Below are 63,714 nucleotides of genomic sequence, written 5' to 3'. Positions count from 1 at the left end.
ACCTACACGTCTCTGGGATGTGGGAGGAAACCAGAGCACCCAGAGGAAACCCACGTGGTCACAGGGAGAACACTACGAATTCCGACTAAACTCCGAATGACAAATTGCCTGGGTTACACTAAGAACTTTGGGCTTTGTTTTGTTTTTTTTGTACTACAGTTTTTTTGTTTATTCAACTTTTTTTAATGTTTGTTTATAGTATTAAATATTGTGTTTACAACACTATAAGTAAGAAATTCATTCTTTGTTTTGGGACATATGACAATTAAATCCTTTTGATCCATGACTCTTCAAATGCTTCAATCCCGGGTCTCTGGCGCTGTAAGGCAGCAACTCTATCACTGTGCCACTGTGCCACCCTTGGCAAGTGACTTTGGCACCAATTACTGAATCCATTAAGGAGAGATGCCAATGGCATCACAGAGGACCTCATTTTCAACATCCCAGGAATAACCATTGCTTAGAAACTTAGCTGGGGCAGAAACTGCAGCTACTGTACAAGAGCAGATCAGAGAACAAGTGTCTTGCACATCCCAGCACCCAAAAATCTCTCCACCATCTGAAGACTTTAGACTTTAGAGATACAGTGTGGAAACGGGCCATTCGGCCCACCAAGTCTGCACTAACCAGCAATCACCCTGTACACTAGTACAGTCCTGTACACTAGGGACAATTTTACAATTTTTACCGGTGGAACATCAGAGGTTGAGGAGAGACCTGATAGAAGTATATAAAACGTATATCATATAATGAGAGGTATAGATAGGATAGATAGTAGGAATCTTTTTCTCATGATGGATACTGGAGGGCAAAGCTTGAAGGTGAGAGGAGCAAAGTTTAAAGGAGATGTGCGTGGTGAGTTTTTACACAGAGGTGGTTAGGGCCTGGAACGCACTGCCAAGGGCGGTGGTGGAGGCAGATACGACAATGGCATTTAAGAAGCTTTTGTAAAGGCACATGGATATGCAGCGACGGAGGCTTATGGATCATGTGTTGGTCTTGGCATCATGTCCAACCCACACATTGAGGGCTGAAGAAGGGTCTCGACCCAAAACATCAACCATTCCTTCTCTCCAGAAATGCTGCCTGTCCCGCTGAGTTACTCCAGCATTTTGTGTCTACCTTCGATTTAAACCGGCATCTGCAGTTCTTTCATACACACCTGTGCTGTACACCTATGTATTCACCAGTCCCATCAAAATACCACTGTATTATGATCAGCTTCAGAGTGCCATGGCAATAATAATGATTCCTGTATTTCATTCAACGATCATGTACAGCAGAAGGCCATTCGGCCCATTGCGCTTGTGCTGCCTCATTGAAAGAGCTCCAGCTGGATGTACCTAATCCTGTTCTTTTCCTGAAACCCAGGAGAGCTTTATGTTTATGGTGGAGCTGGGCCAGAGACCCGGGTTCGATCCTAACCTTGGGTGCTGTCGGTGTGGAGTTTGCACGTTCTCCCTGTGACCATGAGGGTTTCCTCCAGGTCATCCTTGTGATTGAGGCAGTGCAGCGTAGGTTCACAAGATTGATCCCTGGGATGGCGAGACTGTCATATGAGGAAAGATTGAAAGACTAGGCTTGTATTCACTGGAGTTTAGAAGGATGAGGGGGAATATTATAGAAACGTATAAAATTATAAAAGGACTGGTCAAGCTAGATGCAGGAAAAATGTTCCCAATGTTGGGCAAGTCCAGAACTAGGGGCCACAGTCTTAGAATAAAGGGGAGGCCATTTAAGACTGAGGTGAGAAAATACTTTTTCACCCAGAGAGTTGTGAATTTGTGGAATTCCCTGCCACAGAGGGCAAATCACTGGATGGATTTAAGAGCAAGTTAGATAGAGCTCTAGGGGCTAGGGGAATCAAGGGATATGGGGAGAAGGCAGGCATGGGTTATTGATTGGGGACAATCAGCCATGATCATGATGAATGGCGGTGCTGGCTCGAAGGGCCAAATGGCCTCCTCCTGCACCTATTTTCTATGTTTCTATTCTTCTCGGACTGGAGGCCTGCGACTAGTGGTGTGCCTCAGGGTTCGGTGCTGGGCCCATTGCTCTTTGTCATCTACATCAATGATTTGGATGAGATACATGGCATAGTTAGCAAATGTGTAGATGTCAAGAGGTGGGTGACATTGCAGATAGTGAAGAGGTTGTCAAAGATTGCAGCAGGATCTTGATCAGTTGGGCAGGAGGACTGAGGAATGGTTGATGGAATTTAATACAGCAAAATGTGTGGTGTTGCATTTTGGAAAGACTGACATGGGCAGGACCTAAACAGTGAATGGTCAGGTTGTGGAGAGTGTTGTAGAGCAGAGGGATCTAGGAGTACATAGTTTGTTGAAAGTGGCACCACAAGTAGTGATCAATAAAGCTTTTGGCACTTTGGCCTTTATCAGTCAGACCATTGAGTATAGAACTTGGGAGGTCATATTGCAGTAGTATAAGATGTTGGTGAGGCAGCATTTAGAGTATTGTGTTCAGTTTTGGGCGCCATGTTATAGGAAACATGTTGTCAAGCTGAAAAAGATGCAGAGATGATTTACGAGGATGTTGTCAGGACTCGAGGGTCTGAGCAATAGGAAGAGGTTGAGTAGTCTGAGACTCTATTCCTTTGAGCGCAGGAGGATGAGGGGAAGTCTTATGGAGGTGTACAAAACCATGAGAGGAATAGATCATGTGTGGTCTCTTGCCCAGGGTAGGGGAATCGAGAACCAGAGGACACAGATTTAAGGTGAGGGGGAAAAGGTTTAATAGCAACCTGAAGGGTAACTTTTTCATGCAAAGGGTGGTAGGTGTATGGAACGGTCTGCCAGAGAAGGTAGTTGAGGCATTTTATTGCCACGTTTTAGAAACATTTAGCCAGTTGCTCTTGCCATAGAGGGAGTACAGAGAAGGTTCACCAGACTGATTCCTGGGATGTCAGGACTATCATATGAAGAAAGACTGGATAGACTCGGCTTGTACTCGCTAGAATTTAGCAGATTGAGGGGGGATCTTATAGAAACTTATAAAATTCTTAAGGGGTTGGACAGGCTAGATGCAGGAAGATTATTCCCGATGTTGGGGAAGTCCAGAACTATGGGTCACAGTTTAAGGATAAGAGGGAAGTCTTTTAAGACCGAGATGAGAAAATCATTTTTTACACAGAGAGTGGTGAATCTGTGGAATTCTCTGCCACAGAAGGTAGTTGAGGCCAGTTCATTGGCTATATTTAAGAGGGAGTTAGATGTGGCCCTTGTGGCTAAAGGGATCAGGGGGTATGGAGAGAAGGCAGGGATGGGATACTGAGTTGGATGATCAGCCATGATCATATTGAATGGCGGTGCAGGCTCGAAGGGCCGAATGGCCTATTCCTGCACCTATTTTCTATGTTTCTATGTTAAATGGATAGGACAGGTTTAGAGGAACATGGGCCAAATGCAGGTGGATGGGACTAATGTAGATGAGCCTTGTTGGCCGGTGTGGGCAAGTTGGGCCGAAGAGCCTGTTTCCATGCTGTAAGACTCTATGACTCTAGTGTATAGGGAGTGGATGGGAGAGTGGGATAACATAGAACTAGTGTGAACGGGTGACCGATGGTCGGTATGGTCTAGTTGGTTCTATGGGGCCTGTTTCCATGCTGTATCTCTAAACGAAACCATAAAGATATATCTTTTTTTAATGTTGCTGTTCATGGTATCTGTAGAAGATTAATATTAGGAAATGTAGATTAGGCTTCTCGAGAGAAATTCAGTAAAATTAATCATTCTTAAAAGAACTGTCGTTGAGGTGAGGCCAATTAAAAGTTGGTTTTATCGACGTGCACAACCTAACATTGCTCGAACAATGTAATTACAGGCCCAGAAAACATACAAATCCTGCACCTTAATTATCTTATTGCTGGAATTTGACAATTCGTTCTGAATGAGTCTTGCCCAAATCCACAAGGCTTGTTGGGTTGAGTATTTAGCTGTGTTTGCTGTTTTAGGTGATTGTTGCTGAGTTTCAAAGGGAAGCTGGTTACAGTGTTGGCACCGTGACACAAGTGGAAAAGGTGCAGAGAAGATTTATTTGGATGTTGCCAAGGCTCGAGGGCCTGAGCTACAGGGAGAGGTATTGCAAGCTTATTCCTTGGAGCACAAGGGGGCTGAGCTTATAGACGTGTATAAAATTGTGACGGGGAATAGATTGGGGGAAAGCACAGTCTTTTACGCAGGGTAGGAGTTAGGCACAGTGGTGCAGCGGTAGATCTGCTGCCTCACAGCGCCACAGACCTGGGTTCCATCCTGTCCATGGGTGCTGTCTGCATGGAGATTGTACGTTCTCCCTGTGACCGCGTGGGTTTTTTCCGGGTGCTCCGGTTTCCTCCCTACTTACTCCGTAGACTTGAGGTACATTATGTTAATTGTCTTTGGTAAAATTGTAGAATTGTTCCCAGTGTGTGGGATAGTTAGTGTGATCGCGGACTTAGTGGGTTGAAGGAAATGTTTCCGCGCTGTATTTCTCAAGTCTAAAGAAGATTTGTGAGGATGTTGCTAAGACTTGAGGGTCTGAGCTAATGAGAGAGGTTGGGTAGGCTTGGACTTTAGAGCACAGGAAGCTGATCTTATGGAGGTATAAAATCATGAGGGGAATCGAAAGGATGAATATACAGCCATTTTCCCAGGGAAGGGAATTCAAGCTTTAAGATGAGAGGGGAAAGATTTAATAGGCATCTGAGGGGTGACATTTTCCAACAGAGGGTGGTGGGTGTATGAAACAAGCTGGAAGAGGAAGTAGTTGGGGCAGGTAATATAACAACATTTCAAGGATATTTGGAAAGGTAACATGAATAGAAATGGGTTAGCAGGACATGGGCCAAATGCAGGTAAACAATAGATGGGGCATCTTGGTCAGCATAGACGAGCAGCAGGAGGTCCAGTTGCATGAAGATGGAGTCATGAAGATGGCCCAGTCAGCAATACCCTCAGTACAAGAAAGAACACAAAGCGCTGGAGTAACTCAGCGGGTCAGGCAGCATCTCTGGAGAACATGGACACAGAGTGCTGGAGTATCTCAGCGGGTCAGGCAGCATCTGTGGAGAACATGGACACAGAGTGTCCTTCCACACCTGATGTGGAAATGTAAAGAGTTGCAGCTCTGGTAGTGAAAGTTTTCCACACATGTTTACGGTTTGACTTGTGGTTTGATGTTGAGAGATTTAGAACATGGAAACAAATAAAACAGAATCTAAAATTAAGAAACCTATCTCTCTCAATACCAATAGCCAATAACCCATCGTTTAAACCATCAATCATAGACAAATCATTTATACATTGGGAAAGAATGGGAATCAAAACGCTCGAAGATCTGTATGAAGTGGGAAAATTACTATCATTTCAACAACTACAACTGAAATATAATTTGAAAAATAACCAATATTTTAAATATCTTCAAATTTGTGATTATTTGAAAAAATACACAAAAGACTATCATAATATGCCTTCCGACTTACTGGATGAAGCAATGAAGACAAAGGCGGAATCAGCTAACTTAATATCGTACTTATATAATATCATTTTAAACATAGAAATACCCACAACAGATGGAATTAGAAGAGACTGGGAACAAGAATTAGCTATAAAAATTTCAAAAGAGAGCTGGGATAAACATTTACTACAGGTGCATAAATGCTCGATCAATGTACGACATACGCTTATCCAATTCAAAACATTACATAGACTATACTATTCAAAAACTAAATTAAATAAAATCTTTCCTAATGTTTCACCAATCTGTGATAAATGTCTGTGTCAAGAAGCTACCATAGCGCACTCTTTTGTTTTTTGTACAAAAATCCAAAAATTCTGGCATGGAATATTTGATATTTTTTCAAAATTAATTAAAATAAAACTGGTACCAAAACCAGAATGGATCATTTTTGGGATATCGGAAGGTATCCCTGAATTAAACGTGTATCAGAAGAATTTACTCAATTACGGGCTAATAATGGGAAAAAAGCTCATACTTAAATTCTGGAAAAATGCGCCCACACCAACAATAAAAATGTGGATATCAAATATGTTTGAAACATTACATCTGGAAGAGATGAGATTCCTCTTAGCAGATAAAGCAAACCAATTCCAAAAGACGTGGTCTACGTTTATGGACCTATTACAAGCATGAGGTGCAATAGTAATTTTAAAAATAAATAAATAAATAAATGGTATCAGGACCTGGCATTGGGAGATAAAACAACAAAAACAGACTTGGTTGGTAGTCTTTCTGCGGAGTTTAATGTTATAATAGAGCGATTGTCCTTACTTTCTTTTTCTTTCTTTTCTAGGGTCTACTTTCTTACTTTACTTCCTTCTCTAACTTCTTTTCTAAGGAGCTTTCTTTTCCCAACACTCTCCTGCACTTCACAACTCTTGCGCACCTTCTTTACTTTCCTTACTTCTATCTTTTTCTTAAAGCTTTAAAAAAAAAAAAAATGAAGCGGTACAAAAAATGTATTAAGATATATGTGTTGTGTGTTATTGTAATTTACCGTACTTCTAATAAAAATTAAAAATAAATAAATAAATAAAAAAAATTTAAAAAAAAATGTTGAGAGATATTGCAGGATGAGCTATAGGAACAGCGGAGGCACGGTGGCGTAGCGGTAGGGTTGTTGCCTTACTGCAACAATTGCAGGACTATTGCAACTCACTTCTCCTTGGCATCAGCTCCACCTACATCAACCGACTCCAACTGGTCCAGAACGCAGCCGCCCGACTCATCACCCACACCAAATCCTGGCATCACATCACTCCAGTCCTCAAAAAACTTCACTGGCTTCCCATCTCCCACCGGATCACCTACAAAATCCTGGTCCTCACCTACAAAGCCCTCCACCATCTGGCCCCCACATATCTCATTGACCTCCTCTCCCCCTACCAACCCTCACGGTCCCTCAGATCCACATCAGCCGGTCTCCTCTCCATCCACAAGTCCAACCTCCGCAGTTTTGGGGACAGAGCCTTCTCCAGGGCAGCTCCCAGGCTCTGGAACTCCCTCCCCCAACTGATCCGCAATTCCGTGTCCCTCCCCATCTTCCAGTCCCGCCTCAAGACCCATCTCTTCACCTCTGCCTATCCTTAGCCCCACGTCCCCGTCCCTTTTCATCTGTGCATTAATTGCCTCATGCTGTGTTTTGTATTGAATTCTGTCTTTACTTTGTGTACTAGTCATGTCTCTACTATTTATTTCATTCCCCTTACATGTTTTTCCTATACATGCTCAATTTTTGTAAGGTGTCCTTGAGACTCTTGAAAGGCGCCCATAAATAAAATGTATTATTATTATTATTATTACTGTACCAGAGACACAGGTTCAATCCTGACTACGGGCACTGTCTGTACGGAGTTTGTACGTTCTCCCTGTGACCGTGTCGGTTTTCTCCAGGTGCTTTTGTTTCCTCCCACAAACACAAAGTCCCTCCCACTGACTTTGGTGCCTTCCCACACAGTGGGAAACTTTGATTCTGCTGTGTGGGGATGTTTTATGTTAAATTCTATAGTGTGTTGTGTTCTTTATTTTTATTGTATGGCTGTATGGGAATTTCATTTCACTGTGCCATCTGGCACATGTGACAATTAAATGTATCTTGAATCTTGAATCACACTCCAAAGACGTACAGGTTTGTAGGTTATTTGGCTTTGGTAAAATTGTACAAGCTGCCAGAGGAGATAGTTGAGGGAGGTACTATTACAATGTTTAGAGGATATTTGGACAAGTACATGGAGAGGATAGGTTTAAAGTGATATGGGCTAAGCGCAGGCAGGTGGGACTAGTGTAGTTGGGGGATTATGACCGATGTGGGCAAGTTGGGCTGAAGGGCCTGTTTCCACACTGTATCTATCTATGACTATCTCTACGAGTCTAGGAGTCTATGGAGACGAGACACATGGGGATATCATACCCGTTCTTTCAGTCTAATTTCACTGATAGATTGGGGTGGGTTGAGCTGATATTCTGCTTACAACTCCATTCCCCGACCATGACTTTCATTCTAAAAGAATCACGCTCTGTAATTAGATCACGTAGCCCTGCCTAGTGAGAAGTACCTTCGGAACTCAGCATGTCCCAGGAAAGGTTGGATGTAGCTACTTGTCAGAGTCTGGATAAACTGCTGTCAAAGCTGCTATCTCGAAGTTTGCTAAATGAGTAATTGTGACGGCTGTGTTCACTATTACTGCGGATTCAGCTGTTCTTCAGAGAGGAAACACGTCTCCTACAAGGACTCATGTAACAAATGTTTCTGACAATGTGTAATTACTAAATTCACTGGAGATGATTTTAAATCTGTAGGAAATAAAAGAAGAAAACGGGGTCGCCTGTGCAAGAAATGGGTGGAATGGTGGCGCAGAGGTAGAGTTGTTGCCTTACAGCGCCAGAGACCCGGGATCGATCCAGACTACGGATGCTGTCTCTACGGAGTTTGCACGTTCTCCCTGTGACCGCGTCGGGTTTCTCTGGGGGCTCCAGTTTCTTCCCATACCCCAAAGACTTACACGTTTGTAGGTTAATTGGCTTCTGTAAATTGTCCCGAGTGTGTGAGGTAGTGTGAGTATACAGGAATCAGTGGCCGGAGCGTCTGCTTCCACAGTGTATCTTTAACGTTTACAGTAAGGTCTAAATTGCATTGTTGTATGCACAGCCCAGACTGCCCACCATTGACCCATAGAGTCATAGAGTGATACAGTGTGGAAACAGGCCCTTTGGCCTAACTTTCCCAACAAGTCCCAGCTACACCAGTCCCACCTGCCTGCATTTGGTTCATATCCCTCCAAACCTGTCCTATCCATGACTCCATCCACAATGCTTCGAAAAGCAGCCAACATAATCAGGGATCACTCACACCCTTCTTCTCCTCCTTCTCCCTTCTTCCATCGGGCAGAAGATAGAAAAGTTTGAAAGCACGCACCACCAGACTCAGGAGCTGCAACTTCCATGCTGTTACCAGACTACTGAACCATCCTCCCATAATCTGGGGTGTAGTCCCAATCTTCCAACCTACTTTAATATGAACTTTGCACTTTTTTAATTTGCCGTTCTCTGTAACTGTGACACTATAATGCTGTAACACTATTCTGCACTCTGACATTTTTCTCTTTGTAATTTTGCGCAGCTTGATTGTACTCACGTATGGTATGATATGACTGAATACCTCACAAACAAACACAAATCGTCTAAGTGGGACAGGCCCTTAACATCGAGGAGTTGGCGGACTGCTGCGGACTTATCATCGCGGAGCTCGCGGTCTCTGGTTAGAGACCGTCCAGGGAACATCGACGCGGGAGCTTTGATCACCCCAACACGGGAGCTTCGACCGCCGTCTGCGGGAGCTTCGATCGCCCCGACGTGGGAACTTCAATCGCCCTGACAGATGGTTTGACTGTCCCGACCGTGGGAGTATAAAGAGGAAGAAGATTAGACTTTATTGCCTTCCATCACAGTGCGGAATGTGGGGAATACGCTCTGGTGGATGTTTATATTAACTTTTATGTAGTTGTGTGTCTTGTTGCTTTTTTTTCGTATGGCTGCATAGTAATTCACATATCACTGCATCTGAATTGGTACACGTGACAATAAAAGACCTTTGAAGCCTTTGAAATAGGTCCTGTGGCCCACTGATTCTACGCTGACTATCGATCACCCATTCACACTTGTCTGCTATCCCACTTTTGTATGCGCTCTACACACCAGGGGCAATTTACAGAGGCTCAATTAACCTAAAAACCTGTACGTCTTTGGGATGTGGGAGGAAACTGCAGCATCCTGAGAAAACCTACGCAGGTCACAGAAAGAACGGATAATCTCCACACAAACAGCACCTCAGGTCAGATGGAAGCCCGGTGTCTGGCGCTGCAAGGCAGCAGCTCTACCCGCTATGTATAGTTTCAGGATAGCACAACGGGTTAAGGTTAAGCAGTCGAACTGGAAGATTTCCCTCGGTCAGCCTGCAGCTCTTTCAAAAGGAAACAGCTTCACCAGAACTCTTCATTGATTCGGATGTGAATGCACATGACATGAATAGTAAGTTTGCAGGTGACACTCAAGTGTGGTATTGTAGACAGCGATGATAATTGTCAAAAATTACAAATGAAGGCTGACTTTGAGAGATGGCGTAGTCTGCCACTCACTATGGCTGGGAGAGTGCAGTCAGTGAAGATGACTGTACTTCCCAGATTTCTTTACTTGTTCCAATGTTTGCCGGTTTTCCTACCCAAGTCATTTTTTAACTCAGTTAACCAATCTATAACCTCCTTTATATGGGGTAACACTCTCCAAGAGTCAATAAGTGCACTCTCCAAAGAGGTCGTGAAGTAGGTGGACTGGGCCTTCCTAGCTTTATTAATTATTACTGGGCATCCAATATCCAAAAGATATTATTCTGGCTCCACCGACCAGATACAGACTGGTGTCTGCTTGAATCACAGTCTTGTTATTCCTCATCTCTCCCAGCTTTAGTATATTCCTCCCTGTCATTGAAACCCTCTAGATTTACATCCAACCCTGTCGTACTATCCACCATCAAAATTTTTAACCAATTTCGTTGCCATTATAAGCTTACATCAGCTTCAGTTCTGGGTCCCATTCATAGTAACCATTTATTCCCCCCCTCTACACTTGACTCAACCTTTCGACAGTGGGGTTTGAATGGTCTTATGTGCATTAAGGATTTATACACTAACAACATATTTGATAGTTTCGACAACCTACACAAAAAACATGGCCTCCCACATAATAATTTCTTTAAATATCTTCAGGTCCGCCACTTTGTCATGAAAAAATTTCCTTCTTTTCCTGATCTCCCTCCTGTCACAGTGTTGGATAAACTCACTCTTACCTTTGCAAATAAAGGACTGATCTCTGCAGTATATTCTCAATTGATGTATTTAGGAGATCAAAACCTGAACAAAGTTAAAGCTAGGTGGGAGGATGACCTTGGTATGGATCTGTCAGAGGAATGCTGGACAGAAGTGCTGAAAAAAGTCCACTCCTCATCATCATGTGCTAGATTGGGGCTCATACAATTTAAAGTTTTACACAGGGTTCATTTAAGCAAAGCCAGGCTTGCTAACATATATCCAGGGACGGACGCTGGCTGTGACAGGTGCTCGTTCTCTCCAGCCAATCTAGCTCATGCATTCTGGTCTTGCCCCAAACTTGTTAACTACTGGGCAGTGGTTTTTAAAACCATCAGTGAAGTCCTTGGGATGACAGTGAGACCTTGCCCGCTTGTAGCTGTATTTGGTGTAACAGATAAAACCTTGGGTTTAAATACAACCCAGTCTGATATCATTACATTTACATCACTTTTGGCCCGTAGAAGAATCTTGCTGGTCTGGAAATCTACCATTCCTCCATCTGCCGCTGCTTGGCTGGAAGACGTCATGTTGTTTTTAAGGCTAGAAAAGATTAAATTCACATTGAGAGGGTCTGTGAAAAAGTTTTATTTGAAATGGGAACCCTTTTTTATCATACTTTGAGGGTCTAAAGGAACTACATATTGACTGAGGGCACTTGACAGTAAGTGGGGATCCGCCTTTATTCTGTTTTGTTACTTTATTATTGTTAAAAAGTGCATTTGATTTTGTGATATATTTGGATTGTGAAAAAATAAGCTGCCAAGGGGTGTTTAGGGAGGGTGGGTTAGGGTTATTTTGTTTATATTATTATTATTATTATTTATAAAAAACAAAATGGAGGAATATGTAATGCCATACGTCAGATGTACTGTGATTTTTTTTTTTTTTCCCTCCAATAAAAAAAATAAAATTTAAAAAAAATAAAAATTACAGTTGAATCTTGATCAGCTGGGCTGAGGAATGGCAAATGGAGTTTAATGCAGATAATGGCAAATGGAGTTTAATGCAGATAAGTGTAAAGTGTTGCATTTTGTAAAGTCAAGCCTGGATAGGACCTTCACAGTGAATTGCAGAACCCTGGAGAGTGTTGTAGAGCAGAATGAACTAAGAGTAGAGGTACATAGTTCCTTGAAAGTGATATCACAGGTATATTGGGTGGTCAACATGGCTTTTGGCACATTGGCCTTCATCAGTCAGGGTACAGAGTATGGAAGCTGGGCTGTTATACAGTTGTACAAGACATTTGGGTATTGTGTTCAGTTTTGGTCACCCTGCTATGGGAAAGATGTTGTTAAGCTGGAAAGAGTGCAGAGAAGATTTACGAGGATGTTGCCAGGACTTGAAGGCCTGAACAATAGGGAAAGGTTGGGCAAGCTAGGACTTTATTCCTTGAAGCCCAGGAGGCTGAAGGGTGATCTCGCAGAGCTGTATAAGATCATGAAGGGAAAAGATAGGATAATGCAAACAGTCTTTTTCTTAGAGTTGGGGAATTAAGAAAAAGTGGACATAGGTTTAAGGTGGGAGGGGAATAATTTAATAGCCTAAGGGGCAACCTTTTTACTCAGAGGGTGGTGGATATATGGAATCTGTTTAAGAAAGAACTGCAGATGCTGGTAAATCAAAGGTAGACACAAAATGCTGGAGAAACTCAGCGGGTGAGGCAGCATCTATGGAGAGAAGGAATTGGCGACGTTTCGGGTCGAGACCCTTCTTCAAACTGATGTCAGGGGAGGGGAGGGAGCTGCCAGAGGAAGTAGTTGAGACAGATGCTATAATAATAATAAATCCTTTATTTCGAACAGACTAAAAAATAAAAAGCAAGTATGAAACAGCATACAAAAAACCAAAAAAAACAAAACAAGAATATTTATAAAGTATCATAAACAATATTTATAAATAAATGAATCGTATGTGGCCGAAAAGCAGGGAGAAGCCAAAGCTTATTAATTCCCACCACCTTATAATTATCTTATACAAATTTAGCAGCCATAAACACCTATTTCTATATGTACACCAAATTATTTACATTTATACACTAATGAAATATTTGCAAAGCCATACAAAAAAAAGTGAGAAAAAAAATTAAAAAGAACAATCCCTCCTGTACTATACAGTATCTCTTAGTCATATAGTTAACCCATCACTCTATAATCACCCTTCCCAATACAATCAGTATAACAAATATCCCACTCAAAATCACCTATCCTCATCCCAGTATCCTGTGTTTTGTACATCTTTTTAAACTGAATTATGTTTGTGCTAAGTTTTATCTCCTGTTCCAAACCATTCCACAAATTCACCCCACAGATTGCTATGCACATACTTTTAAGAGTTGTTCTGACATAGAGTTTTTTTAAATTAAGTTCCCCTCTCAAATTATACCCACCCTGTCTTTCCATAAACAGTTTTTGTATATTTCCCGGAAGTAAATTATTTCTTGCTTTGTACATGATTTGTGCCGTCTTAAATTTAACCGGATCGGTGAACTTCAGTGTATGTGACTTTAAGAATAATAAATTGGTATGTTCAAGATATCCAACATTATTGATAATTCTGTTCAAGAAGGAACTGCAGATGCTGGAAGATCGAAGGTACACAAAATTGCTGGAGAAACTCAGCGGGTGCAGCAGCATCCACAAAACTGCTGGATAAACTCAGCGGGTGCAGCAGCATCTATGGAGCGAAGAAAATAAACAAAGTGTTCAAGAAGGAACTGCAGATGCTTGAAGATCGAAGGTACACAAAATTGCCGGAGAAACTCAGCGGGTGCAGCAGCATCCACAAAATTGCTGGAGAAACTCAGCGGGTGCAGCAGCATCCACTATTTTCAATTGTACTTGAGGGTTTGTTTTATGTTTTCCAAATAGCATAATCTTTGTTTTGCTTAAATTTAGAGACAATTTGTTGACATTAAACCACTGTTTTAGTGTATTCATTTCTGATGTGATGACCTCCAAAAGCTGCTTCAAATTGTCACCGGAACAAATATTATTCGTATCATCGGCAAATATAAATCAATTTCAGTATATTTGATACTCTGCATATGTCATTAATGTATATTATGAAAAGCTTTGGACCTAACACAGACCCTTGAGGTACTCCACAAGTTATGTTCATGTAAGTTGACTTATGTTCACCTATTTCTGCAAATTGTTGACTGTTTCTTAAATAGCTTCTCACCCAATCCAGTCCAACCCCTCTGATGCCATACATATCCAGTTTCATGAGTAAAATATTGTGATTTACAGTATCAAATGCTTTTTTTTAAGTCTATGAATATTCCCACTGCAAGCTTTTTATTATCTATCTTGGACAGTTGGACAGCTACATGGATAGGAAAGGTTTAAAGGGATATGGGCCAAACACTGACAAGTGGGACTAGCTTAGATATGAAATCTTGGTCGGCATGGACAATTTGGGCTAAAGGGCCTGTTTCTTTGCTCTGCAACTCTATGGACATGAAGCTATAGTTCTGTTTGTCTTCAGTAGAAGATGACACCAAGGTTGGTAGGGTCGCGGACTGTGAGGAAGTCTGTCCAGGTATACAGTGGGAAAAAAATCAGCTACAGAAATGGGTGGAGAAATGGCAGATGGGGTTTAATCCGAGCAGGTGTGAGGTGTTGCAGTTTGAGAGGCTGAATGTAAGGCTGAATATACAATTAACGGCATGACCCTTAGCAGCACTGATGTACAGAAGGATCTTGGGGTACATGTCCATAACTCCCTGAAAGTGGCAACACAAGCATGGAGTCACATAGCATGGATACAGGCCCTTCGGTACAACTCGTCCATGCTGACTAAGGAGACCCATCAAATCTAGTCCCATCTTCCCGTGGTAGGCCCATATCCCTCGAAATGTTTCCGAAGAGGGTAGTAAAAAAAGGGGTGGACAGACTTGGATTGTTTTCTCTGGAATGCCGGAGGTTGCGAGGAGACCTGATGGAAGTATATAAAATGATGGCAGGCGTATATCAAACCTATTTCCCAGGATGGAAAAATAAAATACTAGCTTTAAGGTGAGAAGGTTTAAAGGAGATATGCTTGGCATGTTTTTTGCCAAAAGGTCACCTGTTCCTTTTCTCCAGAGATACTGACTGACCCGCTGAGTTATGCCAACAAGATGGATCTTTTATTATACTAGTGTGCTGTTCTCAGTTCCATGGTCCACTGACACCCTCTAGAGGAAGAGAATGAGAGCACTCCATCGTGAAATAATTAGTTACAAATGATACATAATATTTTCGCCACCTCCAACGGGATCCCACCACTGGCCACATCTTCCCATCTCCTCCCCTTTAGGCTTTCCACAGAGACCGCTCCCTCCGTAACTCCCTGGTCAATTTGTCCCTTCTCACCCAAACCACCCACTCCCCTAGTACTTTCCCTTGCTACACTTGTCGCTTTACCTCCTCCCTTGATTCCATCCAAGGACACAAGCAGTCTTTCCAGGTGTGGCAAAGGTTCACCTGCACCTCCTCCAACCTCATCTATTGCATCTGCTGCTCTAAGTGTCAGCTGCTCTACATTGGTGAGACCAAGCGTAGGCTTGAAGATCGCTTCGCTTAACACCTCCGCTCAGTTCGCAATAACCAACCTGATCTCCCGGTGGCTCAGCACTTCAACTCCCCCTCCCATTCCCAATCTGACCTTTCTGTCATGGGCCTCCTCCATTGTCAGAGTGAATCCCACCGTAAATTGGAGGAACAGCACCTCATATTTCGCTTGGGTAGTTTACACCCCAGCGGTATGAACATTGACTTCTCTAATTTCAGGTAGTCCGTGCTTTCTCCCTGTTTCCCCTTCCTATCCCAGCTCTCCCACAGCCCACTCTGCCTCATCCTTTCTACTTCCCGCCCCCCCCCACCCCCACATCAGTCTGAAGAAGGGTCTCAACCCGAAACATCACCTATTCCTTCGCTCCACAGATGCTGCCTCACCTGCTGAGTTTCTCCAGCATTTTTGTCTACCCAGTATTCCAAAGTATATGATTGAATTAAAAAAAAAGTTTTTTAGAGAGACAGTATGTAAACAGGTAGACAAAAGTGTTGGAGAAACTCAGCAGGTGAGGCAGCATCTATGGAGCGAAGGAAATAGGCAACGTTTCGGGCCAAAACACTTCTTCAGACTGATGTAGGGTGGGGGGGGGGGGGGGGAGAGAGAAGAGGAGCCAGAGGGCTGAGGGAGAGCTGATAAGGTGAGGAGACGGCAAGGGCTACCGGAAATTGGAGGTCAATGTTCAAGCCGCTAGGGTGCAGACTGCCCAAGTGGAATATGAGGTGCATCTCCTCCAATTTCCAGTGATGCTCATTCTGGCCATGGAGGAGGCCCAGGACGGAAAGGTCAGATTCGGAATGGGAGGGGGAGTTGAAGTGCTGTGCCACAGGGAGATCAGTTTGGGCCCCATCTATGCCTGCCTCTTTGTTCGACACGTACCAGGGCCCCATCCCCGACCTCTACCTCCGCTACATCGACGATTGCATTGGTGCTACCTCCTGCACCCACACACAACTCACTGATTTCATCAACTTCACCACTAACTTCCATCCGGCACTCAAATACACCTGGACCATTTCCAACACTTCCCTACCATTTCTTGACCTCACTATCTACATTGCAGGTGATAGACTTCTGACCGACATCCACTATAAACCCACTGACTCCCATAGCTATCTAGACTACACTTCTTCCCATCTTGCCTCTACTCCCCTACTCCCAATTCCTCCGTCTACGCCGCACCTGCTCCCAGGATGAGACGTTCCACACCAGGGCATCAGACATGTCCTCATTCTTCAGGGAACGGGGGTTCCCCTCCCCTACTATAGATGAGGCTCTCACCAGGGTCTCTTCAATACCCCGCAACACTGCTCTCTCTCCCCATCCCCCCACTCGGAACAAGGGCAGAGTCCCCCTAGTCCTCACCTTCCACCCCACTAGCCGTCACATACAACAAATAGTCATCCGTCATTTTCGCCACCCCCAACGTGACCCCACCACTCGCCACATCTTCCCATCTCCCCCCATGTCTGCTTTCCGCAAAGACCGCTCCCTCCGTAACTCCCTGGTCAATTCTTCCCTTCCCACCCGCACCACCCCCTCCCCGGGCACTTTCCCTTGCAACCGCAAGAGATGCTACACTTGTCGCTTTACCTCCCCCCTCGACTCCATTCAAGGACCCAAGCAGTCGTTCCAGGTGCGACAGAGGTTCACCTGCACCTCCTCCAACCTCATCTATTGCATCCGCTGCTCTAGATGTCAGCTGATCTACATCGGTTAGACCAAGCGTAGGCTTGGCGATCGCTTCGCCGAACACCTCCGCTCGGTCCGCTTTAACCAACCTGATCTCCCTGTGGCTCAGCATTTCAACTCCCCCTCCCAGTCTGAAGAAGGGTTTCGGCCTGAAAAGTTGCCTATTTCCTTCGCTCCATAGATGCTGCCTCACCCGCTGAGTTTCTCCAGCACTTTTGTCTACCTTCAATTTTCCAGCATCTGCAGTTCCTTCTTGAACAGTATGTAAACAGTCTCTTTGGCCCACTGTGATCGCGCCGACCAGCGATCACCCATACATTAGTTCTACATTACAAAGCGGGGACAAATTATTGAAATCAATCAATCAGTTTTATTCATCACTTGCACATAAAGTGCAAGTGAAATGAATTTGCCAGCAGCGGTACAATGAAAAACACACAAAAACACAATAAAAATTTAACACAAACATCCACCACAGCATTCATCACTGTGGTGGAAGGCACAAAATTTGGCCAGTCCTCCTCCATTTCCCCCCGTGGTCGGGACCTCAACCTCAACCCTCCGCAGCGAGCGTCCAGATGAGTAAAAGTCCAGGTAACTCCCACCGCGGCTTTAGGTTGGTGTAGGCCGCAGACCGGCGGTCGGAGATTTAAAGTTCCCGCCTCGCCGCAGCCAGAAGCACCGCAGACCGCAGGGCCGGCGGTCGAAGCTCCCCTCCAGGGGTCCCCGGCGAGGGACCCCGCTCCTAATGGTAAGTCCCCGCCGCGCTCGCGGTAGATGTAGGCCACGGGCCGGCAGTGAGAGCTTCTTCTTCTCCCGGGTCCCCAACGAGGGATTCCAGGCTGCAAACTCTGCGCCGGCTGGAGCTCTGCAGACTGCAGCTTCAGGCTGCAGCGGGCCAGCGAACGGAGCGCTCCCCTCCGGCGAGGGCTCGCCCGCTCCACGCAGAAAGTCCACGCTGCGCCCGCGGCTGAAGCCCCGGGCGCGTCTCCGGAAAAGGCCGCACCGATCCTTGATGTTAGGCCACAAGGGAGGCGTCATGGAAAACGTCGCTTCTCCTTGGAGGAGGCGACCAAAGCGGCTTCCTCCCCACACCACCACCCACACAAAACACACAGAGAAACATTAAAAACATACATTAAAACACACTAAAAAAATTAAAAAAGTAGAAAAAACTGACACGCTGCTGGCAGGGCTGCCGACTTGCAGCACCCCCATCGACCCAATTAACCTACAAACCTGCACATCTTTGAGATATTGGAGGAAACCGGAGCACCTGGAGAAACCAACACGTTCATGGAGAGAATGTACAAACATCACACAAACAGCGCCCGTAGTCAGGATTGAACCTGGGACTCTGGCTCTGTAAGGCAGCAACTAGCCAATCAGCAACAATAAGGTGTGTAGGTAAGAACTGCATATGCTGGTTTAAATTAAAGGTAGACACAAAATGCTGGAGTAACTCAGCGGGACAGGCAGCATTTCTGGAGAGAAGGAATGGGTGATGTTTCGGGTCGAGACCCTTCTTCAGACTCAATAGCAACAGTAAGGACTGGTCGGTGAACTTTTGTAACTTTGTCAGCACCAGAAACGTAGAAAAACTTGTGTATAGCCTCGGTAAGGTCTGCTACATAATTTTACCGGGTTGTATGCAAAATAAAGCATTTCACCATACCTATGTATCTGTGACAATAGAATATCATTGGATCATTGAATTGAATCGACAGCTGCACCACTGTGCAGCCCAAATGTTTTGATGCAGTTTTTTCACTAGCATTTTAATCGAGAAAGAATTCTAATTAGTTTGACTAGTTTTACCGTCGTCCTGGTGAGATTTATTGTCTGCATAACTCGTTTCCACCTAGCCCACAGCCAACAATGAGTCGTTTCCTTGATCATCGTTATTGTTTTGCGTATCGTTCATTCATTTGTTCTATATCTCTATCACCGTCTATATCTCTCGTTTCCTTTCCCCTGACCCTCAGTCTGAAGGGTCTCGCCCTGAAACATCAACCATTCTTTCTCTCCTGTGATGCTGCCTGCCCCGGTGAGTTACTCCATCATTTTGTGTCCATCTTTGGTGTACATCAGCATCTGCAGTTCCCTGCTACTCAGGCGAGACCCCGGTTCCCTTTCCTCTCCTATCGGCCTCGCTCCTTGTCTGTCGTCATCAGCTGTGCCTGTCACTCGGAGGCTCGGCCGCGGGCCAGTGGACGACATAATCGGGAGCTCGCAGGTCACAGGTGGTAACCTGTTTTTCCGGAGCTCCCGCAACTACAACTGCGTCCGCTAGACTGGAGGGCGGCAGCTTCGACCACCGCGGAGTTTGAACCGGCCCGTTTGCGGAGCTCGGATTCAGCCGCGGGACTTACCTACCATCACCCGGCGGGGCCACAACATCGGAGGCTTGGATTGCCTCAGTGCAGAGGGAGAACAAGGAGGGAAGAGACAATGACATTGGGACTTTAAACTGTGTTGAGTGTTTGTTATTTATTCTATGTTATGACTGCAGGCTAAACCATTTCGTTGCACTGAAAAGTGCAATGACAATAAATTGAATCAAATCAAATCAAACTACGCCATCCTTCCTACAGCAGGGTGATCAAAAGTGAACACAATGCTGCCTGTCTCCACCATCTTGTGCAGGGAGGATCTAATGCCCCCTTCACACCCAGGCACGCACATAATATATGATGAGCGTTTGGAGGCACTGGGCCTGTACTCGCTGGAGTTTAGAAGGATGAGGGGCCACCTCATTGAAACTTGCCGAATAGTGGAAGGCCTGGATGAAGTGGATGTGGAGGTGATGTTTCCACTAGTGGGAGAGTCTAGGACTAGAGGGCACAGCCTCAGAATTAAAGGATGTTCATTTAGGATGAAGATGAGGAGGAATTTCTTTAGCCAGAGGGTGGTGAATCTGTGGAATGATTTGCCACAGTGGATATTTTTAAGGCAGAGATTGATAGAGTCTTGATTAGTCCGGATGTCAGAAGTTATGGGGGAAACATAGGAGAATGGGGTTAGGACGGGGAGAGATAGATCAGCCATGATTGAATTGGCCCAATTCTGCTCCTATCATCTTATGAATATGTTCAAGAAGGAACTGCAGATGCTGGAAGATCGAAGGTACACAAGAATGCTGGAGAAACTCAGCGGGTGCAGCAGCATCTATGGAGCGAAGGAAATAGGTGACGTTTCGGGCCGAAACCCTTCTTCAGACTGACCTCTCGCATTGGGCATCGCGCAGACGCATGGCAGCCTGCCGGCACCGACCACAGCTGCGCGTGCGCACCAACCATGGGCGCCGGCACCCAGGGAAGTGGGGGCGCATGCGCACTCTCCCAGCGGCGTGCGCCCGCCGAACGGTGGCGCGCATGCGTGTGTGTCCGGTGCCGGCGGGTCCGGTTTCCAGGGGAGCGCGCGATGGCGGCGGCGGCGGCCGCGGGATGTGAGCACTACCGGCGCTCGTGCCGCCTGCAGGTGAGGCCAACCGCCGCCCACACACACACACACACACACACACACACATAGACATAGACATAGACATAGATCCCCCCCAACACACACACACACACAACACCCCCCTCTACACACATAACCGACACATCCCCCCCCCGAGAAACGACAGCACACACACACACATAGATCCCCCCAACACACACACACACACACACACACACACATAGACATAGATCCCCCCAACACACAACACCCCCTCCACACACACACACACATATAGACATAGATCCCCCCAACACACACCCCCCTCTACACACACACACACAGACATAGATCCCCCCAACACACACACACACCCCTCTACACACACACACACAACACACACATAGACATAGATCCCCCCAACACACAACACACACCCCCTCTACACACACACACACAGACATAGATCCCCCCAACACACAACACACAACACACACCCCCCTCTACACACACACACACACACACATAGATAGACCCCCCCCAACACACAACACCCCCTCTACACACACACACACAGACATAGATCCCCCCCAACACACAACACCCCCCTCTACACACACACACACACATAGACATAGATCCACACAACACACACCCCCCTCTACACACACACACACAGACATAGATCCCCCCAACACACACACACACACCCCTCTACACACACACACACAACACACACATAGACATAGATCCCCCCAACACACAACACACACCCCCTCTACACACACACACACAGACATAGATCCCCCCAACACACACACACACACCCCTCTACACACACACACACAACACACACATAGACAGATCCCCCCAACACACAACACACACACACATAGACATAGATCCCCCCAACACACAGCACACACCACCCTCTACACACACACACATAGACATAGATCCCCCAACACACACACACACACACACACACATAGACATAGATCCCCCCAACACACAACACACCCCCCCCTCTACACACACACACACACACATAACCGACACATCCCCCCACGACAAACGACAGCCCACACACACACACACACACATAGACATAGATCCACACAACACACAACACACACCCCCCTCTACACACACACACACACACATAGATAGACCCCCCCCAACACACAACACCCCCTCTACACACACACACACACACACACACATAACCGACACATCCCCCCCCCGACAAACGACAGCCCACACACACACACACATAGATCCCCCCAACACACACACAACACACACATAGACATAGATCCCCCCAACACACAACACCCCCCCTCTATACACACACACACACACACATAGACATAGATCCCCCCCAACACACAACACACACACACACACACTCACCCACCCACACACACACATACACCCACACACACACACACACACACACACACACACACAGACATAGATCCCCCCAACACACAACACCCCCGTCTACACATACACACAACCGCTGCCACCCCCGGCAAACGACAACCAACACACCCGCCATAAACCCCCCCAACAAACACCCCCCCCCCTACACACACATACGCCCCCCAACCAACAACACCACCCTCTACACACGCCACCTCCAACCAACTGCAACCCCCCCTCTACACACATCACCCCCATCCTCCACACTCTCCCCACACATCAACCACCTCCCATCAAACACCTCTATACACACACACACGCCATCCTCAACCAACAACAACCCCTCCTCTACAAACACACCCACACACCCCCCCTCCACACACCCACACAACTCCCCCATCTACACACACAATCGCCATACCCCCCCCCAACGAATAACAACCCCCTCCCACCACCCTACACATCATCCGCACAACCCCCTCTACAAACCCATACAACTGCCACATTCAACCCCCCCTCCACATCAACCCCCCCCCCACATCAACCCCCTCCACATCAACCCCCCCCCACATCAACCCCCTCCACATCAACCCCCCCCACATCAACCCCCTCCACATCAACCCCCCCCACATCAACCCCCTCCACATCAACCCCCCCCCACATCAACCCCCTCCACATCAACCCCCCCACATCAACCCCCTCCACATCAGCCCCCCCCCACACCCCCCCCTCCACATCAACCCCCTCCACATCAACCCCCCCCACATCAACCCCCTCCACATCAGCCCCCCCCCACACCCCCCCCTCCACATCAACCCCCTCCACATCAACCCCCCCCACATCAGCCCCCCCTCCACATCACCCCCCTCACATCAACCCCCTCCACATCAACCCCCTCCACATCACCCCCCCCACATCAACCCCCTCCACATCAACCCCCTCCACATCACCCCCCCCACATCAACCCCCTCCACATCAACCCCCCCCACATCAACCCCCTCCACATCAGCCCCCCCCTCCACATCAACCCCCTCCACATCAACCCCCTCCACATCAGCCCCCCCTCCACATCAACCCCCTCCACATCAGCCCCCCCTCCACATCAACCCCCTCCACATCACCCCCCTCACATCAACCCCCTCCACATCACCCCCCTCACATCAGCCCCCCCTCCACATCAACACCCCTCCACATCAACCCCTCCACATCAACCCCCTCCACATCACCCCCCTCACATCAGCCCCCCCTCCACATCAACCCCCTCCACATCAACCCCCTCCACATCAACCCCCTCCACATCACCCCCCTCACATCAGCCCCCCCTCCACATCAACCCCCTCCACATCAACCCCCTCCACATCAACCCCCTCCACATCAACCCCCTCCACATCACCCCCCTCACATCAACCCCCTCCACATCAACCCCCTCCACATCACCCCCCTCACATCAACCCCACACCCCCCCCTCCACAAACCGCCACCTCAACCTCCTCAACCCCTCTACTTAACCTCCCCCCCTCCTCCACATCACCCCCCCATCCTCCACAAACCCCATTCTCCGTGACGCCTGCAAGTGAGCGGAGCAACCGTCACCTCAACAAACACAACCCCCTCCCCTTAACCTCCCTTCCCCCCTCAACCCCTCTCTTCCTTCCTCCTCCCCAGCCTCCAACCCCCCCCCCCTGCCTCAACCCCTCCCCTCCTCTCATTCCTCCTCCCCCTCAACCCCCCTTCCCCTCAACAAACCCCCCTCCCCTCAGCCCCCCATTTCCCCCTCCCCTTTACCCTTTTCCCTCTCCCCCCTATACCCCACGCCCCCCACTCTCCCCCTCCTGCCCTTTACCCCCATTCCCTCTCCCGCCCCATTACGCCTTCCCCCCATTCCCCATTCCATTAATTCCATGAATGTCCTTTAATATTAATTTGCACTGCAATCTTGCACTCCTTGTATTTAGTATAGCATTTATCGTTGCTGTGTGGACACTGTTTAGTTTAGAAATACAGCGTCGAAACAGGCCCCTTCAGCCCACCGAGTCCATGCCCTGTACATCAGCACTATCCTAAACACTAGGGACAATTTATAATCTTGACTCAGGCCAAGTAACCTACAAATCTGTATGTCCTTTGGAGTGTGGGAGGAAACCGGAGCACCCAGGAAAAACTCCGTACAGACAGCACCTATAGTCAGGATCGAACCCAGGAATCTGCCACTGTAAGACAGCAACTCCACCACTGTGCCACCGTGCTGCCCATGTGGCAAGGAATGTTATTGCCCCCTGGTGTATATGACAATAATCTAACGTAATCTGTTGTTCTTACACTTAAGCAACAGAACCAACTATGGAAATCAAATACTGCCGACACTAGTGAGTGGGATGTGAGCTCAATTCCCGTGCCTCGGAGACGTTCTGGGAGTTCCGAGGTCGGCTATGGGATGCGCCCTGAGGCTGAGCGGAGACGAGGGGACATAGAACACAGAACAGTACAGCATAAGTACAGGCCCTTCGGCCTAGAATGTCTGCTGAACATGATGCCGACCATCTGCCTGCACTTGATGCATATTCCCCCGGTCCCTGCATATCCATGTGTCTAAAAGCCTCATAAATACCACTCACATCTACTTAATCAACATCACCCTTGCTTCCCGGCACTCACCACTCTCTAGTGTAAAAACCTCATCCCACACATCTCCTTTAAACTTTGTTCCTCTCACATTAAAGCTATGACCTATGGAAATCTAAAATAAAAACAGAAAAGAAAATATTCCACATACCTCCAGTTTATAATTGAATTGAATCATTGATTCAGGGACAGTTTCTTCCTAGCTGTATCAGGCACCCGAACCATCCTCTCTAGAGACCCTCGGACTATGATTAATTGGCCATTATTGGACTTTTTGCACTAATGTCACCCCCTTTATCCTTTATCTGGACAGCTTGATTGTAATCATGTATAGATAGACCTGCAGACTGGATAGCATTAACTACTATTTTTACATTTGTTGAACAATTGTAAATTGTCTCTAGTGTGTGGGATAGTGCTAGTGTACGGGGTGATCTCTGGTTGGCGCGGATTCGGTGGGCCAACGGGCCTGTTTCTGTGCCATATCAATCTATGTCTATGACAGAGGTAATTTCTAAAAGGTGATTTTTGATCTTCCAGGCGCCATGCTGTGGGAAGTTTTACATCTGCCGTCTGTGTCACGACGACGCGGAGAATCATCAGCTCGACCGCTTCAAGGTCACTCATGTTCAATGCGCAAAGTGTGAGATAGTGCAGAAGGTGGGTCTGAGCCGAGCAATTGCAGACGCTTTCACTGGAAACGCTACCCTGTGTTAATAACTCCACAGTAAAGTTAGCGTCACTTTCAATTAATGCTTGCTTCCAGCTAAGGCCATGTGGTGACACAACATCAGTGCCACTGCAACGCAGTCACAGGGGCCTGCATTATGCACTGCCTGCATAACTCGTTATTACCTAGCCCACAGCCAACAATAGATCATTGTGGGCACGACCTTTCCTTGATCGTCGTTACCTTTTTGTGTATTTTTCATTCATTTGTTCTATATCTCTCTATATCACCGTCTATATCTCTCCTTTCTTTTCCCCTGACTCTGTCTGAAGAAGGGTCTGGACCCTAAACTTCACCTATTCCTTTTCTCCAGAGATGCTGGAGACTCGCTGAGTTCCTCCAACTTTTTGTGTCTATGTTTAGTGTTCATCAGCTGCATAACATCCAATTCACTTTGAGAAAACGCACATAGCAGAACTGCCTGTATTTTCATAATATAATTATTTTGCATAGAATCATCAGCTCGACCGCTTCAAGGTCACTCATGTTCAATGCGCAAAGTGTGAGATAGTGCAGAAGGTGGGTCTGAGCCGAGCAATTGCAGACGCTTTCACTGGAAACGCTATCCTGTGTTAATAACTCCACAGTAAAGTTAGCGTCACTTTCAATTAATGCTTGCTTCCAGCTAAGGCCATGTGGTGACACAACATCAGTGCCACTGCAACGCAGTCACAGGGGCCTGCATTTATTCCTGACCTCCAGAGATTATCTATGTCAGGTTTTACATGTCCTCCCTTTCAACACGTGGGTTTCCTCCGATCGATTTGGTTCCATCCAGCTCGGAAACGGGTCCTTCGGCACACCTTATCCATTGACATTCTAGGATTGTCCCATTTGCCTGCCTTGAATCTTTTTAATAGTATGTTTATTTTTGTAAATGTAAGCTAAAAATACTAACGGCTATGTGCTACACTGTTTTAACCGCGCATGTTAATAGATGCAAGGACAAAGTGCTGGAGTAACTTAGCGGGTCTGACAGCATGTCTGGAGAACGTGGATAGATTCCGTTTTTGGTCGGGACCCTTCTTCCGATTGATCAATGCTTCCTTGATTACCAAATGCTCCCTTGATTACCTGAGATCTGCGCCTGTCGATACAAGTGATTGCTTGCAATTTCAACGGTCACCCATGGTGAATCTGACAGGCTGTGTCCTTCATAGACATTTGCTTCTGATTTCTACCATGAGGTTGCATTAGTTTAGTTTAGAGATAGAGTGTGGAAACAGGCCCTTTGGCCCACCAGGTCTATGCCGACCACGATCATCCGTTCTCTAGCTCTATCCAACACACTGGGGTCAATATTACATTTTACAAAAGCCAATTAACATATAAACCTGCACTTCTTTGGGATTTGGGGGGAAAACCGGAGCACCCAGCGAAAACTCCCGAGGTCACAGAGACAACATACAAACTCTAAACAGACAGTGCCTGTAGTCAGGATCGAACCCAGGTCTCTGGCGCTGTCAGGCAGCAGCTCTACCATTGCACTACTGTGCTGACCCAGTTACGTGGAAACGGATTTCCAAGAGCACTTTGCTTGCCAATTTGCTAAGTAAATTTTAAATGGATCTTTTGTTCCCGATCAAAATAGCCTTACAACCAACTATGTCTATGTAATGTAATTTGCGTTCCCAACAACTTGTAACCTTTGCATCCCCACTCTCCATCCGTCCCCCACCCCACCTAGTTGTCGTACTAGTTTCATTGTCGTCCTGTTGAGTTTCACTGCCTGCATAACTCGTTATTACCTAGCCCACAGCCAACAATAGATCATTGTGGGCACGACCTTTCCTTGATCGTCGTTACCTTTTTGTGTATTTTTCATTCATTTGTTCTATATCTCTCTATATCACCGTCTATATCTCTCCTTTCTTTTCCCCTGACTCTCAGTCTGAAGAAGGGTCTGGACCCTAAACTTCACCTATTCCTTTTCTCCAGAGATGCTGGAGACTCGCTGAGTTCCTCCAACTTTTTGTGTCTATGTTTAGTGTTCATCAGCTGCATAACATCCAATTCACTTTGAGAAAACGCACATAGCAGAACTGCCTGTATTTTCATAATATAATTATTTTGCATAGTAATTACATCATATCGTTAGACTTTAGAGATAGAGCAGATAAACAGGCCTTTCAGTCCACTGGGTCCTCGCCATCGATTACCCTGTACACTAAAACTATCCTCGAGATAATTTACAATTTTAACCAAAGCCAATTAACCGACAAACCTGTGCACCTTTGAAGTGTGGGAGGGAGCACCCAGAGGAAACCCACGTGGTCACGGGGAGAATGCACAATCTCCATACAGACAGCATAGTGAGGATCGAACCTGGGTCTCTTGCACAGCGAGGCAGCAACTCTACCGCTATGCCACTGTGCCACCCCTATATCGCTGCAGCTCAGTCTGGTATAAAAGTCAAATGTTATTTTGAAATATACTTTTGAAAAATATGTTTTTTTGAACATTAACATAGTCTGAAGAAGGGTCCCGACCCGAACTCTCACCTATCCATGTTCTCCGGAGATGCTGTCTGACCCGCTGAGTTACTCCAGCACTTTCTCTTTTTTTTTTTGTAAACCAGCATCTGCAATCCTTGTTTCAATTCTGTTTTAATGTATTTTCACTGCAGGTTCAAAAGAGCTGTGAAAGCTGTCAAACAGAGTTTGGGGAATATTACTGTGACACCTGTCACCTGTTTGATGTGGACAAGAAACAATATCACTGTCTGTCATGTGGCATTTGCAGGCGAGTATTCATGGGCCCTTTTGATGCTTATTTTTAAAATCCTTTATTCTTGCACTAATGTGTGCTCATCGAAGTAACTTTAACCTGATTTTGATAAATTAGAGGGGAGCAGGGAATACATTGATAATTGATTGCATATTAAAATTAGTCAGTTGTTGCAGCAGTGAAAATTGTAAGTAGCTAACATTTTTTTACACAATTTGTTGTTTATGACCCAGATAAAAATGGCCTTAAAGGGAGGTGGAAACTTGCAAACAAAGGATTCTATATAAAAGTAAGCTGCTAATCTCATAAAGTATTACAGAGTTTCGCAAAGAAAGTTTGGTACTGAGCCACATAAAGGAGATAATCAAAATCTTGTGAGGAAGTTAGCCAATTCTTTACGACATTGCTTGTAAGCATATTAGTGTTTGCTAGTGGTGCCATGCGCACCTCCCTGACTCGTATTACTTTAGTCTGCCTGACTTGACACACTAAGCTTTTGCTGACTTTATAAGACTAGTACCGCATGCTCAGGGAAACAGTAACAAAAGGCGGTACTTCTGTCATTGCTGATGCCATTTTTAGACCAAAACATTACACAATTTCCTATTTGGGTTCAACATAGAAAAAGGAACAGGTCCAGCAAAGTTTCTCAGGCATTCTTTGCATTTAATCCGGACAAAACTATGAGAGCACATTTGAAATCTCCACCCAGAAGTTCCCCCAAAATGTGGCGCCCAGGCAGGGTGAGTGGGCCAATCTTGACCTCAGCGAACTTCCGCGGCTGGCCTTCCAACCCGCGGGTTTAATTTCCCCCCCCGCAGCCGGGGCTCTGGATCTCCGGCCCAGCCAGATCCATTCCCATAACCGACGTCTGAGACTGACTTTGCAGGCCGGTATCTCGACTCCCCAGTGTCCTATGCGGACTGTTCTGGTACGGTTCAACTCCCCTCGGAGGCCGTGACCTCTGTTGGTCCAGCGAAACATATAATTAATGAAGAACCTGGAATCAAAGGTGCTGGCAAATCGGTGGTGGACCTGTACTACTTAGATGAAAGTTTATTTTTGAATGTTGAACTATGTGCACTATTTGATTGATAGGTTGAAAGATACAGCATGGAAACAGACACTTCAGCCCACTGTGTCCACGCTGAACGTCGATCACCTGTTCACATGAGTTCTATATTATCTCACTTTCACATCCACTCGCTACATACGAGGGACAATTTACAGAGGGCCAATTAAACTACAAACCCTCACGTACTTAGGATGTGGAAAGAAACTGTAGCACCCAGAGGAAACCCACTCGGACGTAGGGAGAATTTTCCAAACTCCACACAGTCTGAACCCTTTACCAGCTGCTCCACTGTGCCGCACTATGCCATGCAGAAAATTCAGTGTCAAGTTAAAGATTATGATCACATTGTTCATGTTAGCTTATTGATCATATCCGTTCATAGCAGTGTTGATTGGGAGGAATATTAGCCCCAGCAAACTGGGGAGCACTGCTATTTTCAAACCAACACCTCTGCATATTTTCATTGATCCATGAGGTAATGGGGCATTGGTGTAATATCTCATGCAAAATGTGGGACTCCCCCTGCACTGGATGGTCAGTGTGTACTCCTCTAAACTCGATGAATGTTATGATATATTCTGTTAATTTTCCATTGCAGGATTGGACCAGAAGATAACTTTTTCCACTGTGTGAAGTGTAACTTGTGTCTAGCTACTCATCTCCGTGGGAAGCACAAGGTAGGTAAGACTTGGTTTACGAGTGCATTGGGCCTCAATGTGTCTCTTATCCTTTACGCTCTAATTTGTTCATGTTCTTGGAGCAGAATTAGGCAATTTGGCCCATCATGTCTACTCCGCCATTCAATCATCCTTCCCTTTCAACCCCATTCTCCTGCCTTCTCCCCATAACCCCTGCCACCCGCACTAATCAAGCATCTGTCAATCTTCACCTTAAAAATATCCATTGCCTTGGCCTCTACAGCTGTCTGTGATATTGATTTGCACAGATTAACCATCCTCTGACTAAAGGAATTTCTCATCTTCTTTCTAAAGGTGCAGGAGGTACAGATTTTATTCTGAGGCTGCTTCTAGTCCTAGGTTCTCCCACTAGTGGAAACATATATATTCACTATCCAGACCTCTCACTATTCAGTAAGTTTTAATGAGGTCCCCCTCATCCGTCTAAACTCCAATGAGTACAGGCCCAGTGCCGTCAAACACTCATCATATGTTAACCCAATTGTCAGGTGCACAACTGCGGTGAGCTACTGGTACAAGAAAATCTTGCTTGCAGCAGCTTCACAGGCATATGGATTCAGACAATCACTAAAGCAAATTGTCCATAAATAACACACAAATTTCGAAAAGAAAGACTGTGGAAAAAGATATGACGTTAGTGCTAAACATAATTAGAAAAGCAACAAGCCTCTGGTAGTGCAAGAAGTGGTCCATAGTGTTCCGTTGCTGAGGTAGGATTAGGGTTGTGAGCGTCGGGCCAAGCACCTGATGGTTGTAGGAGAGTGGCTGTTCCTGAACCTGGGGTTGTGGGACTTCAGGCTTCTGTACCTCCTGCACGACGGTAGCAGTGGGGTGGGCACGACCTGGATGGTGCAGATCCTTGATGGTAGATGCCGCCGCCTTGGGGCAACACCTGGTGTAGATGCTTTTGATGATGGGGAGGCCGGGCTGGGTCCATCATTCTCTGCATCCTCTTGTGTTCCTTTGTGTTGGAATTACCACACCAGGCCGTGATGCAACTAGTCAAGATACTTTCTTCAGTGCATCTGTAGAGGGTTGTTAGATTATTCGGTGACATGCTGAATCTCTGCTCTTTCTGGGTAGAGAAGCATACTTGCGCTTGGAATTTTTCACTCACATTGGATAGAAATTTGCAGTCTGGCCCCAAGAGGGCACCAAAGCCACATATTAAAAGCCAAAAGTCAGAAGAAAAAAACATTTTTAGAAAGGAAGAGGAATTTCTTCAGTCAGAGGGTTGTGAATCTGTGGAATTCACTGTCCCAAGCGACTGAACGCCAAGTCAGTGGGTATTTTTAAGGTGCAGTTTGACAGATTCTAGATTAGTACGGGTGTCAGGGGTTATGGAGAGAAGGCAGGAAAATGGGGTTGAGAGGGAAAGATAGATCAGCCATGATTGAATGGCAGATAGACTTGATGGGCCGAATGGCCTAATTCTGCTTCTATAACTTGTGAACTTATGAACTTTATATAAAATATTATAATTTCATTAAAAGCAAGATTATTGTAAATTTGATAGGAGATACAAGGAACTGCAGAAGAAGTTACAAAGAACTGAAGTAAAGGGCCTGTCCCACTTGGCCGTCATTTATGTGACAGGCTGGTAGTGACTGACGCGCGATGGTCGTGTGCGTCATCATACGATTGGAGATAAGACACAAAATGCTGGAGTAACTCAGCGGGACCGGCAGCATCTCTGGAGAGAAGGAATGGATCATGTTTCGGGTCGAGACTCTTCTTCAGTCTGAAGAAGGGTCTCGACCCGAAACGTCACCCATTGCTTCTCTCCAGAGATGCTGCCGGTCCTGCTGAGTTACTCCAGCATTTTGTGTCTTATCTCCAATCGTCTTGGCCCCGCTCTGGGAGTAGGAGTGGGGGCGGATCCGGATCCGCAATGGGTCGTTTGCCTGCTTCCGCTGCTGTTGGAGGTGAGACGTTGACCGCTCCAGGGTCTTGGGCCTATCCCACTTTGGCTGTCAGTTACGCGACAGGCCGGTGGCGCGCGAAGATTTCATGCCGGACAAAGTCCACACTCCTCCACGCCACTCCACACTCCTCCACGCCACTACATGCGCCCGTCCCGCGCTACCCACACGCTAGCAGATCGCGTAAATGGCGCGCGGATGAAGGCCAAGTGGCACAGGCCCTTAACTTAGCAGGTCCGGCAGCATCTCTGGAGAACATGGAAATCCATATTCTCATGAGATGCTGCTTGACCCGCTGAGTTACTCCAGCCCATTGTGTCTTTTGGCTGTGGTAAAATTGATAGGAGATGGAAGGGACTGCAGGTGCTGGTGTACAAAAGAAGATACAAAGTGCTGAAGTAACTCAGTTGGTCAGGCAGCCCGGTCCTTCACGGTCACAGCCCTCCCCTCTGTCGAAATCATTCACATGACCTGCTGAGTTACTCTCGCACTTAGGGTCTTCTATTGTGTTAAAGTTGTAATTTAAGGAGCTCAGGTAAGTATAAAAAATGTAGTGATCGGATTGAATTTGGGACTCTGGGAGGATGCATAACCAATCAGTTGTACTGGTACCGAAGCAAAAGGCTGGAGTAACTCAGTGGGTCAGGCAGCATCTCTCGAGAAAAGGAATAGGTTTCGGGTCGAGACCTTTCTTCAGACAGTCAGGGGAAAGGGGAACGAGAGATATAGACGGCACTGAGGAGAAATGAATGGAAGATATGCAAAAAAGCAATGATAATCAGGGAAATGTAAGGCATTGCTGGCAGTGGGAAAGGTGACAATGAGTATACACACAGAGGAACTCAACAGAATGACAGTAAAACGTCCGCCTTGACGTAGAGCTTTTTTTCCCATCTCTTCTGCCTCCATGCTTTGTTCTATGGGAAGGAGTCCTCACCACCCAGTGATGACCCCTTCTCCATCTCCCCTCTTGGACTCCCCCGGATGGCCTTCACCGTCTTTAGACCTTTTTATTTCTAACTGCCGGCGTGACATCAACCGTCGCAACTTTTCCACTCCCCTTACCTACTCCAACCTCACCCCCACTGAAAGTACAGCCCTCCGCTCACTCTGCAGCAACCCTGACATTATCATAAAACCCACCGACAAGGGAGGTGTCGTGGTAGTCTGGCGAGCTGAACTCAACTGCACTGAGGCCAGGCGACAGTTCTCGGACATCTCATCCTACATATCCTTGGACCATGACCCCCACAGCTAAGCACCAGGCCTTAATCTCACAGACCATTTTTGATTTTATCACTTCCAGCTGTCTGCCCTCTAGAGCCTCCAACCTTATCGTTTCCCAGCCCCGTACTGCACAGTTTTACCTTCTCCCCAAAATCCTCAAACACAACTGTCCTGGCAGACCATTTGTTTCTGCCTGCTCCTGTCCCACTGAATTCATTTCCAAGTACCTCTACTCTCTCCAATCCCTCCTGGCACAATCTCTCCCTATCTATGTCCTTTCGTCTCAACAATGACTTCAGTTTTCCAGGCTCCCTCATCTTTACTATGGACGTTCAGTCACTACACCTCCATCCCGCACCAGGAAGGTCTTCAAGCCCTCCATTTCTTCCTTGACCGCAGAACCAGCCAATTTCTCTCTATCAACACTCTCCACAGCCTAGCAGAGCTGGTCCTTATTCTTAACAAATTCTCCTTCTACTCCTCCCACCTCCTCCAAATCCATGGCCACTTGTATGGGCCACAGCTATGCCTGCCTCTTTGTAAAGTACGTTGAACGTACCAGGCGTACACTAGCCCTATCCCTGAACTCTATCTCCGCTACATAGACGACTGCAGCTGGGCTACCTCCTGCACCCACGTAGAACTCACGAAATTCATTAACCTCACTACTAATTTCCATCTTGCACTCAAATTCCATTGGACCATCTCCAACATCTCCGTACCGTTTCATGATCTCACCGTCTCCATTGTAGGAAATAGACTATCGACTGACATCTAGTATAAACCTACTGACCACCACAGCTATCTAGACTACACTTCTTCCTACCCTGCCTCCTACAAAAACTATCACCTACTCCCAATTTCTCCATCTACGCCGCATCTGCGCCCAAGATGAGGTTTTCCATACCAGGACATCTGAGATGTCCTCATCCAATAGGGAAAGGGGGTTTCCTCTTCCATCATAGATGAGGCCCTCACAAAGGTCTCGATATCCACAGCTCCACTCTTGTTCCCCCTCCCCCCAGTGGCAAAAGGGACAGACTCCCCCTTGTCCTCACCTTTCATCCCATCAGCCATCGCATTCAGCACATAATCCTCCGACATTTTCGCAAACCTCCAACGGGATCCCATCACTAGCCACATCTTCCCATCTCCACTCCTTTCCGCCTTCCGCAGAGACCGGTCCCTCCGCAACTCCCTGGTTAACTCATCCCTTTCCACAACTAAACCACCCCCTCCCCTGCAGGAGATGCAATACTTGTCCCCATACCTCCTCCCTCAACTCCGTCCAAGGACCCCGACAGTCCTTTCAGGTGAGACGGATGTTCACTTGCATCTCCTCCAACCTCATCTACTGTATCTGCTGTTCCAGGTGTGGAATCCTTTATATTGGCGATACCAAGCGCAGACTCGGCGATCGTTTCACTGAACACCTCCGCTCAGTCCACCTAAACCTACATGATCTCCTGCTTGCGAAACACTTTAACTTCCTGTCCCATTCCCACACTGACCTTTCTGTCCTGGGCCTCCACTGTCAGAGCGAGGCCACACCGTAAATTGGTGGAACAGCACCTCATATTTCACTTGGGCAGCTTACACCCCAGCAGTATGAATATTGACTTCTCTTAACATCAAGTCACCCTTACTTTTCCTCTCTCTCTCCATCCCTCTCCGACCAATCTGACTGTCCTCCTGATTACATTTTATCTTTGTATGCTTCGTTTTCACCTACCTCTATCTAACAATGATCTATTCTACATTTTCCTTGATCTTAGGCCCCTTTGATCTGTCATTTTCGCACCTACCCTTCCATATCATTCTGTCAACCTTTCCCTTGACTCAATTTGATGAAGGGTCACGACCCAAAACATCACCCATTCCTTCTATTCAGAGATGCTGCCTGTCCCACTGAGTTACTCCAGCATTTTGTGTCTATGACAGTAAAAATACCTGTCCATTGGTTGGACTCGTGGACACCATAATGGCTCGGACACAGCAATGTCATGTAAATGAAAGTAGTCATGTTTAGTATTTTGTTGCATTTCCTTTGCATGCAATGACTGCTTGAAGCCTGTGATTCATGGACATCACCAGTTGCTGAGGTCTTCCCTCTGCCAGGCCTGTATTGCAGCCATTTTTAGCTTATGCTTGTTTTAGGGGCCAGTCCCCTTCAGTTTTCTCTTCAGCATATAAAAGGCATGTTCGGGTTGAGAGCGGGTGATTGTCGTGGCCACTCAAGAATTGACCATTTTTTAGCTTTGAAAGCTCCTTTGTTGCTTTAGCAGTATGTTTGGGATCATTGTCTTGCTGTAGAATGAACCGCTGGCCAATGAGTTTTGAGGTATTTGTTTCAACTGGAGCAGATAAGATGTGTTCATTATGCTACTACCATCAGCAGTTGTATCATCAATGAAGATAAGTGAGCCAGTACCTTCAGCAGCCATACATGCCCAGGCCACAACACCCCCACCACCATGTTTCACAGATGAGGTTGTATGCTTTGGATCTTGGGCAGTTCCTTCTCTCCTCCATACTTTGCTCTTGCCATCACTCTATGTTAATCTTTGTCTCATCTGTCCACAAGACCTTTTTCCAGAACTGTGGTTGCTCTTTTAAGTACTTCTTGGCAAATTGTAACCTGGCCATCCTATTTTTGCAGCTAACCAGTGGTTTGCATCTTGCAGGGTAGCCTCTGTATTTCTGTCATTAAATTTTCTGCGGACAATGGTCATTGACAAATCCACACCTGTCTCCTGAAGAGTGTTTCTGACAGGTGTTTGGGGATTTTTCTTTATTATAGAGAGAATTCTTCTGTCATCAGCTGTGGAGGTCTTCCTTGGCCTGCCAGTCCCTTTGTGATTAGTAAGCTCACCAGTGCTCTCTTTCTTCTTAATTATGTTTCAAACAGTTGATTTTGGTAAGCCTAAGGGTTGGCAGATGTCTCTAACAGTTTTGTTTCTCAGTCTCATCATGGCTTCTTAGACTTTCATTGGCACAACTTTGGTCCTCATGTTGATAAACAGCAATAAAAGTTTCCAAAGGTGATGGAAAGACTGGAGGAAAGACTAGATGCTGAGAGCTCTCTTATACCTGCATTAAGGAGGCATTTAAACACACCTGAGCAATTACAAACACCTGTGAAGCCATGTGTCCCACACATTATGGTGCCCTGAAATGGGGGGACTATGTATAAACACAGCTTTAATTTCTACATGGTGAAACCAAAATGTATAAAAATACCCTTTAATAAATTCTGACAATGTGCACTGAACCACATGTGATTTTTTATATTACAAATCTCAAATTGTGGAGTACAGAGACAAATAAATAAATGATGGGTTTTTGTCCCAAACATTATGGAGGGCACTGTATATGGCTCGATTGTAATCATGTATAGTCTTTCTGCTGACTGGATAGCGTGCAACAAAATAAAAGTTTTACACAATACTTCAGTACATGTGACAATAAACTAAACTAAAGTAAACATTTCCAGTACTGGGCCTGCAGCTTGTGTCTTGGTGATTCAAGTGCTCATTGGCTATAGAAATGTTGTGAGAGTGTCTGCCCCCACCATTCCATCAGGCTGTTCCTTCGGATTCCACCTCCCCTCTGGGCAAGAGCGGAACTCGTTATCAAAACATGAAGGGGACGGGGGACACAATTTTTTGGCGGCCACTCGCGCATGCGCACACTCACACACGCGCGAGGCTTTGGTGGCTCAATCCAGCGCTAAATGCAGCTCAACTCTGCCTGTCTCACCAGGTTATCTACAGCCCTGTCTGGACTGACAGGACACCAGCGCTGCTTCTCCGCGCTGGCCATATTTCCCGCAAGTCCAGGAAGGGTTGTAAGCTCACCCGGCGGGACAGGCAGAGTTAGCTGGGTTTAGCGTTTTTTCTCTGCGCTGGCCTGTCTGATTCCCGACCAAAGATCCTATAGCGGAGAATCTTTGCTGCCGACCTCTCTGGTACTCAGGAGGGGACAGGACAGTGCCGGAGAGCCGGCCGGGATCGATCCTGCCTGAGGATGAAGCGCTGGTCTGTGCCACGTCTCCCTCCTCCAATCACCGTGCTCTACCCTCAGTCCCCCCCCCCCCACTCCTCCCTCCTCCAATCATCGCGCTGAATCATGTCCCGCCCCCATTGCCTGCTGACCGACGTCCCCTCCAATCGGCGCCCTCGATCATCAGTCCCACCCCCACTGTCTTGCGGAAAGCGGAGATTTCACCGGATTTTAAAATCCGGATTACAAAAACTAGGGGGAGATGTCCCCCACCTCTCAAAACATGGAGGGGACGTGTCCCCTCTGGCCCCCCCGGGTTTTCCGCCCTTGCCTCTGGGTCCTCCATCTTTCTGGTATTGAACCTTTGTTTCCTATGTCCTGCCTTGCCAAACCAGCCAGCTATTCACTGGATTTCTGATAGTTGACTTGTTATCATTGCCACCCATTTATCTGCGTTCAATATCACGACAGCGATCCATTTCTTCTGTTGTGATTTGTCATTGTTCTCGACTCACCTCTTCCCCCTAATGTTCAGTCTCCTGTTATGTAAATGTCATAGAGTCAAACAGCGTGCAAACAGGCCCCTTGGCCCAACTTGCCCACACAGACCAACGTTTCCCATCTACACAAGTCCCACCTGCCTGTGTTTGGTCCATATCCCTCTCAAACTATCCTATCCATGTACCTATCCAAATGTTTCTTAAACATTATGATAGTACCTACCTCCATCTTCTCTGGCTGCTCGTTGCATATACCCGCCATCCTTTGTGTAAAAAAGTTCCCCCTGGATTCCTATTAAATCTTTCTCCCCTCACCTTTAATGTATGTTCTCGATTCCCCTACTCTGAAAGGTTTACCCTCTCTATTTCCCTCATGATTTTGTTCACCTTTACAAGATCACCCCTTATGCTCCTGAACTCCAAGAGTTCTAGCCTGCTCAACCTCTCCTTGTATCTCAGGCCTTGGAGTCCTGGCAACATCCTTGTAAATCTTCTCTGCACTCTATCCAGCTTGACACCATCATTCCTATAACTGGTGTCCAAAACATAAAAGTTGGTACACATAGAAAGAAATAGACCTGGTCTGGGGTTCATAGCAAAGTGTGGTTAATCTTTATTAAGTGCTGGAGTCAGTCACTAATCCTTGGAATTGATCAGAGTATTTATCCTTTGTTTAAGAAGGAACTGCAGATGCTGGAAAATCGAAGGTAGACAAAAATGCTGGAGAAACTCAGCGGGTGAGGCAGCATCTGTGGAGCGTAGGAAATAAGCGACGTTTCGGGTCGAGACGCTTCGGGTCGCTTATTTCCTTCGCTCCATAGATGCTGCCTCACTCGCTGAGTTTTTCCAGCATTTTTGTCTACCTTAGAGTATTTATCCTTGGTATATTTAACCTTTCCCTGCTTTTAATTGCTTTACAATTAATGATATTTGAACTCTGACTCTGGGCTTCTTTCCCCTTCAGTGTGTTGAAAACGTTTCACGACAGAATTGTCCAGTATGCATGGAGGTAAGATCAAACTCTATGTTGAAGATGCCATTCGGTCTGCTAGCTACAAATATTTTCTACATTTCAGATCTGACCACTGGGCACTTAATCATCGCCATTCCATAAACAATTGATGAATTAAGCCTTTGGACCGAAAGCATAAATGTTGTTTGCGATTTGCGTACCTTCTAAAACCTTCTACCTTCGATTTGTGTACCTTCTAAAACCTTCTACCTTCGATTTGTGTACCTTCTAAAACCTTCTGTTTTAGTTTAGTTTATAGACACAGTGGGAACAGGCCCTTCGAGTCCACACCCATTCACACCAGTTTTATGTTATCCCACCTTCTCATTCACTACAGATGCGCTGTAGAGTGCATTTTATCGGGATGCATCACAGCATGGTTTGGGAACAACTCCATCCAAGACCACAAGAAATTGCAGCAAATTGTGGATGCAGCCCAGACCATCACACAAACCAACTTCCCTTCTATTGACTCCAATTATACCTCACATGGTCTCGGCAAGGCCAGCAGCATAATCAAGGACCAGTCACATGCTTGCCACACCCGCTTCTCCCCTCTCCCATCGGGCAAAATGTATCGAAGTGTGAAAATGCATATCTCCAGTTTCAGGAACAGTTTCTTCCCAGTTGTTATCAGGCAACTGAACGATCCTACCAACAGCTAGAGAGCAGTCCTGAATCATTATCTATCACATTGGACTATCTTTGATCAGATTTTACTGGCTTTATCTTGCACTAAACGTTATTTACACATTTCCCTCTATTATGTATCTGTACACTGAATGGCTCGATGGTAATCATGTATTGTCTTTCCGCTAACTGGTTAGCACGCAACAAAAGCTTTTCATTGTACCGTGGCAAAAACTAAACTCAAACTCTCTATGCACTGGGGGAGATTGAGAGGGGGCAATTAACCTACAAACCCGCACGTCTTTGGGATGTGAGAGGGAAGAGGAGCACCTCGGGGAAGCCCATGTGGTCACAGGAAGAATGTGAAAGCTCCACACAGACAGCACCCAAGTCCTAGACTGAACTTGGGTTTGTGGTGCTGTGAGGCAGCAACTCTACCAGCTGTACCGCCCCTAGACAGGACATTTGGGAATTTTAGTCCTTACACTTGACCCTTTGTTTTGTAATTCTCCTGACTCTCTCATTTTTACTGTATCAGGACATTCACACTTCCCGCATTGGAGCTCATGTCCTGGACTGCGGACATCTTCTTCACAGGTAGGTGAACTAACTTATAATTTGAACTAAGTGATGATTTGAGCAAAGGTGTATTCTGGTCTGCGGTCCTGTGTGACCTACATCCATTCATGCAGTCTGAAGAAGGGTCGCGGCCTGAAACGTTGCCTATTTCCTTCGCTCCATAGATGCTGCCTCACCCGCTGAGTTTCTCCAGCACTTTTGTGTACCTTCCATTCGTTAAACTAGTTTGTTAAAGGCATAGAGTCAGAGCATGGGAACAGGCCATTTTGCCAACCATGTCCGTGCAACCAAGTTGGCATTGATGGCCTGTCCCATTGTCTGCATTTGGCCCATATCCCCCTGAGTTACTCCAGCATTTTGTATCTATTTTCCTTCCAATCCATATATCTGTCCAATTGGTTTTTTTTAAAGATGTAATTGTATCTGCTTCTATAGCTTCCTCTGGGAGCTCATTCCAGATACGGACTAGTCTCTGAAAATATGAGCCTTGAGCTCTCGCTGAAATCTCTCCCCTCTCACTTTGTCTATGTCCTCTAGTTTTAGAATCCTCTACCCTGGGTAAAAGAGCGTTCAGTTTATCAGTGCCCCTCATGATCTTGTACACCTCAATAAGGTCACCCCTCAGCCTCCTATACGCCAAAGAAAAAAGTCCCAGCCTATCCACCCTCTTGCATGATTCCCTGTGGTTTTATCCCCCCAAAAGATGCAAGGTGCTGGAGTAACAGCGGCTCAGGCAACACATCTGGAGAACATGGATAGGTCACGTTTTGGTTCGGAGCTCTTCTTCAAAGAATGGTCCCTGCCCAAAATGTCACCTATCCCATGTTCTCCAGAGTTGCAGTCTGACTGGCTGAGTTACTCCAGCACTTTGTGTCTTTTTATGTAAGCCAGCATATGCAGTTCCTTGTTTCTACATCCGTGGTTCTAACGCTCCTGATCTGAATTCTACACTGGAATTCCTTGCATGAATGTGACTTGCCTCAATGGCTGCTTCTTTAATTAGACACTTTAGTGTGACTATGTAGCTGAAATTCCTTGCTATTTTCCTCTTAACATTGTTGAACTAATAGAAGTATATAAGGACTGAAGTGTGTTAATTGAATTTTCCATATCTGGAAACTCAGATAAACTCTGAAGCTCATAATTTGGAATCACATTGCTGCTTAAGGCAAGAACCTAGCACAGGGCACTATCTAATGATCTGTTGTGTGCAGAGAGAGAGAAATTATGGACTAGAATTTGTCAGAGTGAGTAATGTTCTGCGTAACTTTGTCCTCACTAATAGAGTCATACAACGTCATTCAATAATCTGATAATAGCGTGGAAAAAGCTGTTCTTGATCTGATCAAACTTTCTTTCAAGCTTTTGTATTTTCTGCCCGACGGGAGAGAGGAGAAGAGGGAATGATCAGGGGGCCAGTGGTTCCAGATTGTATTTGCTGCTTTCCCTTGGGCAGCGTAAAGTGTAGATGGAGTCGATGATGGGAGTCTGGTCTGTATAATGGATTGAGCGACAGCTGAAATTTCTTGGGTAGAGCTGTTGCTAAACCAAGTTGTGATTATACCCTGACAGGATGTTTCCCAAGGTAGGGAGGAAGTTCCAATGATTTGAAGTTATAGTTCAAGCAGAGTGTCAAACCTGTGATTCTGATTCACCTGGAGTTTTATGCTCAGTTCCGAGTCATAGATTCATACATTGTGGAAGCAGACCCTTCGGCCCAACTTGTCCACGCCGACCAGCATGCTCCATCTACACTCATCCCACCTGCCTGCATTTGGCCCATATCCCTCTAAACCTAACCTATCCTGCTTAAATGTATCCTAGATGTTGTTATAGTACCTGCCTCAACTATCTCCTCTGGCAACTGGTTCCATATACCTACCACCCTTTGTGTAAAAAAAATGTTACCCCTCGGGTACCTATTAAATCTTCCTCCCGCATCTCCTTAAACCTCTGTCCTCTGGTTCTTGATTCTCCTACTCTGGGCAAAATACTCTGTCCTGCAGATTTGGAAAGATGCCAAGGCCTTGGGGAGGTTGCATGGGAAATTTGACAGGAATGAGGAACATTCATTTATATAGAGAGGCTTATGCTATTTTCCTTGAGAGATCATTTAATGAAGAGGACAAATAGAGCAGACAAGAAGACAGGAATTATTTTACCTAATGACGTGGAGTTTTAGAACGCTCTCTTTAAAATGGTGGTGGATGTGGATTCGGGAACTTTAAGGGGAGTTGGGGAAGTACAGTAAACACTCATTATAAGAGACCGTGGTGGAGGGAGAGAGGGGGGATGGTGTCTGTTATTGCCGATTGTCCGGTGTAATCGAGTAAGATATCATTGTATGTAGTTGAACCCAAGAACTGCGGAAGCGGCAGTAGGTGAGAGGGGAAGGAGTCCCACTGTGACCCTCTCGTCCTGTTGGTGGCCGCGGCCCGAGGAATGCACTGTCACCGGGAGATACAATGTGAGCAGCATCAATGGGACCATGGGATAAAGAAGGGTTCGCTGGTGCGCTTTGCGAGGAGTGGGGTGACTTTGGAAGCCAAGGTGGCATCGGCAGGTGTCCGCTATAACCAAAATTGATTATAAAGGGGTCCTTTAAGAGCAAATGTTTACTGTATTTCTAAAGGAATGTTTTGCGGGATTATTGGAATGAGGTAGCGCAGGCATAATGGCTCGGACGGTCACTTCCTGAGTCATGTAATTCTGAAATGCCTCTTCATTGGGCCATTCAGGTTTCCATTAGGTAATTAAATATAAGCCAGAAAGCCTTGCATTTCTTCGGCACCTTGAATCTCTTGGCTGCGCTGAAGTGACTCTCAATCAATACACTATCTTTGTGCAATGCCCACTTTATTGCAACAGCCAATTCATGTTCATAAATTATAGGAGCAGAATTAGGACATTCAGCACATCAGCACATCTACTCTGCAATTCAATCATGGCTGTTCTATCGTTCCCTCTCAATCCCATTCTCCGGCCTTCACCCCATAACCCCTGACACCCCTGCTGATCAAGAACCTATTAATCTCCACCTTAAAAATATCTATTGACTTGACTCTATAACAAGGAGGCGCAGCGTTACAGCGCTAGACTCCTGGGTTGGATCCTAACTACTGGTACTGTCTGTACTGAATTTGTACTTTCTCCTTGTGACTGTGTGGGTTTCATTCAGTTAATTGGCGTCTATAAATTGTTCCTAGTGTCTAGGAGAGACCCAGTGTATGGGTCAAGTCAAGTCAACTTTATTTGTCACATACGTGATCGTGGTCGACACAGACTCGATGGACCAAAGGGCCAGTTGCCACAGTATATCTCTGAACCAAATAATATGAAACAATGATCGACTTTATACTGAACATGATCGGCTTTATATTGCAAATGAGTGCAATTATCCAAATTACCAGTCAAATGTGGCTACTAATTAAAATTAGACTTTGTGAATTTTATTTGTTTTTATTTGAGAAATTTATTTGCTTTTTATTTTTCTCTCCAGGACTTGCTATGAAATGCTGTTTAATAAAGGGTGAGTTTCTATTTTATATAGTCATAGTCACATACAGTGTGAAAGGCCCATCGGCCCAACTAACCTACTTTGACCAACATACCGCATCTACTCTACTCCCACCTGCCTGCGTTTGGCACATATCCCTCTAAACCTGTCCTTTCAATGTACCTGTCCAAATGTTTCTTAACGTTCTGCCTTAAGTACCTCCTCCGGCAATTTATTCCATAAACTTACTACCTTTGTATAAAACCATTGTCCCTCAGGTTCCCATTAAATCTTTCCCCCATCACATTAAACCTATGTCAATTCCCCTACTCTGGGTAAAACACTCAGAGCATTTACCTGAGCAATTCCTCTCATGATCTTGTGCACCTCTATAAGATCACACTCATCCTCCTGTGCTCCAAAGAATAGTCCTAGTTGCTCAACCTCTCCTTATAGCTCAGGCCCTCGAGTCCTGGCAACGTCCTTATAAATCGTTACTGCATCCATTCCAGCTTAACATCTTCAGTGAGCAAAACTGTACACAATACTCTTTAAGTGTAGTCTCACCAATGCCTTGTACAACAGTAATATGTTCTAACTTCTATACTCAATACTCTGACTGATGAAGGCCAATGTGCCAGAAGCCCCCTTGATCACCCTATCTACCTGTGCCGCCACCTTCAAGGAGCTATGTACCTGCACTCCTCGACCCCTCTATAACACCCCACAGAGCCCTACCATTCACTGTGTAGGTCCTGCCCTTAGACTTCCAAAAATGCAACACCTCACACTTCTCTTTCTTAAACTCAATCAACCATTCGTCAGCGCACCCTGCCCAACCGGTCAATCAAAATCAACAAAAGCTTTTCGCTGTACCTCAGTACAAGTGACAATAAACTAAACTCAACTCAACTCAAACTCATATTGCTGCAATTTTTTTCTATCTACCACTTTAGTATCATCTGCAAACTTCCTAATCATGCCTTGTACGTTCTCATCCAAATCATTGATATAGATGACAAACAGCAATGGGCCCAACACCGAACCCTGAGGCACACCACAAGCCTCCAGTCCGAAAATCAACTTTCTACCATCATCCTCTGGTTCCTTCCACAAATCCAATTTTCTATCCATTCAACTATCTCTCCTTGGATCCCATGCAATCTAACCTTCCAGAGCAGCCAACCACGAGGAACACTTGTCAAACACTTTGCTGGTCCATATATATAACGCCTGTAGACATAAAAAGCTGGGGTACCTCAGCGGGACAGGCAGCATCTCTGGAGAGAAGGAATCGAGACCTTTCTTCAGACTGTCTCAACCCGAAACATCACCCATTCCTTCTCTCCAGAGATACTGCCTGTCCCGCAGTTACTCCAGCATTTGTGTCTATCTTCGCTTTAAACCAGCATCTGCAGTCCCTTCTTACATATATAATGCCTACACCTCTGCCCTCATCACCCTTTTGGGTCACATCCTCAAAAAACCCAATAAGATTTGTGAGACAATCTCCTACTTACAAAACCATGCTGACTACCCCTAATCAGCCCCTGTCCATCTAAATGCATGTACAGTGGCTTGCAAAAGTATTCATACCCCTTGAACTTTTCCACATTTTGTCACGTTACAACTACAAACGTAAATGTATTTTATTGGGATTTTATGTGATAGACCAACACAAAGTGGCGCATAATTGTGAAGTGGAAGGAAAATGATACATGGTTTTCAAATTTTTTTACAAATAAAAAACTGAAAAGTGTGGAGTGCAAAAGTATTCAGCCCCCTTTACTCTGATACCCCTAAATAAAATCCAGTGCAACCAATTGCCTTCAGATGTCACCTAATCAGTAAATAGAGTCCACTTGTGTGTAATCACTCAGAACTGCTGTAGCTTTGGGAGCAACAGCAGCAGGAGCTTAGCAAGAGATACGACTGATTGGCTCTAGCCCAAGTGGGAGGAGAGAAGTGAAAACAGTTAAAGTAGGTGCCAAGGACAGGCAGACTTGACTCAGAACTGCTGTAGTTTTGGGAGCAACAGCAGCAGGAGGTTAGCAAGAGATATGACTGATTGGCTCTAGCCCAAGTGGGAGGAGAGAAGTGAGTCAGTGCTGGGAAAACAGTTGAAAACTGAGGAATTTGGTTTGTAAATTGGTAAATCAGGCAATTTATCAGTCAATTTAAGCAAGACTGCTCTTTGCGAGCGGCAGTGAGTGAGCGGCCTTGTGAGGGAAGTGCCCTGTGAGAAAACTGTGAGTCTTTGGCTCGAGAGTCTTCGGCGAGAAGAAGGAAATGTCAGGCAAGCTGATTCAGTGCGATGCTTGCAGTATGTGGGAGGTCAAGGACACCGCCAGTGCCTCTGGCTGCTACAAATGCGAGAAGTGCATCCAGGTGGAGCTCCTGAAGGGCCGTGTTGGGGAACTGGAGAAGCAAGTGGATGACCTCCGGTTCGTCCGAGAAACGGAGTCGTTCCTCGACAAGTCCTACAGTACGATTGTTACACCTAAGGTACTGGAAGAGAGAAGGTGGGAGACAGTAAGAACGGGAGGTAAGCATGGAATGCCAACGTCCCCAGGTGTTATACCTCTTGTGAACAGGTTCACCCACTTAGAAGCTGTCGGGACAGAAGAGGTGTTTACACTGGGCGACGGACTGGCTTGTGATGCGAATAGGGCTGTTGAGCCAAAACCAAAAAGGCCTAAGGCAAGCAACGCCATTGTAGTGGGAGACTCCATTGTGAGAGGTACCGACAGAGGTTTCTGCGGCAACAGACGGGATGCGAGGATGGTGTGCTGCCTTCCTGGTGCCAGGATCCAGGATGTCACGGACAGAGTGCAGAAAATCCTCAAGGGCGATGGTGAACATCCGGAAGTGGTAGTGCATGTCGGCACAAACGATGTCGGAAAGAAGGGGATGAATATTCTGCAGCGTGACTTTAGAGAGCTCGGAAAAATGCTGAAAAGCAGGACCTCCAGGGTTGTTATCTCCGGTTTGCTTCCAGTTCCTCGTGCTGGCGAGAGCAGGAACAGGGAGATACGGGACCTGAACGTGTGGCTGAGGAACTGGTGCACGGGGCAGGGATTTAGATTCTTAGATCACTGGGATCTGTTTTGGGGTAAGTGGGAACTGTACAAAAGGGACGGATTGCATCCTAACAGGTGGGGGACCAGCATTCTGGCAGGCAGGTTTGCCACTGCTACACGGGTGGTTTTAAACTGAATAAGGGGGGTGGGGCGTCGAATGGGATAGTGGAGGATGGAGTTAAAGAGAACGGGTTTCTTAAATGTGTGCTCGTAGAGACAGAGGGGTGTAAAATGAGGGTAGAAGCAATAGGTAGCAAGGTGAAAAGTAAAAGTGGCAGGCAGACAAAACCAGGGCAAAAATCAGAAAGGGCCACTTTTCAACATAATTGTATAAGGGGTAAGAGTGTTGTAAAAACAAGCCTGAAGGCTTTGTGTCTCAATGCAAGGAGCATTCGTAATAAGGTGGATGAGTTGAATGTGCAGATAGCTATTAATGACTATGATATAGTTGGGATCACGGAGACATGGCTCCAGGGTGACCAAGGCTGGGAGCTGAACATCCAAGGATATTCAATATTCAGGAAGGATAGAGAGAAAGGAAAAGGAAGTGGGGTAGCGTTGCTGATTAGAGAGGAGATTAACGCAATGGAAAGGAAGGACATTAGTTTGGAGGATGTGGAATCGGTATGGGTAGAGCTGCGAAACACTAAGGGGCAGAAAACGCTGGTGGGTGTTGTGTACAGGCCACCTAACAGTAGTAGTGAAGTTGGAGATGGTATCAAACAGGAAATTAGAAATGCGTGCGACAAAGGCAAAACCGTTATAATGGGTGACTTCAATCTACATATAGATTGGGTGAATCAAATTGGCAGGGGTGCTGAGGAAGAGGATTTCTTGGAATGTATGCGGGATAGTTATCTAAATCAACATGTAGAGGAACCAACGAGAGAGCAGGCTATTTTAGACTGGGTATTGAGTAATGAGGAAGGGTTAGTTAGCAGTCTTGTTGTACGTGCCCCCTTGGGCAAGAGTGACCATAATATGGTTGAGTTCTTCATTAGGATGGAGAGTGACATTGTTAATTCAGAAACAATGGTTCTGAACTTAAAGAAAGGTAACTTTGAGGGTATGAGACGTGAATTGGCCAAGATTGACTGGCAATTAATTCTAAAAGGGTTGACGGTGGATATGCAATGGAAGACATTTAAAGACTGCATGGATGAACTACAAAAATTGTTCATCCCAGTTTGGCAAAAGAATAAATCAGGGAAGGTAGTGCATCCGTGGATAACAAGGGAAATCAGGGATAGTATCAAAGCGAAGGATGATGCGTACAAATTAGCCAGAAAAAGCAGCATACCGGAGGACTGGGAGAAATTCAGAGACCAGCAGAGGAGGACAAAGGGCTTAATTAGGAAAGGAAAAATAGATTATGAAAGAAAACTGGCAGGGAACATAAAAACTGACTGCAAAAGTTTTTATAGATATGTGAAAAGAAAGAGATTAGTTAAAACAAATGTAGGTCCCTTGCAGTCAGAAACAGGTGAGTTGATCATGGGGAACAAGGATATGGCGGACCAATTGAATAACTACTTTGGTTCCGTCTTCACTAAGGAAGACATAAATAATCTGCCGGAAATAGCAGGGGACCGTGGGTCAAAGGAGTTGGAGGAATTGAGTGAAATCCAGGTTAGCCGGGAAGTGGTGTTGGGTAAATTGAATGGATTAAAGGCCGATAAATCCCCAGGGCCAGATAGGCTGCATCCCAGAGTACTTAAGGAAGTAGCTCCAGAAATAGTGGATGCATTAGTAATAATCTTTCAAAACTCTTAGATTCTGGAGTAGTTCCTGAGGATTGGCGGGTAGCAAACGTAACCCCACTTTTTAAGAAGGGAGGGAGAGAGAAAACGGGGAATTACAGACCAGTTAGTCTAACATCGGTAGTGGGGAAACTGCTAGAGTCAGTTATTAAAGATGGGATAGCAGCACATTTGGAAAGTGGTGAAATCATTGGACAAAGTCAGCATGGATTTACAAAAGGTAAATCATGTCTGACGAATCTTATAGAATTCTTCGAGGATGTAACTAGTAGCGTGGATAGGGGAGAACCAGTGGATGTGGTGTATCTGGACTTCCAGAAGGCTTTCGACAAGGTCCCACATAAGAGATTAGTATACAAACTTAAAGCACACGGCATTGGGGGTTCAGTATTGATGTGGATAGAGAACTGGCTGGCAAACAGGAAGCAAAGAGTAGGAGTAAACGGGTCCTTTTCACAATGGCAGGCAGTGACTAGTGGGGTACCGCAAGGCTCAGTGCTGGGACCCCAGCTATTTACAATATATATTAATGATCTGGATGAGGGAATTGAAGGCAATATCTCCAAGTTTGCGGATGACACTAAGCTGGGGGGCAGGGTTAGCTGTGAGGAGGATGCTAGGAGACTGCAAGGTGACTTGGATAGGCTGGGTGAGTGGGCAAATGTTTGGCTGATGCAGTATAATGTGGATAAATGTGAGGTTATCCATTTTGGTGGCAAAAACAGGAAAGCAGACTATTATCTAAATGGTGGCCGACTAGGAAAAGGGGAGATGCAGCGAGACCTGGGTGTCATGGTACACCAGTCATTGAAAGTAGGCATGCAGGTGCAGCAGGCAGTGAAGAAAGCGAATGGTATGTTAGCTTTCATAGCAAAAGGATTTGAGTATAGGAGCAGGGAGGTTCTACTGCAGTTGTACAGGGTCTTGGTGAGACCACACCTGGAGTATTGCGTACAGTTTTGGTCTCCAAATCTGAGGAAGGACATTATTGCCATAGAGGGAGTGCAGAGAAGGTTCACCAGACTGATTCCTGGGATGTCAGGACTGTCTTATGAAGAAAGACTGGATAGACTTGGTTTATACTCTCTAGAATTTAGGAGATTGAGAGGGGATCTTATAGAAACTTACAAAATTCTTAAGGGGTTGGACAGGCTAGATGCAGGAAGATTGCTCCCGATGTTGGGGAAGTCCAGGACAAGGGGTCACAGCTTAAGGATAAGTGGGAAATCCTTTAAAACCGAGATGAGAAGAACTTTTTTCACACAGAGAGTGGTGAATCTCTGGAACTCTCTGCCACAGAGGGTAGTCGAGGCCAGTTCATTGGCTATATTTAAGAGGGAGTTAGATGTGGCCCTTGTGGCCACATCTAAGGGGATCAGAGGGTATGGAGAGAAGGCAGGTACGGGATACTGAGTTGGATGATCAGCCATGATCATATTGAATGGCGGTGCAGGCTCGAAGGGCCGAATGGCCTACTCCTGCACCTAATTTCTATGTTTCTATGTTTCTAATCTAATCTCAGTATAAATACAGCTGTTCTGTGAAGGCCTCAGAGGTTTATTAGAGAACATTAGTGAACAAACAGCATCATGAAGCCCAAGGAACACACCAGACAGGTCAGGGATAAAGTTGTGGAGAAGTTTAAAGCAGGGTTAGGTTATAAAAATATATCCCAAGCTTTGAACATCTCACGGAGCACTGTTCAATCCATCATCTGAAAATGGAAAGAGTATGGCACAACTGCAAACCTACCAAGACATGGTCGTCCACCTAAACTGACAGGCCGGGCAAGGAAAGCATTGATCAGAGAAGCAGCCAAGAGGCCCGTGGTAACTCTGGAGGAGCTGCAGAGATCCACAACTCAGGTGGGAGAATCTGTCCACAGGACAACTATTAGTCGTGCATTCCACAAATCGGGCCTTTATGGAAGAGTGGCAAGAAGAAAGCCATTGTTGAAAAAAATCCATAAGAAGTCCCGTTTGCAGTTTGCCACAAGCCATGTGGGGGACACAGCAAACATGTGGAGGAAGGTGCTCTGGTCAGATGAGACCAAAATTGAAGTTTTTGGCCTAAATGCAAAACGCTATGTGTGGCGGAAAACTAACACTGCACATCACCCTGAACACACCATACCCACAGTGAAACATGGTGGTGGCAGCATCATGCTGTGGGGATGCTTTTCTTCAGCAGGGACAGGGAAGCTGGTCAGAGTTGATGGGAAGATGGATGGAGCCAAATACAGGGCAATCTTGGAAGAAAACCTGTTAGAGTCTGCAAAAGACTTGAGACTGGGGCAGAGGTTCACCTTCCAGCAGGACAACTACCCTAAACATACAGCCAGAGCTACAATGGAATGGTTTAGATCAAAGCATATTCATGTGTTAGAATGGCCCAGTCAAAGTCCAGACCTAAATTCAATTGAGAATCTCTGGCAAGACTTGAAAATTGCTATTCACAGATGCTCTCCATCCAATCTGACTGAGCTTGAGCTATTTTGCAAAGAAGAATGGGCAAAAATTTCAGTCTCTAGATGTGCAAAGCTGGTAGAGACATACCCCAAAAGACTTGCAGCTGTAATTGCAGCGAAAGGTGGTTCTACAAAGTATTGACTCAGGGGGGCTAAATACTTTTGCACGCCACACTTTTCAGTTTTTTATTTGTAAAAAAATTTGAAAACCATGTATCATTTTACCTCCACTTCACAATTATGCACCACTTTGTGTTGGTCTATAACATAAAATCCCAATGAAATATATTTACGTTTGTGGTTGTAACGTGACAAAATGTGGAAACATTCAAGGGGTAAGAATACTTTTGCAAGCCACTGTATATCTCTCAGAATACTCCCTAATATCTTTCTGACCACAGATGGCCTGTAGATCTGGCCTGTAGTTCCCAAGCTTATCACAATAGCCCTTCTTAAATAGAGGCACAACATTTGTCTCCCTCCAGTTTAACACCACCCCACCTGTATTTAATGACATAAATCGCTGCCAGGGCACCTGCAATTTCCTCTCTAATTCCCAGTGTCCTCGGATATATCTGATCAGTCCCGGGAGATTTGTCTACCTTCATACTTCAGCGTCTCATCGACTGTAATACTGACTGCCCTTAAGACACTCCCATTGACTGGCCCAGGTTCCGCAGTCCTCATTTCTTTCTCTATGATAAAAACAGGGAAAAGTCTGAAGAAGGCTCCCGCCCCGAAACGTCACCCATTCCTTCTCTGCAGAGATGCTGCTTGTCCCACTGAGTTACTCCAGCATATTGTGTCTATCTTCGGTTTAAAGCAGCATCTGCAGTTCCTTCCTGCACACAGTGTTGTCCACTTTGATTCCTAAGGGTGCTCACTCTCTTTCTGGTTACCCATTTTCCTTTAATGGTGGTGTGAGCCTGGAATGCTCTGCCGTGTGCGATGTGAGAATTTTGGACAGACATGTGGATATGCAGGAAATGGAATGATATATGGATTACACACAACCATATAGAAATAAGGAACTGCAGTTGCTGGGTTTACAAAATAGGACACAAAGTGCTGGAGTAACTGGTTCAGGCAGCATCTCTGGAGAACACGGATAGGTGGATAGAACCCTTCTTCAGACTGAAGAAGGAACTGACCAAATTACCATCTAACCATGTTCTCCAGAGATGTTGCCTGACCCCCTGAATTACTCAGCACTGTGTCCTTTTGGATGCAGAAAGATAAAGGTTGATCATGACATCCTATTGGACACCGTGAGCCAAAGGGTTTGCTACTGTGCTGTACTGTTCTATGTCAACTAAACTAAACGGTGGCACAGCGGTAGAGTTGCTGCCTTACAGCACCAGAGTTTGCACATACTCCCCGTGACCATGTGGGTTTTCTCCAGGTGCTCCGGTTTCCCGCAAACTCCAAAGACGTACAGGTTTGTAAGTTAATTGGCTTTGGTAAAGACTAAATTATTCCTAGTGTGTAGGATAGTACAAGTGTACGGGAATCACTGGTCGGCGTGGACTCCGTGAACTGCGAAGGGCCTGTTCCCGCGCTGTATCTCTAAACTAAACTAAATTAAACACCTCCGACTGCAGTGCAATGTAGAATAATGCATGCTGTGACTGCCCCATGCAAGTTTTATGTGTGTGACTGTTGTTTCAGAGCATATAGGTGCCCTCTGTGTATGAGGTCTGCTACCAACATGACTAAATACTGGGAAGAGCTGGACTCTGAAATAGCCCAGACCCCCATGCCAACAGACTACCTGAACATGGCTGTTAAGGTAAGAGCTGAATTATACACAACCACTGTGATTGTCTCTGCATTAACTCCAGACAACAATTAAAGCTGCAAACTTAATGTCCGGGCGAAACCATATAACCATATAACAATTACAGCACGGAAACAGGCCATCTCGGCCCTTCTAGTCCGTGCCGAACACGTATTCTCCCCTAGTCCCATCTACCTGCACTCAGACCATAACCCTCCATTCCTTTCCCGTCCATATAACTATCCAATTTATTTTTAAATGATAAAATCGAACCTGCCTCCACCACCTTCACTGGAAGCTCATTCCACACAGCTACCACTCTCTGAGTAAAGAAGTTTCCCCTCATGTTACCCCTAAACTTCTGTCCCTTAATTCTCAAGTCATGTCCTCTTGTTTGAATCTTCCCTACTCTCAGTGGGAAAAGCTTATCCATGTCAACTCTGTCTATCCCTCTCATCATTTTAAAGACCTCTATCAAGTCCCCCCTTAACCTTCTGCACTCCAAAGAATAAAGACCTAACTTGTTCAACCTTTCTCTGTAACTTAGTTGCTGAAACCCAGGCAACATTCTAGTAAATCTCTGTACTCTCTCTATTTTGTTGACATCCTTCCTATAATTAGGCGACGAAAATTGTACACCATACTCCAGAATTGGCCTCACCAATACCTTGTACAATTTTAACATTACATCCCAACTTCTATACTCAATGCTCTGATTTATAAAGGCCAGCACACCAAAAGCTTTCTTTACCACCCTATCTACATGAGATTCCACCTTCAGGGAACTGTGCACAGTTATTCCTAGATCCCTCTGTTCAACTGCATTCCTCAATTCGCTACCATTTACCATGTACGTCCTATTTTGATTTGTCCTGCCAAGATGTAGCACCTCACACTTATCAGCATTAAACTCCATCTGCCATCTTTCAGCCCACTCTTCCAACTGGCCTAAATCTCTCTGTAGACTTTGAAAATCTACTTCATTATCCACAACACCACCCATCTTAGTATCATCTGCATACTTACCAATCCAATTTACCACACCATCATCCAGATCATTGATGTACATGACAAACAACAGTGGACCCAACACAGATCCCTGAGGCACCCCACTAGTCACTGGCCTCCAACCTGACAAACAGCCATCCACCATTACTCTCTGGCATCTCCCATTCAGCCACTGTTGAATCCATCTTGCTACTCCACCATTAATACCCAACAATTGAACCTTCTTAACCAACCTTCCATGAGGAACCTTGTCAAAGGCCTTACTGAAGTCCATATATACAACATCCACTGCTTTACCCTCATCAATTTCCCGAGTAACCTCTTCAAAAAATTCAAGAAGATTAGTCAAACATGACCTTCCAGGCACAAATCCATGTTGACTGTTCCTAATCAGACCCTGTTTATCCAGATGCTTATATATATTATCTCTAAGTATCCTTTCCATTAATTTGCCCACCACTGACGTCAAACTAACAGGTCTATAATTGCTAGGTTTACTCTTAGAACCCTTTTTAAACAATGGAACAACATGCGCAGTACGCCAATCCTCCGGCACTATTTCCGTTTCTAATGACATTTGAAATATTTCTGTCATAGCCCCTGCTATTTCTGCACTAACTTCCCTCAATGTCCTTGGGAATATCCTGTCCGGACCTGGTGACTTATCCACTTTTATATTTTTCAAAAGTGTCAGTACTTCCTCTTCTTTGAATCTCATAGTTTCCATAGCTACTCTACTTGTTTCCCTTACCTCACATAATTCAATATCCTTCTCCTTGGTGAATATCGAAGAAAATAAATTGTTCAATATCTCCCCCATCTCTTTTGGCTCTGCAGATAGCTGTCCACTCTGACTCTCTAATGGACCAATTTTATCCCTCGTTATCCTTTTGCTATTAATATAGCTGTAGAAACCCTTTGGATTTACATTCACCTTACTTGCCAAAGCAACCTCAAATTTAGAGTTTAGTTCTGCAGACACAAATAAACTGCAAATGTTAGAAACACAAACTGCTGGAGGATCTCAGCTGGTCAGGCAGCATCTGTGGAGGGAAATGGACAGATGTTATTTTAGTGCAGGAAAGAACTGCAGATGCTGGTTTAAATCGAAGATAGACACAAAATGCTGGAGTAACTCAGCGGGTCAGGCAGCATCACTGGAGAGAAGGAATGGGTGACATTTCGGGTCTGAAGAAGGGTCTCGACCTGAGACGTCACCCATTACTTCTCTCCAGACATGCTGCCTGGCCTGCTGAGTTACTCCAGCATTTTGTGTCTACCTTCGATGTTATTTTAGCTTCTTCAGACTGATGGACTGGGGAGTGGTGGAGAAAGCTGGTGTCGGACAAATCGTGACGAGTGATAGATGGATGCAGGTGAGGGGGGGGTAGATCTGGCAGATGGGTGGAGTAAGTGACAAATGCTAGAGTTAAAAGGAGACAAAAGGGTGTCAGATAAGGAGAGAAGGAAGAGTGAAATTTTAAGCCAGAGAGGGATAGTGGAAAGGAGGGGAGAGAAGAGAAAGGGAAATGAGGGACTCGGATGGAAATGTGTGTACAGGCAAAGCTTGATGGAACGGTGGCGCAGCAGAAGAGTTGCTGCCTAACAGCGTCAGAGACTCGGGTTCGATCCTGACTAGGGTTGCTGCCTTTACGGAGTTTCTACATTCTTCCTGTGACTGCGTGGGTTTTCTCCGAGTGCCCCAGTTTCCTCCCACACTCCAAAGATGTGCAGTTTTGTAGGTTAATTGGCTTCTGTAAATTGTATATTGTCCCTAATGTGAAGGATAGTGCTTGCATACGGGATGATTGCTGATCGGTGCAGACTCAGTGGGTCGAAGGACCTGTTTCCATGCTGCATCTTTAAAGTAAACTCTAAAAGAACAAGGTGACTGTGGTGGTGGGAGAAATATGTTCACACCGGGGTGGGAACAGGGGAAAATAGAGGGGGCTATTGTTTGAAATTGGAGAATTCAATGTTCATACCTTTGGGTTGTAAGCTGTCCAAGCGGAATATGAGGTGCTGTTCCTCCAGTTTGCATGTGGCCTCACTCTGGCAATGGAGGAAGCCAATTTAATTCTTCACTGTTTATGACCTTCAAGGTTTTCACTGTTACGAAACTTTAGTGTCAGGAATAACATCTGATCTCCCCTCTTAAACCAGATCATGGTGGATTTAGTTTCACTCCACTGACTCAGTCTCGGTGCTTGCACTGAGGAATGGTGCATTTATTTGGCACTGGAAAACAAATAGAAATAGTGGCGGCATAGTTGCGCAGCCGTAGAGTTGTTGGGACCAGGGATCGATCCTGACTACGGGTGCTGTCTGTGTGGAGTTTGCATGGTCTCCCTGTGACTTCATAGGTTTTTCCTGGGTGCTCCGGTTTCCTCCCTCATCCCAAAGATGAGCGGGTTTGTGGGTTAATTTACTTCCATAAATTGCCACTATCTGTAAGGTCAAATTAGTGTATGGGTGATTGCGGGTCGGCGTGGACTCGGTGGGCCGAAGGATCTGTTTCCATACTCTTATCTCTAAAACTACAAACTAAATGTTTTGGAGCCATCAGCACTTAGGAGTATTGGGTTGCGCTTTTAGTCACCTTGGCATTAGATGCCATTCAAATGGAATGGATGCAGTGACGATTTGCGAGGACACTGACGGGAAGCAAGGGTCTGAGCTACAGGGAGAGTTTGGGCAGGCTAGGTCTTTATTCCTTGTAGCGCAGAAGGATGTGGGATGATCTTATGGAGGTGTATAAGATCATGAGAGGAATTTATTCAGGGGAGTCTTTTTTACATTGGGTGGTGGGTATATGGAACGAACTGACAGAGGAGGTAGTTGAGGCAGGTACTATAACAACATTTAAAAGAGTTGGATATGTACATGGATAGGAATGGTTTAAGAGGGATATGGGGCTATTGCAGGCTGCACTGGATGTTTTCAAGAGAGAGTTAGATTTAGCTCTTAGGGCTAAGGAAATCAAGAGATATGGGGAAAAAGCCAGAACAGGGTACTGGTTTTGGATGATCAGCCTTGAACATATTGAATGGCGGTGCTGGCTCAAAGGGCCAAATGGCCTACTCGTGCACCTATTTTCTATGTTTCTAAATAGGATGCAGCATCTTGGACAGCATGGATGACTTGGGCTGAAAGGCCTGTTTCCACACGGTATCTCTAAAGTTTAAAGATTTGTTTGGATTATTATGGACAGTTTTAGAGTTGTAAATGCAGGCTTGTACATACACGTCACCTTCTGTCATCCTCCTGCAATGACTGCCATTATGTGTGTGATTCCCTCCTGTAGATCATGTGCAATGACTGCCAGCTTCACAGTACCGCACCGTTCCACGTGTTGGGTCTGAAGTGCAGTGGCTGTGGGTCGTACAACACTGCACAGGACGGTGGTCTGATCACACTGCAGTCACAGCAGTGATGCACCCCATCCAATGTTCAATTAAACCTCTTGAAAATCTGCCTGAAATATCTGCTTCCTTTTCACCTTGGTTATATTATGGTAAAGCTATGGATTTTATGCCACAGACGACTGTGGAGGCCAAGTCATTGGGTATTTTTAAAGCGGAGTTGACTGATTCTTGATTAGTAAGGAGGTAAAGGGTTATGGGGAGAAGGCAGGAGAATGGGATTGAAAGGGAAAGATAGGTCAGCCATGATTGAATGGCGGAGTAGGCTCGATGGGCCGAATGGCCCAATTATGCTTCTATGACATGAACATTAATATTACAATATATTAGTGATTGTATATATATATAAATATATTATAATGGTATAATATATTATAAGGTTATAAAAATATTGGTTATAACTGATTTACAAGTCAATGACACTTTACACCTCTTCAGCAACATGTTATTTGGTTTCTAGCAATACAACATGGAAACATGCCCTTCAGACCACCGAGTTCACATCGACCGTCTTTCACCCACTCACACTAATTCTATGTTATCCCACTTTCACATCCATTGGGACATGGGAAGAAACTGGAGCACCCAGAGGTAACCCACATGGTCACAGGGAGCATGTGCAAGCTCCACACTGACAGCACCCGAGGCCAGGAGCAAACCCAGCTCTCTGGTGCTGTGAGGCAGCAGCTCTACCTTTGTGCCACCATGCCGCCCTTTCTAATGATTCTGTAAATTGTCCTTCGTGTATAGGACAGAACTAGTGTACGGGGTGATCGCTGGCCGGTACGCAGTCAGTGGGCCAAAGGGCATGTATATATACCCGCTGTATCTCTAAAGTCTAGAAGTCTAAAGTCTCCCCTTGAGTCAGAAGATTGTAAGTTCAAGCACAGAATTTTTGGCTGTTACTCCCAGTGAATGGCGTTGAACTGTCAAACAAACTGAGACCGTGTATACACTTGCAGATTGAACAAAAGATCCAGTGACAATATCTTGAAAGCTAGCAAGAGCATCTGCTTTGTTTCAGCTTTAATTTACATTCCCATGCTCACATTTTCATTTGACATTGGATTGTTTTATTAATTTCTATGTTCCCCATGATCATCCAGGAGCATTTTGGGCTGCATCAATTCTAAGGCAGAATCCATAAACTGCAGGCTCCATGTATTTAGCGTGATAGAGCTGTGCAGCAAAGAAACAGGCCCTTTGGCCCACCTTGCACATGCCGACCAAGTTGGCATTCTGGGCTAGTCCCATTTGCCTGCATTTGGCTCATATCGCTCTGAACCCTTCCTATCCATATATCTGTCCAACTGTTTTAAAAAGTTGTAATTGTATCAGCTTCTGCAGCTTCCTCTGGCAGCTCGTTCCAGACCACCCACTGAGTGAAAATGTTGCCCCTGAGGTCCCTCTTAAATCTCTCCCCTCTCATTTTGGCTGACCTCGAGTTTTAGAATCCTCCATCCTGGGGTAAAAAGGCTGTGGGTATTCATTTTATCCGTGCCCCTCATATTACGTGTTTAAGAAGGAACTGCAGATGCTGGAAAATCGAAGGTACACAAAAATGCTGGAGACACTCAGCGGGTGCAGCAGCATCTATGGAGCGAAGGAAATAGGCAAAGTTTCGGGCCGAAACCCTTCATCAGTCTGAAGAAGGGTTTTGGCCCGAAAAGTTGCCTATTTCCTTCGCTCCATAGATGCTGCCTCACCCGCTGAGTTTCTCCAGCATTTTTGTGTACCTTCGATTTTCCAGCATCTGCAGTTCCTTCTTAAACCCCTCATGATATTGTTCACCTAAATAAGGCCACCCCTCAGCCTCCTACACTCCAATGATAAAAAAATCCCAGCCTCTCCTGCATGGAAATTGTTTATATGCTGGAAGTATAATTGCCACGCTGAAACGTGCTGTCTCCACCGGGCCCACCTGTTATGTCATGGGAGCATTTTATTTTGATGGGAATGCAGGAAGCAGTGTACAATTTACCAACATTGTCATTTAACCCAAAGCATTACAGGTGAACAAATAGACTCAAAATGCTGGAGTAACTCAGCGGGTCAGGCAGCATCTCTGGAGAAAAGGGATGGGTGATGTTTCGGGTCAGGATCCTTCTTCAGACTGAAATTAGAGGGGAAGGGTGACAAGGCATCCTTGTATCTCTTCCCCAGCCATAAATGAGCCAATATGGACTCCACCCTTCCTTGGTCATCTGTTGCCGGCCCTGCTTTGTTCTGGCCTTTTCCTACCTCCAGTTCCCTCCCCTTTACTTTCAGTCTGAAGAAGGATCCTGACCCAAAATGTTACCCATCCTTTTTCACCAGAGATGCCTGACCCGCTGAGTTACTCCAGTAATTTGTGTCTATCTGTGGTATAAACTAGCATCTGTAGTTCCTTTATATGCAATACGGATGGATATGAATCTCTTTGGATTGTTTTTACTGCAACTGTATAAACTCAAATTTCAAATATTGCAATTTGTTTTTTTTCTGCTCTTTTACCTAAATTGTGTGTTTCAATGGTTTTAATGGTGCTTTTATTGTCACCTGCCAAATACAAATGCAACATGACATTTTCTTACATCCCCGATCAGCAAGTGTACAGAAATAGTCCACTGATCCCGCACATGCAAGAGGCGCCATGTTTTGCCTCCATTTTCCAAGTCTAGTTGCTCTAGTTGTTAGTCCGTGCTCTAGTTGTTATGAACGGCGCCTGTTCCAGGCGTGTCCCAGGCTGCTACAGGACCTCCAGCCGTCGCCTTCCTTGGACGTGTGGATCGTCCAGTGAACCCACGTCCCTCTCCTCACCCGTCCACCTTTGTTCCTCTCACGGCTGTCGTGGAGGGTGGGGTCGGCCAGACTGCAGTTCCCTCTTCTCTCTCCTCGCCCATCAGCTCCGTTGTCGCTGGCTCCATCCTCTGGTCTTTGGGGACAAGCAGGGGTCGGGTCGGCGGCTCCCCCTTCCAGGCCACGGTTCACTGGGTTCTACGAGAAGGGGTCGTCTACAGGGGATCGGCTCAGGGACTTCCGCCTGTAGGCCGCTGCCTTCTATGCCGTTTAAAGATCCAGGCTTCAATAAAAAACACATTCATTGAATGTTTTGAGCCAACAATTTGCCTTTATTTCTCTACTCACTGTGGAATTCAAGACTTAAGAGTGTTTGTCATACGTATCGACAACAGAACAGCGAAATTCTTACTTGCAGCCGCGTAACAGGTTTGTAAACACATTGTCTTAAATAAATGTTTAAGAAGGAACTGCTGATGCTGGAAAAATCGAGGTAGATAAAAATACTGGAGAAACTCAGCGGGTCAGGCAGCATCAATGGAGCGAAGGAATAGGTGACGTTTTGGGTCGAGACCCTTCAGACTGCAGCACGTTCCAGTCTGAAGAAGGTTCTCGACCCGAAATGTCACCTATTCCTTCGTTCTATTGATGCTGCCTCACCCTATGAGTTTCTCCAGCATTTCTATCAACCTTTGTCTTAAATAAATTATATTTTGACCTGTATGTTTCAGCGGAAGTCTGATAAGCAATGGTGTTTGAGCTAGCTCGATGTCTATGTGTTGTCACAGGTAGCCATAAACCAGTCATTCTTTGCTGGGCAATCATTGAACTAGACAGCAGCAGACCAGGCCCTTTGGCCCACAATATCTGTACCGAACATGATGCCAAGATCATCACCTACCTACCTGCACATACCCACATCCCTCCATTCCCAACATATCCATGTACCTCTCTAAAAGTATTTTAAATACCATTAACGTATCTGCCTCCACCGCCAACCCCGGCAGCGCGTTCCAGGCACTCACCATCCTCTAAAAAAACTTGCCCTGCTCATCTCTCACCGTAATCAGTAACTAGTAATCAGTGTAGGATGGGACTGTAGATGCTGGTTTAACAAATCAGGGCTGGAACCAGTGGACCTCAGGCCCATTGTTGGTTGGGGAAAGGTGTGATGTTAGACACAAAATGGTGGACTAAAGAGCCTGTCCCACTTGGGTGTCATTTGCGCGTAATTTACGCGACATAATTTATGCATCACGACGCGCGCGCATGGTGCGCATTACGCGCGCATGGTGCGTGGTGACGTAGGCAGTGACCGGTTGCGAGCGGCGCCCCAGGATTTTGGGATGTACAAAATCTTTGCGGGCCACCTGCGTGACGCGCAAATGACGCCCAAGTGGGACAGGCCCTTTACTCAGCGGGACAGGGAGCTTCTCCTGCGAAATGGGTGATGTTTTGAGTCAAGACGTTGTGAAGAAGGGTCCCGGTCCGAAACGTCATCCATTCCTCTCTCCAGAGATGCTCTCTGTCCCGCTGAGTTACTCCAGCATTTTGTGTCCAGCAATCAGGATGGGCTCAAGACCATACCTGCGGATTCAGGGACAGTTTTTCCCCCCAGCTGTTATCAGGCAAGTGAATTGTCCTCTCACCAACTAGAGAGCGATCTTAACCTCCCATCTATCACTGTACCTCGGTACATATGACAATATATGTAAACTAAATGACCTGTGACACCACTTTCAGGGAATTATATACTTGTACTCTTAGTTCCCTTCTGGAGGACATCGCAGCTTCCGGTATATGTTAATTAGATTAGATTAGATTATTTATTGACCACACAGTCAAGCTGGTGGAATTTAGGTTCAGTACAGGATGTTACAAGGTAGGCTGATTCCCGTCAAACATAACATAAAACACAACATCATACAATATACAGTACATGCATGGGGAGGATATGTGCTGTTATCATAGTGTGTTCAGAATTCGGATTGCGTGTGGGTAAGAACTGTTTTTAAATCGAGATGTCTTGGCGGGCAGTGAGCTGTAGCGCCTTCCTGATGGCAGCAGGTGGAAGATGTGGTGAGCTGGGTGGGAGGGATCAGAGATGATTTTCTTCACCCTTGACACGGACCGTTTGTGATGGAGTGATTCTATTGATGGAAGGGGAGTGCTGATGATTTTGGATGCTTTGTTAACTATGTGCTGTAATTTATTACGGGAGTGAGTGTCTAAACTGCTGAACCAGACTGTAATTGATGAAGTGAGCATGCTTTGGATGATGGCTGTGTAGAATCGGATTAGGAGGTGTTTCCTTACTCTAAACTTCTTGAGCTGGTGGAGGAAGAAGAGTCTTTGGTTGGCTTTTTTGTAGATGTGATTTGAATTGATTTTCCATTTGAGGTTATTGCTTATGTGAGTCAGAATGTGCCAATTCTGGAGTATGGTGTACAATTTTGGTCGCCTAATTATAGGAAGGATGTCAACAAAATAGAGAGAGTACAGAGGAGATTTACTAGAATGTTGCCTGGGTTTCAGCAACTAAGTTACAGAGAAAGGTTGAACAAGTTAGGGCTTTATTCTTTGGAGCGCAGAAGGTTAAGGGGGGACTTGATAGAGGTTTTTAAAATGATGAGAGGGATAGACAGAGTTGACGTGGAAAAGCTTTTCCCACTGAGAGTAGGAAAGATTCAAACAAGGGGACATGACTTGAGAATTAAGGGACTGAAGTTTAGGGGTAACATGAGGGGGAACTTCTTTACTCAGAGAGTGGTAGCTGTGTGGAATGAGCTTCCAGTGAAGGTGGTGGAGGCAGGTTCGTTTTTATCATTTAAAAATAAATTGGATAGTTATATGGATGGGAAAGGAATGGAGGGTTATGGTCTGAGCGCAGGTATATGGGACTAGGGGAGATTATGTGTTCGGCACGGACTAGAAGGGTCGAGATGGCCTGTTTCCGTGCTGTAAATTGTTATATGGTTATATGGTTATATGGTGAGTGCCAAGAAATTTGAATGAATCAGTGGTGGATATGGGTTCGCCTGAGATGAGTAGGTGAGAAATGAAAGTCAAGAAGCGAGAGCTAAAGGGACAACAACAGCTAAAGTGCTTGCCGAACATTGGCCGTGCAGATATCGAGATTGAAAATATTGGGAATTATCGCCAAGCACTTTAGCTGTTGTTGTCCCTTCAGCTCTCGCTTCTATCTACCCGTCATTTCTCCTCACTTTTGGAATTCCGAAGTAGGATAAATGTCTCTCACGCTTATCCCGATTTCCATAATTATTTACAGCGCAAAAATTCACCATTTTGGCGGGTTTTAACGGGCCCGCTATGCTGGAAACAATGGTCAGTGCTTACCTGCGGTTCATCGCGTGTACTCCAGTTGGCGTAGCATAGCAACAGTACAGGTCACGGGTCGTGACCTGACTGCCATGCAACCCCCCTATACTTTAACCACAGTTGTCGGAACAAAAATAATTGGGATGGTTAGTTGCGAGGACAGAAAACTTGGAAAAGGAAATACATGAATTACTAAGTTGGAAAGAGTGCAGGAGAGTTTCAGTCAGATGTTACCTGGGCTTGTGGAATAATTATGGTTTAGTTTATAGTCACGTGTACCAAGATACAGTGAAAAGCTTTTATGGTGTGTTAACCGGTCAGCGGAAGGATAATAGATGATCGAGCTGTCCACAGTGTACGGATACAGGATAAAGGGAATTAACATTTAGTGCAAGATATAATGTCCAATAAGAGATGGTTCAAAAGTCTCCAATGAGGTAGGTGGGCGGTCAGGACCGCTGTCTAGTTTTTGATAGAATGGTTCAGTTGTCTGGTAACAGCTGGGAGGAAATTAGGGAGAGGTTAGATAGGCTGGAATATTTTAATTTAGAGTATAAGAGGCTGAGAGGTGAGCTTCTTTAGGTGAACGCTCACAGTCTTTCCCAGGGTAGAGGATTATAAAACTACAGGGCACAGGCTTAAGGTGAGATTTCTGGAAATCATGGATAGGTGACGTTTCAGGTCGGGATTGAAGAAGGGACCCGGCCCTTCTCACCTCAGTGGTGCTTTATTGTCATGTGTTTGAAATTCTTTTCTTACACATAGTTCAGTAGAGTATGGCCGTAGCTAAGCATAATCCCCGATTAGCACAATGTACAGAAATTGTCCACCAAGACCGCATACAAGAGGCGCCAGGTCTTGGCGCCATTTCCAA

General features: G+C 45.7%; 1 protein-coding gene across 2 annotated transcripts; it reads left to right on the top strand.

The window, feature by feature from the left end:
- The first annotated feature begins 20,489 nt into the window (after positions 1-20,489).
- rchy1 (ring finger and CHY zinc finger domain containing 1) lies at positions 20,490-56,774 on the top strand. Of its 2 annotated transcripts, XM_033019956.1 has the most exons (10): positions 20,490-20,603; positions 25,152-25,229; positions 25,819-25,860; positions 27,968-28,083; positions 29,742-29,820; positions 38,457-38,501; positions 39,673-39,731; positions 43,213-43,242; positions 52,185-52,305; positions 56,606-56,774. In XM_033019956.1, exons 1-10 carry the CDS (start codon positions 20,547-20,549, stop codon positions 56,732-56,734), a joined length of 756 nt encoding a protein of 251 aa, XP_032875847.1. In that variant the 5' UTR covers positions 20,490-20,546; the 3' UTR covers positions 56,735-56,774. The 2 variants fall into 2 exon arrangements, with proteins under 2 accessions (XP_032875847.1, XP_032875838.1); XM_033019947.1 differs by lacking the exon at positions 25,819-25,860 and having other exon boundaries at positions 25,152-25,271.
- Positions 56,775-63,714: the final 6,940 nt, after the last annotated feature.

This window comes from Amblyraja radiata, chromosome 1 (assembly GCF_010909765.2).
Source record: "Amblyraja radiata isolate CabotCenter1 chromosome 1, sAmbRad1.1.pri, whole genome shotgun sequence".
NCBI lineage: Eukaryota > Metazoa > Chordata > Chondrichthyes > Rajiformes > Rajidae > Amblyraja > Amblyraja radiata.
This window is presented reverse-complemented; position numbering and strand designations above follow the sequence as displayed.

Bases quoted from the DNA above. Each gene is read 5' to 3' on its own strand.
- rchy1 (XM_033019956.1), top strand. From the start codon at position 20,547: ATGGCGGCGGCGGCGGCCGCGGGATGTGAGCACTACCGGCGCTCGTGC. The intron at 28,084-29,741 runs GCGAGTATTCAT...TTTCCATTGCAG, and splicing joins CTGTCATGTGGCATTTGCAG to GATTGGACCAGAAGATAACT. The intron at 52,306-56,605 runs GTAAGAGCTGAA...TCCCTCCTGTAG, and splicing joins ACCTGAACATGGCTGTTAAG to ATCATGTGCAATGACTGCCA.